Genomic DNA, 72,089 nt, shown 5'->3' on the forward strand with positions numbered 1-72,089 from the left:
AACTTTGATGATTACTGAGTTGATGTGTTTACAGAATTTATATTATTTTTTTTTACTTGTGGTTACATGTGTGTACACTCTGTATGGAGACCGTAGCAGTCAGAAATGTTTCAGTCTGAGGATGTCAGACCCATTGTAATTGTACTTAGGAACCTTTGGGAAGAGCCTGACGGTGGGGATAGATGCTAAGAACCATATTCTGGGTCTTCTGAAAGAGCAGCAAGGGCTCTTAGCTGCAAACTCATGAGTCCAGAAATAAATGGATTTTGATTTATTCAATTATTCAGATTATTCTCTACATGAGGTATTTTTTCTAACACCTATAATGTGGTAAACACTACTATATGAGAAAAACTGATATAAAATTCATGGAGGGAATCATAATGTTAGCCAGTGTATTTGGGTTTGTGATGCTCTACTAAACTATGTGCTGTATATGGCTCTACCATTCTGAAAAATGTTATTATTTAGCAAGTGAGTATATCAAGTTTCCTCCATTCTGAAAGCTCTAGCAATGTAGATTAATAATTTTACAGTGGGGCTTGGGGGGGGGACTCTCACTCTCAAGGTCCTTAATAGATACAAAAGTTTATCATTTAATTTTCCAGGTCACAGAAGTCAATGCCTCAAGTTAACTTCTATTGTAGTGCAAACAATTAAGAAACATAATTCCCTCTTGGAAATTAGAATGGCGAATCCTTGAATTGATTATAAACCTTTGGAGAACCAAGAAGAATGGACGCTATAACAGAAGAGCATGGAACCATGGAGGGAATGTTGGAGATTGTGTTCCTGTAGGACTTTTCTTTTCTTAGTTGTGTGTGTGTGTGTGTGTGTGTGTGTGTGTGTGTGTGTGTTCCTGTACAAATGGGAATACGAGTATGGGTATATATGTGTGGACAAGTATTAATGTCAGGTATTTTCCTTGATTGCTTTCCACTTTACAAACCGAGGCAGGGTTTCTCACTGATTCCCCTAGTCTAGCTGTCTTGCTCTGAAAATCATTGAATCTAATGCCATGGGAGAATGAAAAGATACTATACTGAGAACGTAAGTCTACAGGAGGTTTTGGTCAAACAACGGAGACATTTTATTGTTTGGGGGCTCACAACAGCCTTCATTTCCTCCCATATTGAAGTCTCGGGTTAACTTCAGGAATATAAGAATTCTCTGGTGACTTTTTCCCCCAGTTTTCTTTCCTCAGATTGCATATCAATGCCTTCCCCCTAATCATTGAGATTTGACACACAGGTTTTCCTTCCATTTCAGGTTTAATTTCACTGTACTCATCTCTAATTTACACACATCTTCCATTTTGCTTTCTTCGAGAGTGTGCGCACTGTGCTCTCAGATCCAACTCTCAGTTGCTTTAGTGGTACATTCTGGCTACATATTTATTCCACATGGAGGATGGCATCTAGTTTCATTTTAAATATGTATTTTCAATTTTATCATCATATTTCAATTATGTGTGTTTATTTCATGTACTGCTTTTGCTTTTGGTTATGGTTAGGTTACAAAATATTGATTTATTTGGACATTACAGTATGTTTGTACCATTGTACATTGGTAAAATTCATCCTCACTTTGACAGAGACCCTAAAGTAAACAACTCATAGGAGGGAGGGTTGATATGAACCTATATTTTCAGAGGCTTTTTTTTTTATCATGACAATGAAGCCTCATATAGCTCAGGACAGCAGGAACATGGAGCAAAGGTTCATTTTCTGTCTACACCAGGAAACAGATAATTAAGCCTGAAAAGGGAAGATGTAATATCCAAAGACTGCCTTTAGTGGGTTTTCTCTACCAGCTAGACTCCACATCCCAAACGATTCATATCAACGCGGAATAGTACCATGAATTGGAAACTTAAAAGTTCTTTGGAGAGTCAGCTGTGCTGGATGGTGTTTTTGCTGGGGCAAACACATGAAGGAGTGTTTTCTAAAGCAGATACAGGTGAGAGACTAGGGAAGACTCGTGAAGGAACATTCATTGAAGCAGACACAGGAGAGAGGATGTTCTGCTAAAGTAAACACATGAAAGAACATACATTGCTAACAACATGCGTGTATTGGTCCACCGTACATTGCATAGTTGGACTGAATTTGTCAGGACTCTGAAGACTCAGGCCGATTGGATGCACATCCTGAGGTAAGACCCATGCTGAGGCAAAGCACATGGAGGGCATTTGGGAGTGGATCAAGCTGTCACTGCCTGCTGACCTATGAACTGAACTGCAGATTTCTAGACAACAGAGATGGGAATTGCTCCAAAGAACCTTTCTGAACAGGTCCACTTCCCTTGTGTGGGTAATGGGCTACAAGGGAGGTTAAAGCTTTAAGAACCATCATTAAAAATAGGATTTGAAAAAAATTAAAGTTTACAGTACCAACCTGTACAAATTAAGCATTCAAACAGCTGCATCATGCCACTATTCTTTTTGCTCTCCCTGCTTCCTTTTGAACTTATCTAAAGCCTAAACACCAAATAACCTACTCTGCTTTTATGTCATTATATATATACATATATATGTTCATGCATATATATATGTGTGTGTGTGTGTATGTATGTATGTTTATATATAGTGCATATATAAAGTTTAGGATCCATGTTTGGAAAAAAGTATGTCATATTTGTCTTTCTTCTCTGCCCACATTACAGTTCTTGTTCTCTGTGCTCAGCTACCATTAGTCTCTTTCTTCCCTGAGCTAGTCCCCCATTTATGGTCACATCCCATCCTCACATTTTATTCTAGATTATGTTTAGGATATTTGATATTTTTATATTCATCTTTCTGATATTTATCTTCTGATAATTTATCTTTCTGACTCTCATCTTTGAACGTGATAATCTCCAGTTCCATATACTTTCCAAAAAATGACATAATTCCATTCATTTTAAGATTGATTTTTTAAAAAAAATATTTTTGTTGAAATGGATTACATTGCTTAATTATATATTTCATGGCCAGCAAAAATGTCATTGTATATATACAGCATATGTTTCTTTTCTGAGAACTCCCTTCCATCCAAATGTGGTCATCCTCAACATCCGGTTGGAAAGTCCTCTACAACACTCTCAAGTCCAGATAACGACTCTCTCTCTCTCTCTCTCTCTCTCTCTCTGGCTTACTCACAATACAAACACTAAACTTCGGGAGCCATCTCCCTCTTCTCTCCTAGACGGTTAGATCTGCACTCACATTGCACTGATTTTTGCAATATATCATAGGTGTAAATGATTTCCTTTCTGTCAAGAGTCACTAATAGTTTCCAATTTGGGAGAAATTTTTGTGTCAGCAAAGTAAAACATGACCACAAAGTCACATCAAAATGCTAAAATGAAACAAAACAGAATATAATTTTGGAGGTTCCTCATATTCACATCAAACGAGAAAGACTAATTCTTGACAATGCTGAGCTGCTCATTGAGGGACTAACCTTTTAGGTGTCTGTACTGCTAGTAACAATGGTTTAACTATTGAAAGGGGAGAAGCTAGCGTGGCAATCACACAGCTCAGAGGAGGTCAATTGGCAGAACCTAGGTCACCAAGGAGAGTGAGAACATAGCATCTGGTAAAGAATATTCCTTAACTAAGTCTGATTTGATTTTCAGAAAAAAGGAGAATAAAGGTTGCAACGATTGATGAGATAATAATCTGGAGTGAGTCCTGTGCCTAAAAGCTGTAATACAGACTTTCAGAGGATATCTAAGATATCTAAGATATCTTCTGTGATCACTAATCAGATGCGTCAAGTTAACTGATTCAAGAGATGACCAGATTGCAGGTTAAATATTGTTTCTAGGTGTCTGGAATTTGAGGCTATTAGTCTGCTTTTACCAAGGTAGGTGGGAATCATCCAATCCTTTGTGGGGTCCAAATAGAATGCAAGCATGAAGACTTTGGGGACGAGGTTCATCCATTTTCTCTGATTCTTGAATAACTCTGGAAATTTCAGATTCCAAGAATCACAGTAGAATTATACTCCCCTCCCCACCCTGCAGCACCGTTACCAAGACTTTGAGTTGGTACTGTGTGCCATACGATTGCCTCACCTGTATCTGAGACCCTTATGATTAGCCTGACCTGTAACACATGGGCTCTAGTTCTCAAGTGCACAGACTGTAAACAATGAACTTCTCAGTGTCTAGAATCATGTAAGTCAAATTCCATTCTATATCCTATATCTCTGTGTAGCCACTCAGTTCCATTTTTTGGTAATCGTTGACTAATACAGGTTCTCTTGTCTTTTTTACCTATAAAATCTGAGCGTGAGAAATTTTCAGTACTTGCTATAGGTTGAAAGTTTTTACCCTCCTTAAATTCCCTTACTCTTCAGTAGTAAGTATATGGCAGAAGGGCTTTGGGGGAGTTATCGGCTTGTTGTTGACTAAGGTGCTTACCAAAGTCCACAGACAGTTTCTTCTCTCCGTGCTACCTAAGACAGCAGCTTACTGCATTCATGCATATCCAAAGTGGATAATCATCAGACACAGTACTCTGCAGCAGCTTAAACTTGAATTTCTTACTCAGGTTCCAGAATAAAAGAATACATTTTTGTTGGTGAAGATATCTGTTTTAAGATACTTTCTTTAATTTTCTAAATAAATCTAAGCCTCAGGTAATGTCTATTGATTGGATACATTTTCTGACATTGCAAAGTATTCATTCTCATTCATTCTCATTCTCTCTCTCTCTCTCTCTCTCTCTCTCTCTCTCTCTCTCTCTCTCTGCTAAATTTTACTCTGTAGTATTATATGATGATCCCTACTCTCTGACCGTGTGTGTGTGTGTGTGTGTGTGTGTGTGTGTGTGTGTGTGTGTATGTGTCTGTCTGTCTGTCTGTCTGTCTGTCTGTCTGTCTGTTTGTCTGAGGGGGGAGGCAGAGGGAGGGAAAGGAAGAAAGAGACACATACACACAGAATTATAGCTAGAGAAAAACATTCGCAATTTTTATTTTTGCACTGCTAATATATTAATATTTGTATTATAAAATACAAGGTACTGTGTTTTACTTCATCTTAATTTTAACTGAAGTTAAAAGAAATGAAAGCTCTCTTTTGTCCATAATATTAGAGACAAACCATCCTTTCCTCAGCTGATTACTCAGTTATCCAAGATAGGAGGTGACAAGCAATTGCCAATCAGTTCTTTCAACTTAATGGAAAACAAAATGAGAAATGAAAGGGGGCCACCCTGTGCCTCCCACTCTGGGTCTCTTTGTCCTAAGTGAAGATGATTACCTCGTGTCTTTTTTTTTTGGTTGTCTTACAGTTTCACAGAAACTCAAGCAGGTACCTGTTCTTGACCATTTTTATTGAGTTGGCTCAGAGTAACTTGTTTTTTTTTTAATTCTCATTGTTTTCTTTGTGATCTAAGGTTATGATCCCAATATATATCAGGACACTGGGCTGAGTGTGTTTCTAGTAAACCACACTAACAGTGTCTTAGAAGCACTGGACCCCAGTACATATTAGTGTTATGATTCCTACCCAATAATCCTTGGCTATGGTGGTTTTTCTATGTATAAAATAACTTTCGTTTCTCCAGATTTGCATTATGACAGAAAATCCTGTTCCCATAACTATCTATGTTTACTGGACAGCTTCATGGTAAAGTCAGACTTTTAAAATAACTGGAAACCTGTGGGTTTCTTTATAACACACTCTGAGGATGCAAGAAAATGTTCAGGCTCTCATGGTACAGGACGGTGCTCTTGTGCTTACAGTGACACGTTCTTCAGAAACTGTAAATTATTAGATTACTTTGCACTTTGTTAGTTAACATCTTTGTTCTTTTTGTTTTACTTATTGCTTCACCCTTCATTTTTACTCACAAAGAAAATGAAATTGTGAACTTTGCAGAAAAATGGATGAATCTGGAACTCATTATGATAAGGGAAATAATCCAGAGTTAGAAAGAAGAATATTGGGAGGGTGGTCATGGGGGGAGGATGGGGAGGGGAATGCCACGAACACTTGTAATAAGGAAAGATATAAGTTGAATAAGCAGAGACATCTAAAACATTTTATGGGTTGGTGTGTGTGTGGGTGTGTGTGTGTATGAAGGTTCTGTGTATGCTCATGAATTCATATATGAAGGCCAGAAGAGGATGGTGGGTGTCCTTTTCCTATCTACATTGTTCCTTTGAGGTGTGTCTCACTAAATCTAGAGCTCATTGTTATTTGGCCAGCAAGACATAGGGATGATTCTCCTATCTATTTGGGTCTCCACCCTCAGTCCCAGGGTCATAAAAGTACACAACCATGCCTGAGTAGGGATCCAAATACATAGCCTCCCCTGAAGCAAAGATCTGAGGATGCAGTTAGTTTGGGCATGACGTCAACAGTGTACAAAGTGCTTTTCAGTTGTGTTTCCATGAGGTAATGGGACAAGAGTTGAATATCTGAAAAACAGTGCCCTCTTTAGGAGCTTCTGTTGTTATCCTAATGGAATTGGTTGGAGCTAGGCTATGGTAAAGATTGAGAATAAAACATACGTGTGGATATAGGGATGGATTCTGTCAACATTCCTAGCTCTTACTGAGGAAAGGAGAAGCCAATGATAAACGATGAAGTTACAATCGCCTTTTCCTACAAAAGTTCTCAAGGATGTTAATGCAGAAGAAAGAGGAAACATGAAGTAAAGGCCAATTGGATTACATTAATATTTTTTTTTTACTAATCACTTCCATATTCACATCTTCTGCCTCCAACTATGGCTGTCTTACACAGTACAAAGAAGTTTTAATAGAATAGAACAGATCATTATAGAAGTGCTTATTCAAGAATCTCAGCATTATTTGTCTTTCATATTAACTAAGGCTATGTTGGGAGTGTAATTGATTAACTTAGGGCTGAGCATATTATCTGCCCACAGAGTGGGTTACTGGGCAATTTTCTTTTATCTCTGCACTGAAGCAAGACCAACAGGTAATAAAGAAAAACTGAACTTCTTCTTGGAACTACCTCAGCTTTCCTTTTGATTTTTCGTCCTTGTGCCAGCAGGCTTCTGACCTGCATTTATCTTCATTACCACAGAACCTGGATCTACAATGCCAGATAAGGCAGAGTCTAGGTTATCTCAGGCACTGTCTTCTTTGTCTGATCTTCCTAGATTTGGCTACATTATAACATGTCCATAACTCTAAAAGTGGTCTGCAAAGTGATGTCCCTGGGAATGGCCAGGGTTAAGTTTTTGATCTATTATTTCTATATGTAAACTGACTTACAGACTTCAGAACTGAGGCATAGTGGCTTTGCTCAATAACCTTGCCATCTAGCTGAAAAGACAAAGAAGAAAGCTGAGATGCTTTATATTTTCTATCAGTGTCAGACACTCAGGTAATGCTGAGAGACTTTGAGAAGGGAAGACATTTTGGGAGCCAAATACATGAAGACGTCTTTGAAAATACAGAACAATAGCCAAGAGTTTGCTATTTGTTGGGCAACTCTTTCTAGAGGACTGGTTTTGTCATCAGGAGATTTTAAAAATGGAGCCTAGTCCTTGGTTTAAGAACGCACTCTATAATTACAGAAATGGAATTGATATAGAATAATAATTCTATAGAAATCGTTAATTAGAATTTTTTGTAGTTAATATACAATCAATATTATCAAATGACAAATGTGATATATTAATAAGTGGAACAGAGCACAGGTGTTACCTGGCTGCTACAGTTAACTTAGAAAAACCTAACAGCTAAATTCTCTAAAAGTCTTAATAAGGCAGTAAGAATACAATAATGTCTGAATAGGTTGTCTTGAATACTAAAGGAGATTCAGAGCCATGAACTCAATAATCTCGAAATAAAAACATAACTCTGTGTTTAAATATTTTGCTTTGTCTTGAGAACTCTCTTAATTTCTCTTGCATGAACTACCTCTTAAATATGTCTCAGTTTAGATAATATGCCAGGTAGTCTCGGTATCAAACAGCTTTTTATTAATATATCTACTAGATCTCCAATTTCTAATGTGCCTTTTTTTTTCTTGGTTTGTGTCTCAGGAATTTTGAAGGCATTTCTTCCTTTCTTTTTTTCTTTCTTTATGTGAATCTTCTTTATGTATCTTTCTAGACGTGGATGTCCAGCAAACAATGTGCCTTTGGCCCACAAGACTCCATTGCATGCATTATCTAGAAGCCAGTTTCCTATGAAGGGTGATGGATCAGAGGAAGTTGGCTTCTGTGGTTCTCCCTTCACTATGATTACCCCCATGGATTTAGTGGTTATGTGGTAATAGGCACCTCTATTTCCATTACTTAGGTTCCAAAGTCCATATAGGAGCTTACAGAAAGCTGTTACATATATTATATATTAATATTTAATATATATTAATATATACTAAAGTGGTCTTTGAAAGTGCTCCTTCTGACAAGCCATGTTTGCACAGCCACCTTTGCACAGCTTATGACTGTGACGCAGCAGAGTTGAGAGAGAGGTAAGAGTTCAAAGGAGTAATACCGTACACTGTGAGGTGAATTATTTTATAATCACATCCGTTGAGAAATATGGGAAAGCAGCAATTTAATTTTCATTTCAGACTCAAGGACAGAGTAAATGGGTAATGATATCAAAGAAAATAGACCATTTCAATTTCATGTTGTTCAAATTACAAATATAACGTGATTTGTTCCAAGGCTTATGACCTACAAAAGGCTGAAACAACAGACATATCTGCTTTTTTAAGCATCTTCCAAATCTTTAAAATTACTGAACTGCTTGTACTATTTTTTCTTATATAAAATCCCCTATTAACTTAAAAAAATAACTGGCCTACAGCAAGATTCCTACGCAGTTTAAAACCTTTTATTAGTATTCACAAAATATTTTTTCCTGAACTTACTGAACAAAACTCTTTCCTGAGTTTTATTTTGTCTGAATCCTTTTTTACTTCTCATCCCCTTGTTCAGCTGTTGACCCTGGCTAAGAATCTTGGGCATCCTGTGTTCTCCAGGTGGTGACTGGCATTTGTATTATGATCATGTGCACTCTCGGTTGCAGTCCTGAGATAGAGCCTTACTTTGACCCCTTGGGTCCTAATCAGAACCAAAATTTTACTGTGAAAGTAAAATTAATTAATTAATTGATTAATATTTTTAAAAGGAAGTTTCTCAGCAAATATAGTTGGGAAACATCTTATTGCTCAAGACTTGTAATCTGCCACTTGGTGGTTTATTGATATTTTAGTGTTTGTACCAAGTTAACCTCATTCAAGTTGCAGCAAAGTTAGTTAAGTTGCATTCCTGTTCCAATATTTGATGAACAGTGACTTTAGGCATAGAATGGACTCATCAGTGTAAAGCGATTTCAAAGCAAAGTGTTGAAATTCAAATGTTGTTCCTTCTGACTGCTTCTGGTAAAATCTGAAAGTAGAAAACTAACTTAATGACATAATTGCCAGGCCAGGAGAGAGTCTAGAATGTCAAGATTTGGCAAGGTATCAGCCTTTCTAACAAACAGAATGAAGAGAGACAGTGCCCAGAAGAGGACAGAAAAATTGTGTCCAGCTTTCTTTTGTCATAAAGCAGGCTAGCACTAGGGAGATGTGCTGCCATGATCAGTTACCTCGAACAAAGGCAGAAGCAACTCTTCGAGACAAATTAGGAACATAGCCTACAATGGTAAAGAATCAGAATACTTGCACGATCTTCCCCAAAACAAGAACAGACTCTATACCTAACCACTCTTGTATCTTCATTAGGTTATCTGCGATTTGATGAAATACCATGGGCAAAGTAACTTGAGGAGGAAAGGATTTGTTTGGCTTACATTTCCATATCACTGTTCATCATTGAAGGAAGCTAAGACAAGAACTCAAACATGGCAGGAACCTAGAGGCAGGAGCTGACGCAAAAACCACGAAGGAGTGATGCTTATTGGCTTGCTTCCCGTGGCTTGTTCACCTTGCTTTCTTAAAGCATCGAGAACCACCATGCCAGGGTAGCACAACTCACAGTGGGCTGGGCCCTCCAACACTAATCACTAAATAAGAAAATGCTTTACAGTCTTGCCTGTTGTCCCATCTTATGGAACATTTTCTCTTCTTTCTTTTCCAGCAGTTTTGGCTGTGTCCAGTTGTCCTAGATCTATCCAGCCCACAATCCTTTCAACCCTTAGAATTCACAGATCTAATCCTAACCCCAATGGGATGATGCTTGGAGCTGAGACCATTATTGAGTGGCTAAGGTTGACTCCTTCTTTAATAAAAAAACAATAATCCAGAGAGCTTCCTTTGTGTTTCCATTATGTGAGGCTTCAGTGAGACAATGCCTATGAGCCATGAAATAGACAATTGGCACACAACAAACATGAGTTACACCTTGGTCTGAGACTCATTTGACTTATATTACAAAGTCAGTTTTTATTGCTCATAAGTCATACGCTCTATGATGTTTTGATAGAGCAGCTCACAGAGAATAGGACATCTTTAAACTTTTCAAAAACAAGACAAAAATTGTGTCTTATACCTGTCTTACAGACAATATATCTATCTGTCAACATGTGTGTGCATTTTCTGACTGATGTGAAATATTTTTCAATTTATTATTTTCTCAGTGGAATTTTCTTTACTGCTCTAAATTTGCTTATTTTTATTGTATTTTTATTAGTTCTTTTTATTAGTTCTGTACAGTATATTTTGATCATATTCATCTGCTTACCACAAGTCCTCTGACATCAATCCCCCTCCTTGCTACCCACCAAATGTTGTGATATTGTTTTTAAGCCACCAGATAGTTTGTGCTTCTCATATTCTCTTGGCTATGTAGCCTTCTATTGGAGTGGTTGTCTTACCTGGTGTGATACTCTTAAAAAATAATGGAGCCGTCATTTCCTTTTCCATCTCCCAGAAGTTATTAATTGATCATAATTAATTGATAGTTCCTCGGCTAGGGGTGGGACTTTATGACCATCTCTCCTTCCCATCTTTGGATTTTGTTTGGTTTTTACTTATTCATGATTTACATGTGCTGTCACATCTGCAATGAATTTCTATGTGCCACAGTTTATCCCAATAACACCCTTTGTTTTCTTGTAGTCACCTAATCACCTTTGGCTTTAAGAATCTTGCTATCCCCTTTTCCAAATGGATCTCTGAGCCTTTGGGAGGAAGGGAAGCAATAGATTTGTCCTCTTTAGAACTGAGCGTATTTGGTCTCTTATTCTCTGTACATGTACTGGTTTTGAGCCTTTGTGCTGATTGGCATCTGCTGAAGGAAGAAACTTTTCTGATGAAGGTTCGGAGAGGCACTATTCCACAGGTATATGGATATACATAAAGTTAATAATTTTTGAGACAGTTTCTCTACAAAGCTCTGGATCCCCTGGAACTCACTATGAAGTCCAGGCTGGCCTCAAACTCACTCAGATGAGCCTGCCACTGATTCCTAAGTGCTGGGATTAAACATCTGTGCTATCCCTATCTGCTTAATAATTTATTGTAAACAATTACTTACTAAGCTTACAATATGCGGTTAGCAGCTTTCAGGGGTCTACAAACATAATGTTGAATGAGTTAGGCTAAGTCTCTGCTCATCGAAATTTAGGAACTTGCATTCTAGAAAGGGAAATAACCATAGTCCCATAAACATGCAACTTTCAAAAGTATTGTATGAAAAGGTGAGAAAGCAAGGAGCGGATACAGCAGAGACTCAGTGCAGTGGACATGTGGAGAACAGTCAAACAAGTTTTACCATGGAAGAAATGAATATCAAGACATTTCAAGATCTAACTCTGCATGTGTTAGTAGGATATGTATATGTTTATGTGTTCATAGCTTTACTCAAATGGAATTATGTTTGTCATGTGAAAAAGAATGGGGAAAAATAAATCAATCCTAAATACAAAGTTTGTGGGTGGGGATGGTAGTGGTAGGGTGGCCATATTTGCAAGGTACCAGATTCCATATCTTTTATCACTTTTTTACATTTATTGCCTGTCACTGACCTGACAGCTCACTAGCTTCAGGCTCTTGGAATCTGCTTGTCCATGCCTCGCAATGCTGAGGTTCAGACATGCACAGCTATGCCTGGTTTTTAAATTTGAGTGCTGAATAGTTGAACTTACATATTTAGAATTACAGAGCAGACACTCACATCCATGAAGCCATCTCCATGGTTATCCTAATGTGTTTTTGTTGTAGATGTTGTTTTGATTTCACATACTTAGCATCTCTTTACACGGTGTTTATAACATTCATCCCAAGAGTTCCTTTCTGAAAGACAATACTGAGCAACGCAACCATCTCAGTTGTCTTGGAGACCAGCTTGGGAGAGCTCTGCCTTGCAGGAACCAAGAGTGTGGTTCAGTGATAAGTACCTTCTTTGAGAAAAAGTGGTCCTATTTTTAAAGACAAACAACACAAAAATAACAAGGCAAGAGAGGAAGTCTTAAAATTACATGATGCTCAAAGGCCTTCCTCCTTCCTCTGTAGTTTCAATTTCATCACCTGGCTCCATGACTGACAGTGTCCTATTTAGAGCCCTGGGAAGAGAAGTAAGAACCCTCCTCTTTAATTAGACGTGAGCAAAAGTTATGAATGGTGGCTGAAAAGAGATACGGACCCAAACTGATTTTGGTTTTGATCATTCCCCACCTGTTCTTTAAAGGCCACAATTTGTTTCCCACTAATTGTATCCTGCACAGAGTTGGCAAGCTGATCTGTAAGGGTGACTTTCTCTATTGTGGTCTAGATTAGTTTCATTCCATGGGAGAAAGAAAAGATCTGATTCATTGCCTCAAAGACAAAAAGAAAAAGAAAACAAGAAAGAAAAAGAAAATAAAAGAAAAGAGTCACTGAGAAAGTTGTCCTGTAATCTTGAAGTTTGTTTTGTAAACACGTTCTCTTTAATCATGTGTCATGGTGTCCAAGCCATTGTGCCACTTCAAAGCATTTCCACACTAGTCCTGGCTCTCATTCTTGGTGCATAGGCAAGGCCTGGGTTGGCAAACACAAGCCATCATTACAACTCAGCACTCTGGCTGATCTTTTTAAAAAGTCCAGGACGTTACAGCAAGTTCCTTGGACCATTGTTAAGACATCTTTCTGGAATTATTAAGCTCATTAATTCATTTATTTCAAGCTGTGCCTTAAAATCTCTACTGGAAACAGAACCCCATATTATTGACAGGAATACAAAATAGCAATACAAACAACAACAACAACAATAATAATAATAATAACAACAAAAATGGCATTTCTCACTAAAGAAACTACATCTTCTCAAACAAGTGTGAAATCAAAAGAGATCATAGATTAAGGGTATGAATTCATAGTATGAACATCAAAAGGTAATGTTTTTGTAGTCACAGGGTATTACACCATATAATTCTATGCCTAGAACCTAAGGGAGGTCTTATGGTATAAAATCACCGATTGTATGACATAAAACGCTTACAATGGAAGTATAGTACAGAGATACTAAGATCTTCACACATATTAATGCTTTCATTCAATAACCCACAGCACTATTGGTTTATTATAAACCCATTTTCCTGTGTGACAAACTAAGCCCAAGAGGGTTAAAATGATGCAGACAGTGTTTCAGAGCTGGTCATAGAAGAGATGTAATCCTATCAATTGAGCATTAGCTACTATTCCCATAATATCTATGCAAAGTTGCCTTGCACAGAAGGGTGTTAAATATATGTGTATATTATGAGAGGGCAACTTCATATAAATACTTCTTTATCATAATGCATCATTAATTTGTACATTAAGTTGAGTACCTGCCATCACTATAGAGCCTTACACTGTGCACGCCCACTGAAAGAGCAAACCAATCAGAAATAACTCAACAATGAGTGTAAATGAGACTCTATAGTAAAAGCTCAGAATTCTCTTCATGAAAATGGATGAGGATGGCTATCAAATGAAAACTTCTCAAGCCTCCTTTGGGTGGTCAAAATTCATGGTAATTTGTTTTCCAGTGCTCTATTTCATTTCTGCTTCTGTGACAAACACCCTGAACAAAACAACACAAAACAAAAATCCAGCTTCCGGTCCATCATTGCAAAAAGGTAACGAATGGAGCAGGTGTCTGGGACAGCTGGCTATATCACATCCACAATCAAGAGAGAAAAGAATGTAGCCATGCTGCCCTCTTTTCTTCTGCTCCTTCTACCTATCTTCACTCTTACACGGTTCAGGGCTCCACTCACAATGTGGTGGTGTCAATATTCTGGTGGGGATGTCTTTCCATATCTGTTAACAAGAAGGCAATGGCCCCTACCAACCCCAGTCATTCTCTAAGGTCAACCTGATCTAGATAGTTCTTCAACTGAGACAGTCTTCTCAGGTTATTCTGGACAGTGGCAAGTTGACATTTAAAACATGATATCCAGCATAGTTACTGTTCTCTCCTTGGGTGTTCCACAGGGCTCAGGCCAGTCCAGACCAGATTTCATGTCCAGACCATATTTTGTAACCAAGCCAAGCAAAATCAAAGCCAATTTAGCACTACCAGAATGAAGGGTCTCATTATATATAGCTTAGACATGCATGAGATCGGGTATGAGAGTCAAAGGCACTGGGAACATGGCTACTCTATGAGGACAAGAATGAACCCCTGTGGCTACTGTGACAAATTACTCTAAACAGGTTGGATTACAACAATAGAAGGTTGATCTTTCAGAGTTTTGGAGGTCAGTATTCAAAACCTGAAGTGACGGCAGGGCCAAGCACCTATCTAATAGAATATTTTTTTTCTTTTGTGATCTCAGCTTCTAGTGGCTGTTGGGAGGCCTTCACTTGTGGATGTATCTTAACCTCTGCAACTGTGGTCCTCTGAGTCTGTCTGTGCCCTCTTCTGCCATACAAAGCTCTCTTTTCTTCTCTTATGATATTTAGAATTCTATTTTAGGCCTCTTCAATAATCTAAAATGCTGTCTTCATTTCATCACTGACTGACTATCTTAGGGTTTTATTGCTGTGAAGAGACACTATTACCAAGGCAACACTTTTAAAGAACAACACAATGTGGACTGGCTTACTGGTTCAGAGGTTCAGTCCATTATCATTATGGCAGAAAGCATGGCAGCATCCAGGTAAAGTGACAGAGCAGCTGAAAGTCCTACATCTTAATTAAAAGGCAGCTAGGAAAAGACTGGCCTCCTCCAGCAGTTAGGAGAAAGCTCACTTTGCCAACCTCCACAGTGACACACTTCATTCAACAAGGCCACAATTTTTTCCAATAAGGCCACATCTCCTAATAGCACCCCTCCCTAGGCAAAGCATATTCAAAACACCATACTGACTATGGCTTCATAGATTATTTGATTTTTCCAAACTAAGAACATTCACTCACAGACTCTATCAGGATAAAGACCCATCCTTTGGAGGGATGACATCCAACATACTATAGCAAGTAATGAGAAGATCAACCAGAGATGTTCCTCTCTAGAGAAGTTCTTCTTGGAAAGGCCTGTCCTTCTAACTTCATGTTGATTAACAGCAAACCCAGACAAGTACCATGTGGGAAGTTAGGTTTGCAGTATCTGAATGAGTCCAGGAACAATCAATGAGAACATCCTTGGGTTTCTGAAGTCTCTTAAACCTTAAGTCATTACAATATGCATTGCAGTTCCATGAAATTCCTCTGTCCAATGCTACAGGAATGCCATCCTGCATATTAGGGAATATGGACAAAATAAAATAGGATCTCTGTCCTTGAACTGCTGGGCATGTAGCAAATATTCCACAGGACTCTTCTTTTACACTTAATAAAAATGTCCTCTTAGACAACTTCATACATGTATACAATGTGTTTTGACAAATCGAATCCCACATCACTTTCTTTATAATAATCATCCCACGACCCCATGTCCTTCCCAACTTCACATTTATTTATTTACTTTTATTTATTTAATTATTTATCCACTGAGTCCATTCAGTATTGTCAGAACGTGTATGGATGTAAGAACTGGTTTGGGAAACCTATCAGAGGTCACAAAGAAATATTAACTTTCTTACCCTAGCAGCTATCCAATTCCACTAGCTCTTCAGATGGGAGTGGGGTAGCCCCTAACACAGCCATGTTGAAATTTAGAATGGTTTACTTTTGTGAAGGTTTTACGCCTTCTGTTAAACCATGTGTGTACTAGCCCTTGTACTCCTGAGTTTTATTTGTACTTGTCTGGTCAGATTGTGAGCTTCTAGTCTTTACTGATTCATTTTCATCAATCTTTAGTGGATCTAGAAACATTTCATGTTGAGTTTGAAAGTCAAGTAATGTCAAATTATGAGTGTAGTATTTACCATTCTGATGATTCTCTTCCCCCCATATATGTACATGGTCAGTCCATATATCAGAACATGGCTCCAAATGTTTCAGGAGATTTTTTTCAAATAGAGACTTACTATGTAGTCTACTCTGGTCTTGAATTTGCTGTTCAACTCAAGCTATCTTCTAGCTTGCAATCTCTCTGCCTTTGCCTCTCAAAATCTTATAATACCAAATCCAGTTCTGAAAATTTAATTATGGGACAACTTCCCAGCATCTAAGTTAGCTATGAGGTTTAGTGTTTTTATTTGTCTAATATTTTGCCAGGCAAGTTCTCCAACAACCATTAATTTTTTTTTTTTGGTTCTTTTTTTTCGGAGCTGGGGACCGAACCCACATTAATTTTTAATTATCCATGTTTACCAGTTTCTGATTATCTCAAATTTGAGGTTTTCTGGGAAAAGTAGAAATATCAAGAAAAAGCAAACCAAGAGAGAACAAGACCAAATTGCAGAATATGTTTCAGTCAGTAAAGCACTTACCTAGTGTGGACAAAATACTAGGATTGGTCCTCAGCACTGAGTAGCATTGGGTACAATGGCCCATGCTTGCAATCTTGTCCTTGAGAGATAGCGGCAAATAGATAAGAAATTCAAGGTCACCCTTGATTAAAGAGAAAGTTTCAGTCCAGTCTAAGCAATGTGGACCCTGTCCATAGGAAAAACAAATCAAAACAATGATTTATATTTTATATCTCTCTTAATGATTTTGAAGATTTGGTTTTAATTAAAATCACATTATGAAAAAGGTTTGTTTGCTTATATATGCAGAATTATTTAATAAGCTTGTTTTAGTTCAGCAAATGAGTTATGAAGAATTTCTTTCGGCTGGCCACTTGAAAAAGAAATGATCAGTTTTTATCTAAAATAGTATTCTAATTGTTAGCTAATAACGATGCACACATCCAAAGATCCTAACTACTGAATACACAATTCTTATAAGACTTTTATATCTACAGGGAATGAGATACTGTTATCCCATTTTACAGATGAAGAAGTGAATCTCAGGGAAACTATATGATTTTCCTGAGGTCTCATAGCTGGGAAATGGTTGAGTTGGGATTCTAACTGGAAATGTACTATAAGGCCATTCCTAATATTAATTCCATGTATAGAGTCACCAGGCTTGACCTTGCTCCTGTCATGTCTCCTAGGTGTCACCTTCATTTATGAGTTGTCATTCAAGGAGCAGGGAGCTCTCTATTTTCTAAGGCAATGGTTCTCAAACTTCCTGAGAATGTGACCTGCAGTACAGTTAGATTTTCATGTTTAGGTGACCCCTAGCCATAAGATTATTTTTATTGATACTTTATAAATGATATGCTAAGTATCTGATACAAATCTCCAAAATGCTCATTGAATCCTAACCCATAAGAATCCCTTCTTACACTCTCTAGTCAACCTTAGTCAACTGTTTCTATTCCATTTCCTTTGTACCTCCTGTGTGTGTGCCTGTATGCTCTGTATGTATGTGTGTGTGTGTGTGTGTGTGTGTGTGTGTGTGTGTGCGGTGTTTGGTATATGTTCACATGTGTAGAAGTACACATACGAGTGTGTATATGCAAGAATGAGGAGAACACACCAAGTGTCCTGTTCTGTCCCTCGTTGCCTTTCCCCCCGGGACTGAGTGTTTCACTGCACTTAAAGTTAGGCTGGCAGACAGAAACTCTCAATAGCCCTACTGTTCTGAAGCCACACGCAGTGTTTTACACCACGTTCATAACTGCCTATTTTACAATGTTCTAGGAAATTCACAAATGTTCTTCCCCATGTAGATATCTCCCTAGCGCCCCTTCACATATTCTTTTCAGATGATTTTTATTTGTTGCAGATAACATGTCTTCAGAAACAGGCTTCTTCTTTTCTGATCAAGACAGCCAGTTCCTGTACACAAATACACAACTATGTTCCCATGCACTATGAAGCCGAGCTATGAAAAGGATAATATATCATTAAGACAAGAGTGTTGGGGTACCAGAAGTTTTGTATTTGCTTTCATAAACAGTGTTTTTTGTACTGTCACCCTTTTGGAAGACTCTGTTTAGTGCTTTGGAAGGACACATAATTTGAAATCTGAAAGGCAAAATAATAGATCTGACTCCCTAAATTGTTAAAATCCTATTATGAGTAGAGAGGTGGATTGCCATACACTCATACAATGAGTTTAAGACTTGCCCTTACTACAAAACAAGTCCTGCCTTTGTCTCAGGTCACTCTTTTTATGACGAGAACATATCACGGACACATAGAGCTTTGAAAGGATATAAATGAGGATGCTGACTATCTTGCAATGTTGTAAAGGAGTTCCCACCATTTCTCCTTGTGTTCTTAGTAGTATTTTGGCTTAATACAGTTTGCCTTTGATAATTTGTTTCTATAGCAAAATTTGCTTTCTACCTGGTTCTTTGGCCCAAACAGATCAGAATATTGAAGTAATGTGTACACTACCATGTCAGATTGACACTTGTCATCCAACAAGAAAAAAAGATAACATGCCACAGACTGGGCCTCCTCTTATTAATGGCTTGGTTCTTAAATGTCCACAAAGATCTTAGAGAGGTCAACATATCTCCCATGAAGTTTAACAATTGGTTTTCAGGGCAAGAATCCATTCTTTTGCCCATTGAAAGCTTGTAACTGACAAATCATGAACTCCATCCTTTGTTTTTGTTATATTGTTTGATTCTGATGCATCCTTCTTATCTTTTTCTTCAATAGACTAGAGGTAGGAAATATATACTTTTGAAGGAAAGGAAGCAGACATATTTCAATGAAAACCACCTTTGAGTATTATTTTGTAGTAGATTGAGTTTATTAATCTTAGGACAGAAAGAAAACCCTGTCTCATTAATTGCCTGCCAAAATGAAAAAGCAGTGTGAAATATATTATATTAGATTGCCATGCGTTTGACTAAATAATTTAAAGAATGTGTTTCTTATGCTTTTACCTTTAGGCATTTTCCAGTTAAAGGCATATGAGAAATACAAGGTAAGAAGAGCCTCCTTGTGAATCTAATTACCTACTGTGAATGAGAGAGATGGGTTGTCACAAAAGTCCCCTGTACTGGTGACTTTAAGGCAACTTGCCACAGCTAGAATCATCTGAAATGAGGGACCTCAATTGGGACTGTATCTCCATAAGATCAGCTTTAGGGCATTTTCTTAATTAGTGATCAATAGGGGAGGGGCGACTCATTGAGGGTACTGTCACTCCTGGGCTGGTGGTCCTGGGTTCTATAAGAAAGCAGGCTGAGCAAGCCAGGGGAAGCAGTCCAGTAAGCAGCAACCCTGCATGACCCAATTTGCTCAGCTCCTGCCTCCAGGTTCCAGCTCTGCTTGAGTTCCTGTCCTGACTTCCTTTGGTGATAGACTGTGATGTGGATGCGAAGGCAAATAAACCCTTTCCTCCCCAACTTGCTTTTGATCATGGGGCTTCATCACAACAACAGTAACCCTAACTAGGTCATCACTCTCACCGTGAGAATAGAGACCAACCTATCTGGAGCATAGCCAGTCTTTTCTGGGTCTAATTTACATGAAATCCCTAGGTACCTTGAGTCTATTCCCTTAAAAATATCCAATGGCCTCTTGCTTCTGAGCATCCAGAATTTCTTTTTCAGAAGATCAACAATCAGTCTCATAAAGAATGATCCTCCTTCCTTCATTCCTCTCTCCTTTTTTCTTCTCTTCCCTCCTTTACCCTCCCCCTCCCTTTCTTCCATTCTTCCTTCCTTTCTCCTTTTCTTCCTTACTTTCAAAAAAGAACAGGTGACCCGTCCCAAATTTGTTATGCAGCATACCTACTCTGTTTTAAATCATCCTCATATTCAGAGTAATGTTAAAATGCACAGCAGTCTGTATATACAGAAAAAGATTTTGATTTACGCTGAATTAAAGTTCGGAGCCTATCTATAATAAAGTGATACTACTCCGCTTTTACAGCAAGAAATACACTTTGCCACACCAGACCTGAACACAAGGACTTACTGAAGTGTCATTGCTAATGGCTTTAATTATTTCCTAACACCCACTAAGATAATTGAAAAAAAATCTTTCTTAAAGGCATACATTTCTTTCAACTTACTTTTAATACAGGTTCAAACTCTCATGTAGCCCAATGGACAGCAGAGGTAGGAGAAGAGAAAAGTTATTAGGATATGGAGGAAGTGGGCCTGTTCAGCAATAGTTCTTTGGCGATGAGCTCGATCTTCTTTGGCAGTAGTTCAGTCCCATAGCAAACACCAAATATGGCACAGCAGCTGCAGACCAGTCCTCTAAGCAGGCAGACACCAGGCACGAACCAGAAACTACAGTCCACTCTTTTCAGCAAGCAGATACCAGAAAAAAATGTAGTTCAATCCTGAAAGAAACCACAAGGCTCACCAACTCGGCTAAGGCGAGGCTCTGGAGGTGGCAAACTGCCTCCAGAACTTCACTATCAGTTCTTGGGTGAGTTTCTCTCAATGGCAACACTACCAGAAGTTGAGCTCAACAATGCTATTTAAGGTGAACCAATACGTATGTGTCTTTAGCAAAGAATAGTGGAGGTGAAGCAAGCCAAATCAAAGCTCCAAATTCTTGTCTCCCACCGTCTGTGGGGTCATACTTATACTCCTTCATCAAGTGTCCTTTCACGCGTTTGCTATATCAAAACATCCTTTCACCTGTGTCTGCTTCAGAAAAGCAGCCTTTCATGTGTTTGCTTTAGCCAGACATCTTTTCACCTGTGTTCCCCAGCAAAACATCATTTGACATAATTTTCCAAGGAAACTAGAAGTTTCCACTTCACTTTCTAAGGTTAATGACTCACAGGGAATATTGGGATTTCACACTAAAATTTACTATAGAGTTATTTTGCTGTCTCCTAGGACATTGTATTTTGGGAACTGCTTTAGTCCTTTATTTGTTTTACAAAAAGTATTTTTTTGTTTGTTTAAAAATCATGGTTTTTAGGACATGTTGTACTGTGAGCACTTTGTAATGGTTGGTTTTAAATGGCTATTGCTAGTCTCATCCTTCCTCATCAGTGTATAACAGGTTGACACCTTGAGACAAAAGACACTGAACAATCAAATATTTGAAATTCAGATCTATGCACAATTTCTTTCTCTTTATTTCTGAAGCTAAACTTGACAGATATTCCCATGTATGGTTTGAAAATTTTAGCTTGGCCATAAACATCACCACTGCCTACAACATATTGTGAATATTTATAAAAATAAATTCTTACTTATGATTAAAATTCTGAGATTGATATGAATCATGTTGATAATTACATATAAGTATTTTTTAATTTTAATTTTTATTTTTTACTTATTCACTTTACATTATGCTCACTGCCTCCCTCCTGGTTATCCCCTCCCACAATTCTTCCTATCCCCCCACCCCTTCATATATATATATATATATATATATATATATATATATGTGTGTGTGTGTGTGTGTGTGTGTGTGTGTGTGTGTGTGTATTTTACCACTATATCTATTTTATAAAATATTATTTGTTTGACATTTAAGTATTTTCTAAAGTTCCATTCATTAAAAAGTCATCTTGCACTTTCATATAGTAAATAAGTAAATATACCAAGTTTAATACACCAATTACATCAATTACACATTAATTACAAATTTTCTTTTAAGCTCAGTTTAAAGCAATGTATAAGATTTGGGTAAATGAAAATGGAAACATATCTAGTAGAGTTACAGACACCTAGATAGAAGTATACAATTTTGTGAATTAGATATTAAGTATTTTATTTAGATGATCCATTTAGGGTTTGGACTTAATATAAATGCAACAAGACAAATAAATCATGCACATTGATAGAAACTTTGCTAACTACCCAGGATTGATGAAGCCCTGGTACTTGGAAAAGAATCTACAGCCATCAGTTTACTAAACCAGCATAAACTCTAACGACATTCTGAATATTTGGCCTTATACCCCAAAACAAGCATAGTTCTCAACCCTCATCAAGGAGATTATTTTTGCAACAAGCGGAGAATCATTGAAGAAAACCACAACCAATCAAAATGCAGAATTGTGGATCCCAGTCCCAGTGGATACATCAACAGAGACACTTCTGCACCCAAAGCTCAGGAAGAAGGAACAGAAGGGTTTTAAGAGCCAGAGGACCAGGGAGTTTACTCTGAAGTTATGTCTCCTAGGAGTTTTAGAAGATATGCTCATGAAGACTCACTGGCATGACTGCTGAAATGTGAGCAGAACAAGAACTATATATATGCCAAGTGGATGCATATATATATATATATATATATATATATATATATATATATATATACACACACACACATACACATTACACAGACTGAGAAGTTTGTAGTTAGAAGTATATACATGTATACATATGCATATATACACAGGTTTTCTTTTTGTTGAGAAATTAATGCACATGGAATATCATAGCCACACCCCATTTTCTGTTCCAATTACTTCAACTGCATCTATCTTAACTACAAACCTTCCCTCCTCCCCTCCCTCCCTCCTTCCCTCCCTCCCTCCCTCCTTCCTTCCTTCCTTCCTTCCTTCCTTCCTTCCTTCCTTCCTTCCTTCCTTCCTGTCTTTTCTTTCTTCCTTTCCTTTCTTTCCATAATCCATCCAATTCGATTAGAGCTGTGTGTGTTGGGGGAAGGGGGTGCTATAGGTTTGAAGCATGGAAAGCTTACCAGCAGCCACACCCTGAAAGAAGAAAAGCAGGGAAGCCTGGAGCACGGCCCTTTCAGCTATGCCTCCATCTTGTCTGTCTTGATCTTGTGTAGATAACTCTAGTTGCTACTACCATTTGTGAGTGCAAAAGCCTTGCCACATCATGAAGAAGGAATTTGACAGCATCCCTCCCCCTCCCCTAGTCCTTACATTCTCTCTGCCTCCTCTGCCTAGACATTCACTAAGCCTTGGAGGAGGAGTTGAAAAAGGTGCCTTATTTGAGGATGACCATTAATTTTTAGGATCTCATACATGTTCATAATTATGTCTACAATTCCATTCCATAGTACCTTTGTATTTGATATTAGAGGATATCAATTTTGGCCTTATTAAAACATAGCATATGTCTTAATGTTCGTTTTTCAGAGCATATAGCCCAATGGTTGATTATCTTACTGGAGAATACTATCGTTGGGTTATATCTCCCTATTTATATCTTCACTAATCTTTTCTGTTAGACATCTCATTTGTCTAAAGAAAACACATCTGTTTCATTTTCTTTTGGATAGTATATCATGTTGTTCTCTCTATTTATTAACCTTTCATGCCCTTTATAATTAAAGTGAATTTGTTATGTACACCATAGAGTTTTGTCTTAGTAATTATATCTTTGAGACATTTTACTTTCTTAGAAGAAATTAGCAGCATTTGAACTAGGGGATTTCAATGTTAGAAAACATTACTCAAATGGAAAATAGTTGTTGCCTAAAGTTAGGTAAGAAATATTTTAGTTATTAGAATACATGTGCAAGTACTGAAATGCCTTTGATCTCTTGAAATTCACATCTACTTTGATGTTCTTTTTAATACCTCTCATGGTACTTGCATTTTTTATAATTAGTTTTTAATATTCTTCCAAGGATATTTAGAATGAAATCAAAATTGTAATTGCTTCTAGTTCACATCAAATTAAAAGAACTTATTGAAATAATTTCCTTTGAGGTTATGTGAGGAATGCATCTGGAACCACAGTGCACAGTTTGATTAATTATCCTCTATTGTAGATGCACCACCAGATGTCTCTAAAGCTGACCAGATAGTAGTAAATGTTAACAGATACTGCCAACAGTTTGTAAGCAAATATGTAAAGCCTCAAATTGTCACTTAGCCTATATGACTACCCCCTAAACACTGAAAAAAATAAGGAGTACTCAAAAACATCAAGTGTGTACTTACTGGGACATATCTCTTTGACCATGATTTTATACTTCACTTCTCTGTATCATACAACTCTTACATTCATTTGCATGCAAATCTATGTTTTTCAGGAATGATAAAGAGGGAGTAGATTAATTTCACCTGGCTACAAAGGAACAAGGGAATTTGGGAGTGATATAGTTCAGTATCCTGACTATGGGGATGATTTCAAATCTATGTAGATCTACAAAGATGCATTGAGTGAAAGACTTAAAGAAAATGCATTTATTATAGACTGTTTTTTGCATTATGTGAGATCAAATCTTTGGGTTTCCTAGGCAAGGGCTATGCTGCTGACATATAATATAACTCAGTTACTGTCATTCTTTGAATATGCTTGGCCCAGGGAGTAGAACTATTTGCATGTTACCTTGGTGGAATAGATGTGTCACTGTGGGCATGTGCTTTTAACACTCTCATCCTACCTAACTGGAAGTCAGTCTTCCACTAGCAGCCTTCAGATGAAGATGTAGAACTCTCAGCTCTGCCTGCACCATGCCTGCTTGGATGCTGCTATGCTCCCACCTTGATGATAATGGACTGAACCTCTGAACCTGTTAAACAGCTCCGGTTAAATGTTGTCTTTATAAGACTTGCCTTGGTCATGGTGTCTGTTCACAGCAGTAAAATGCTAACTAAGACAGTCCCATTTTCAGTAGAATTTACTAATAGCAATATTATATAATTCCCAAGAAGTTGGATGTCTCAAATCAAATATGAAATGAATTAATGCAAAAATATTTTGAATCTAAAATGCATGTACACACATCTTCCTCCATAGGCACAAATATACTTTAAGCAACCTTAAATCCCTCAGTCTTACTTTTTAAAAAAATTTTTATTAGATATATTTCTTTACTTACATTTCAAATGTTATTCCCCTTCCCAGTTTCCTGTTCATAAGCCCCATTCCCTCCCCCCCCTCCCATATGGGTATTCCCCCCATCCATTCCCCTTACTGCCTCCCATATTCCCCTGCCTGGGGGTTCAACCTTGGCAGGACCAAGGGCTTCCCCTTCCACTGGTGCCCCAACAAGGCTTTTCTCTGCTACATATGCAGTTGGAGCCCTGGGTCAGTCCATGTATAGTATTTCAGTAGTGGTTTAGTCCCTGGAAGCTCTGGATGGTTGGCATTGTTATTCTTATGGGGTTGCAAGCTCCTTCAACTCTTTCAATAATTCCTCTAATTCCCCCCAAGGGGGTCCTGTTCTCAGTTCAGTGGTTTGCTGCTAGCATTGACCTCTGTATTGGACATCCTCCAATACATGTGGTCTCTCAGGAGAGATCTATATCCGGTCTCTTTCAGCATGCATTTTCTAGCTTCATCAATCTTATCTAGTTTTGGTGGCCGTGTATATATATGGGCCACATGTGGGTCAGGCTCTGAATGGCCATTCCTTGAGTTGCTGCTCTAAACTTTGCTTCCATATCCCTTCCTATGGATATTTTTTCCCATTTTAAGAAGCAACATTAGGATATTTGGTTTCTAATTTAATTTCCTCTTCTTTCCAAATTTTTATTAGCCATTTGACACTTTCATAATCATGTACTTTGGTCATATACACCCACCATTTATAAACATACTTGGAAATGAGTGAGCTGACTCAGTACATCAAGCTGTTTGGCGCCAAACATGATAATCCTGGAATACAGGATTGAAGGAAAGAACTGAGAACTGCAAGCTGTCCTCTGTACCTCAGCATGTGTAACATCGGAAAAAAATGAAAGAAAGAAAAAGAAGCACTTATACTGTAACACACACACACACACACACACATTCTACACACAGAGAGATAACAATTTTTAGTAGTACTGTTAAATAGATTTGTCTAATAAATACTATCCATAAACAATATTAAGTATAGACTTGTTCGAGGTGCGGTTTGAAGACATCTGTGTATTTAAATAGTCTAATTGCAAGTAGCCACTTCAAGTCATTCAAAGCAATAAACTGACTTTGTCCATGACTGTGGGAGGTTTCTTAAGAACCTAGAATAACTTATCAGAGACTTCTCATAATTATCAGATTCGACTCAAACTTTAGCAGGTAGACGTAAGTTTGTGGCAGGTGAATAGGGTACATTGGTGTCATTACAGCACATAGGTATCCGGCTATTTTAAAGATGGTTTAAGAGGTAACAAGAAAGTGTTTTGAGAGCCAAAACCAATGGTTATAAATGCCATGTTGATGGCTAAACTTCCAAGTCTGCTCATAAACAAGCATTAATTACAGGTGGAATTATTCATTGACGTCTGCTAGCTATGTGTTGCTTATCATGAAATTATTAACAATGAAAAATGAACTTAATCAATAATGCAATCAGAAACAGAAAATGCAGGCTAATATAGCAAGTGACTGAGCACTCTCTCTAGTAATTTAAGATCCTGGAATTCACTTAAAGTAGAATAAATTGTTAGAAGTGCCCCCCTGGGTGTCCATTAGAGCTTTATGGCAGATTTAAGGACTTGGAACGGTCTCACGGCAGACCCAGGAGGCTTGAGTGTCTCTTTGATCAATTATTGTGCTTCCATTAAAATATTTTTAGTTCACTGTGGGGGCATCTTGATCGCCCTGAATATTGGTAGAGCTGTCAGATCATCTAAGTCTTTTGCTTTTAAAGGTTATTGCTTCCTACTGCCAATGTGTCTTATGTTTAAGACTTGAACACGCTGTGGATACAAATCTTTCCTGCTGAATGGAATTGACTTCTATGTGCATGAGAGATGCTCAACATAAAATATCCAGCAAAATTTGTGCACTGCCTCTCGGCACTTGTGATGGTAAAGTGACACGCACAGTGTCTTTGATGATTGTGCTCTCTCAGTAGCTTTATAAAATACTAAACGGTCTAGATATCTGCTGTGTCTGTCTGTATGGCTTAGTCGTATTTCTTTGCATTCAAAGTTGATGCAAGGACATCATTGGCAAATGGATAGTCACTACCACAACCATCTTTCCGATAAACATTACTTGTGAATGGTAAATCTATTTTTTCAGAATTTGTTGGATCGTTTACTGAATAGTAACAATGTGTAACAAATACTCACCCTACTAAGTCAGAGGGAAAATATGAAAATTGTTTGGAAATCCAGAAAATATTTTGATGTCTTGATCTGCAATATACAGAGTGGTATATGCAATAACTGCCAAACAAAAGTTTTTATATTAATGTGTATAATCAGATTTCTTTCTTATTTTATATTTGTCATGAGATTTATATACAACACTTCCAGACATGAAATATCCAGTCCAATATTTGAACAAGGAGAGTGTTCAGTCATATTTATATACAGGTTTTAAAGGTTGACATTGTTGAAAATTTTAAATAATTTTATTATTTTCCATTTACATTTATTTAAATTCAGAATCAAATAGAGCAAAATATAATGAATACAAAGAAAGCCAGGTTGGGGCTGGGGATGTAGCTCAGCAGTGGAAGTTTTTTTCTCCTAAGCATAAGGTTCTAGTTTTCCATACCTTGTGCTGAAAACAAAGCAGAAGAAGAAAGTTAGGAGATCATGTCTGCACACGAGGCTAACATCAGCATGTAAGAGTAAAGTTTGTATACTTGTTTTGTTTAAGTTACTTATTTTTAAGTAGTTACATATGTTCATCTAAGATGGCCTGGCTTTTAATCTCTAAATAATGGATGGATTTCACAATTTTTCTGTGGTCTTCATTTGTTCTTCCCTTGCACGCTGTCTGCTATGTTTAGGTAGAAAAGCACGGATGCTATATTGGGTTTCCGGGAATGGGGCAGAAAAGAAAACTCATTTGTTTTCAATGTTTTGGAGGCAGGAACTCCTGATCCAGGCTTGTCTGAGATTGCTGGCAATCACTGGTGTCCTTCCATTACTGATTCCTCCCTCTAACCTCTACTGCTGTCTTAACAAAGTGTTCTCTGCTGTGTGACTTTTATACTCCTGGTGTAAGCTGTCACACCAGGTCTGTAATTCAGAAAACTTCATCTAGACTTCATTGCATTTGCCAAGACCCAGTTCCAAATAATGATACACTCATATGTCTGAGGAATTGGACTTGAACATACGCTCTTGGAACAATCATGGAACTACATTTATAGGATATACGTTATATGCATATACTACATTTATTTGCTGAACTGATGCCTAATTAAAGTCCTTCAAAAACTAAAGCTACAACTTTGATAGCACACTTATCATCAATATAACATTTTAGGCAATGGTGTTTAATAACATATTCACCCATTCATCAAAGAGCATCAACCACTTGGTTTTCAGAGTTCATCATTACAAAGTAAACTGTCTCAGGTATCTTAATATGCTTCGGTTTCTCAACTGCTGTCTTAGGATTTCACTGCTATGAACTGACACCATGACCAAAGCAACCCTTTAAAGGGACAACATTTAATTGAGACTGATTTACATGTTCAGAATTTCAGTCCATTATCATCAAGATGGGAGCTTGGCAGCGTCCCGGCAGGCATAAGAGACGCTGAGGCCTCCTCCTTCATTTTCATCTGAAGGCCACTAGGAGAAGACTGGCTTCAAGGCAGCTAGGAAGAGTCTTAAAGCCCATGCCTGCAAGGACATAACTTTTCCAACAAGGCCACACCTCCTATTAGTGCCACTACTGGTCCAAACATATTTAAACCACCACAATTGGTTCTTGATTATATACAATATATTCCTAGGTATAGAATCACAAGGAAGATAAGCTATAAAATTCTTCTTTGTTACCCAGATTTGTATTTCAAAACTTACAGCAGTATCTCTTCTCCCAATAGTAACTGTATTCTCTTCTCAGATGCTTGTAAAAATAAATATAAAATATATTATAAATAATATAATTAGGATTAGTAATATTTTATTCTTTAAATTTTAACTATTGAGTTTGACCATATATAGCCATACTGTTTTGGTGATTTGTGATTGCTTTATAATGTTTCATTGACTTTTCCCCCATTTCTCAGCTTATAAACTTGTCCAGTAGTAAATGCATATACATAAGTTTTATTAATACCAACATTCTGCATATTCTCTCCAAGGCATATTACTTAACAGTTGATATATTTTTATTCATTATTTTATTTGTTTAAATTTCTAATATTGTCCCCCTTCCCCGTCTCCTCTCTATAAATTCCCCTCCCTTTGCCACCAATTTCCACCTCACCCCTCTAGTATCCCCCTTCTCTGGGGCAACAAGCCTCCACAGGACCGAGTGCCTCCCCTCTGACCAATGCCAGATAAGGCAATCCTCTGCTACATATGTAATGGGAGCCAGGGACCAGCTCATATATACTCTTTGATTGGTAGCTTAGTCCCTGGGAGTAATGAGGGGTCTTGTTAGTTGATACTGTTGTTCTTCCTGTGGGGAAACCCCTTCAGTTCCTTCAGTCCTTCCAACAAGGACTTCATGAATTCTTCAGGCAAATGGATAGAACTAGAAAATATCCTGAGTGAGATAAACCAGACACAAAAGAACACACATTCACTGCTGAGTTAATACTAGCCCTAAAGCTCAGAATGTCTATGATACAGCCCACAGACCACATGAAGCTTAACAGGAAGAAAGGCCAACATGCGAATACTTCAATCCTACTTAGAAGGAGGAACAAAATAATCATGGGAGGCAGAGGGAGGGACCTGTGTGGCAGAGGGACAGGGAAGGAAAAAAGTGGGGTGCAGGATCAGGAATGGAAAGAGACAGAGAATTCCAGAGGGCCAGAGGAATAGAAATAGGTACCAGTGCTGGGCAGGGAATAGGGAGGGGCAACAGCAGGAAGACAGAACCTGAAGAGACCACCTCCTGGAGATAGACATGGCCCCTAGTTGAGGTATGAGGCCACCCATCCATCTCAAAATTTTTAACCCAGAATTGTCCCTGTCTAAAGAAAATGCAGGAACAAAACTGGAGCAGAAACTGAAGCAAAGGCCATCCAGAGACTGCCCCACCATGTGATCTATCCCATCTACAGAAGTAAACCCTGATACTATTGCTAATTCTAAGAGGTGCCTGCAGACTGGAGCCTGGAATGGCTGTCCTCTGAGAAGCTCTGCCAGCACCTGAGTAAGACAGATATAGTTAACCGTTTGAGTGAGCCCAGGGACCTCAATGAAATAGTTGAAATATCTTAAAATATCTTTTGTCCTGTATAATACTAGCCACCTTATAAATTAAAATGATCTTTTTAGTCTTTGATAATTTCATATATATATGTATATATATATATATATATACATACAGTAAAATACAAAGAAATTTACCTGCATTTATCTTCTCCAACCCCTCCATACCCACCAACACATTCTCCCAACTTCATGTCTTCCTTCTTTGTGACAAATGACTAAGTCTAACGAGTGCTGTCCATGTCAGTTCTATATTGACAATTTTGATTGTGAAGCTTTTCTTATGTTGGCATGATCCCTCCAGATCATAATAGCAGTGACTTCTGACACTGTAGTACTCCCCCTAATCTTCCCCTTCCTCACAGTAAGTGACTTTGGCAATAGTGCACCTAAAAAGCTTCCTCATGATTAGTAGGTGCCAGTCGTCTCTTAGACTCAACACAAAAAGAATAAAGTGGCGTCTTTTCAAAGGAGACTCCCAGAGGCTGAAAGTAATTGCTGAAGACACTTTGTGCTTTGGACACAGGCCCTAGATGACCTGAGCTTGTTCTGATTTGAAAGCCTCCTCCCTGAGGACTAGCTTTCATAGTCCCAGAAGGCTTTATGAAAACGTTCAAGGGAGGGAAATAACCAAGAATCCTATCCAGATATGACACCTATGAACCACATCAACCACCAGTATGTTGGGACAATTCCAAGTGTGCAATAGTGGCAAACATACTTCAGGAGTAACCAACAGCTGCTTGATTGGAGTCAAGGCATGCACAACATGAAATACTTAACACCTCGCAAACTACCTGTGACTAGCAAAAGCATATATCTTAGAGGTAACCTACAGCCTCCACTTTCCTAAACCAGCACGACCTCTAACTACATTCTAAATATTTCTCCTTACACCCACAGATAGGTGTATGTCTCAACCCCATCAAAGGAAATTCTTTCTGTACAGAGGCCATTACAAAAAACCACCAATGATCAAAATATAGAGAACAAGGTATTCTGCTGTAGCCAGTCATAATGGATACATTTACAACATCATTTCCACATGTAAAGTTCCAGAATTATAGGAGGAGAGAGGGCAGAAGGATTATAAGAACCAGAGGATCAGAAAGCATGCTGTGAGATTGTGCCTCCCAGAAATTCCCAGAGGCTGCGCTCATGAAGTCCCATTAACACGATTGCCTTAAAAAGTGCTAAACAAGTACAGCACCAAGTGGCATGTAAACACAGAACAGTAAATGTTTGTGGATTCTTAATCCTAGACCAAGAACTATGGGCAACAGCAAAGTGCTGAGAGCAGAAGAAATGATTTTCCCCAGGGGAGAGATCCCAAACTGTTATTCAATTGACCACCGAGTGGCAGTCAGCTCTGAGATCACACCTATACAGGTATTGTACAGACTTAGAAGTTGTATGTATGTGCTATATCTACATATTAATGTAGATATATGTATTTATATACGTGTATACATATATATGCACATTTGTGTGAAGACATATGTGCATTATATAATAATTAAAGAAAGAGAAGTCAGGAATTTGAGAGAGGGAGAACAATTGTGCACATAAGAGGAATTGGAAACAGGAAAGGGAATGGGAAATTATTTAATTATGTAATAATTTCAAAATTAAAAATATTATACAAAAAATTACAAGTGAGATTATAAGTAGTTTGTTCAGCCTCATAGTAATTATTTCTGCAAAGCACTGCTAATGAAACCACAGAGAAGTTCTAATGACAACATCGTAAATATGAACCATACTCTCAGAATTGAGGTCAACAATCTCCACGGTGAGCATAACATTTCCCAGGCAGCAGGGACACCCGAGTTCTAATACCTGTTTCCTGTGTTTAATAACTCCAAGTCCTTTGCCAAGCAAAGAAAAGCACTCTCAATATAAACTCCCAGTGAATGTATACTCACATGTTCTAAAAGCATTACTTGGTATAATAAGCTCTTATTGTCTATGGTGATGATTATAACAGTAATCCTCTTTGGTACTGAAGTAATCTTATAAAAGTTTGATGAATAGATACCACTGACACAGTTTTTTTCATTTTCAGTTTTCATTGACTTGCCTTTCCCAATATCAAACCTTCAATGTGGGTGTTTTTCTGTTTTGTTTTGTTTTGATTTTGATTCAAACTTCTTCAAATACTTTCTCATCATTTCCATTTCAGATAACTGCATTCTTGTATTTTTTCTAATATCCAGATATGAACCCTTTCTCCACTACACTTAAAGATGCTTTCTCTTCATTTTTTCCCAAGGCAAGTCAGCCGATACCATAAAAAAATGATGTTACCATTTCAACTTTCTCATGAACCCTGAAGGCAAGATTTGATCAATGTATGTTCCTTTCTCTGAGGCTGCTTTTTTCACGCTCCATTGTAAGGGCCATTTGACCTTGATCCTCATGCTTGTGAATTACGTCTGAGAGCCTTGCTTTGAAAAGTAGGTGGAGGAGTTGGGGATTTAGCTCAGTGGTAGAGCGCTTGCCTAGAAAGTGCAAGACCCTGGGTTCGGTCCCCAGCTCCGAAAAAAAGAACCAAAAAAAAAAAAAAAGTATGTGGAGAGGCCAGACCCTCTTAGTCCTCACTTTCTAGAAGCTTGGTTGTCCCACCAAACATATTCAGGCATTATCTGTTGTGAAACTTGTATGATAGTGGAGACAGACACATGTGCCGTGAGAAGTTAGGAGAAAATTAATTTTAACCTTTTATCAAAGGTACAGTTATATATCTTGTCTCCCCAGATAGTATGTCAGTCACAAAACTCATGTCTAAGACTTATTTGGAATGATAGATTATGTGGAAATACATATTCTTTTTTATTGGATATTTTATATTTACATTTCAACTGTTATCCCCTTTCCCCCACCTAATCACCCACCCCTTCTTGCCTTCCCGCCCTGACATTGCCCTACACTGGTGGCGAAGGCAGGGGGCGTTGGCAGGACCAAGGGCTTCTCGTCCCTTTGGTGTCCAACAAGGCCATCCTCTGCTTCATATGTATCTGGAGCCATGAGTCTGTCCGTGTGTACTCTTTGAATGGTGATTTAGTCCCTGGGAGCTCTGGTTGGTTGATATTGATATTCTTATGGGAATGCAAACCCCTTCAGCTCCTTCAATCCTTTCTCTAACTCCTCCATTGTGGAGTCCATTCTCAGTTCAGTGGTTGACTTCAAGAATTTGCCTCTGTATTTGTCATGCTTTGGCAGAACCTCTCAGGAGACAGCTTTATCAGTTTCCTGTCAGCTTGCCCTTCTTGTCATCAGCAATATTGTCTGGGTTTGGTGTCTGTATGTATATGGTATGGACCCCCAGTTGGGGCAGGCTCTGAATGGCCATTCCTTCAGTCTCTGCTAAAACTTTGTCTCCATATCCCTTCCTTTTGTTCCCCTTTTAATGAGGACTGAAGTGTCCACACTTTGGTCATCCTTCTTCTTGAGTTCCATGTGGTATGTGAATTGTGTCTTGGGAAATTCAAGCTTTTGGGCTAATATCCACTTATCAGTGAGTGCATACCTTGCATGAGTAGTTTGTTTATTTATTTATTTATTTATTTATTTATTTATTTATTTGTGATTGGGTTACCTCACTCAGGATGATATTTTCTAGTTCCATCGATTTGCCTATAAATTTCATGAAGTCATTCTTTTTGTTAACTGAGTAGTACTCCATTGTGTAGATGTATCACATTTTCTGTATCCATTCCTTTGTTGAAGGGCATCTGGGTTCTTTCCAGCTTCTGGCTATTATAAATAAGACTGCTATGAACATAGTGGAGCATGTATCTTTGTTGTATGTTGGAGCATCATTTGGGTATATGCCCAGGAGAGGTATGGCTGGGTCCTCAGGTAGTACAATGTCCAATTTCCTTCTCTCTCTCTCTCTCTCTCTCTCTCTCTCTCTCTCTCTCTCTCTCTCTCTCTCTCTGTGATATTTCTTATTTACAATTCAAATGTTATTCCCTTTATAGTTTTCCAATCCATAAGCTGCCTAACCCCTCCTCCTCCCCTTCAATAAGGGTATTCCCCTCCCCATCCACCCCCTTATCCCCTACACTGGGGTTCCAACCTTTTCTGAGGAACCTCCAGACAGATTTCCAGAGTGGTTGGAACAGTTTGCAATCCCACAAACAATGGAGGAGTGTTCCTCTTTCTCCACATCCTCAACAGCATCTGCAGTCACCTGAGTTTTTCATTTTAGCTATTCTGACTCGTGTGAGGTGGAATCTCAGGGTTGTTTTGATTTGCATTTCCCTGATTACTAAGGATGTTGAACATTTCTTCAGGAACTTCTCAGCCATTCGATATTACTCAGCTGAGAATTCTTTGTATAGCTCAGAACCCCATTTTTTGAAATAGGGTTATTTGGCTCTCTAAAGTCTAACTTCTTGAGTTCTTTGTATATTTTGGGTATTAGCCCTCTATCAGATGTAGGATTGGTAAAGATATTTTTCCAACCTATTGGTTGCTGTTTTGTCTTAATGACAATGTCCTTTGCCTTACAGAAGCTTTGCAGTTTTATGAGGTCCCATTTGTTGATTCTTGATCTTAGAGCTTAAGCCATTGGTATTTTGTTCAGGAAATTCTCATCAGTACCCATGTGTTTGAGGATCCTCCCCAGTTTTTCTTATATTAGTTTGAATATATCTGGTTTTATGTGGAGGTCCTTGGTCTCTGAAAAACAAAATTGAAAAACTCGGCAAAAGGAAAAACCTCCCATGCTCATGGATTGGCAGGATTAATATTACAAAAATTGCCATCTTGTTAATAGCTATCTACAGATTTAATTAATGCAATTCCGATCAAAATTCTAACTCAATTCATCATAAAGTTAGAAAGAACAATTTGCAAATTCATTTGGAATATCAAAAAACCTAGGACAGTGAAAACCATTCTCAATAAAAGAACTTTTGGGGGAATCACCATCCCTGACCTTAAGCTGTTTTACAGAGCAATAGTGATAAAAACTGTATGGTATTGGTACAGAGACAGACAGGTAGATCAATGGAATAGAATGGAAGACTAAGAAATGAACCAACACACCTATTGTCAATTGATCTTTGACAAAGGAGCTAAAACATCCAGTAGAAAAAAAAAAGATAGCATTTTCTACAAATGGTTCTGGTTCAACTTTAAGTAAGCTTGTAGAAGAATGTAAATTGATCCATTCTTATGGCGTTGGAAGTACAAGTACATATTCTTTGTGAATGTATTCAGAGTTCTTGAGATGAAATCATCTTTATTTAGAAATTGTTAAAAATCTTGATAACAAACAGGTATCTTTCTAGAAAGATGTATGACATAAAAATGATATAGTCACAGTAAGTTGTCATATACAGCTATAAGACAATAAGGGCAGATATTGTAGAGATACATTTATGATCTAAGGAAAACTAAGGACTGAGGAAGCTACCAGAAGCTTGGAAAGAGTATGGAACAGATAATTCCTTCCAAAATAAGTTAGTATTCATCTCGGTATGGACTGATAATTTAGAATAGATTCAGCAAGGATGAGATACATAATCTTCATCTGTTCTCTCATCTTCTAGCTAAAGCTTCTTTACATATCAAGTATCAGTGAAAAAGTAAATAATATTGTAGATTTTAAAGCCTCATCCTGAAGCATGTGTTCTAGCTCTAAAACAAACCAGCTGGCCAAGATCACCATCGATAAGCAAATAACAAAGTTAGGTGAATGGATGAAAACTGAGCTCAATTTAAAAAAAAAAGAAAAAGAAAGAAAGAAAGAAAGGAAAAAAAGAATGAAAGGAAGAAGGAAAGAAAGAAAGAAAGAAAGAAAGAAAAGAAAGAAAGAAAGAGGAAAAAAGCTACCATTTTTGGTGTCTGATTCCATATTTCCTATATATAAAGACCTATTTTATATTCAAAGCACTTGTCCATATATCTGATACTGGTTATATAATTTCCACTTATTTTATTTGGTATGCAAGAAAAAAGTTAAGTCAACCCATCAACAACAGTTCATTCATTGTTTAATGGGATTGTACTCTGGGAAAAGAAAGAATGCAAATTGCCCTATCTAATTGCCTCATCAGTGTGACAGCTAGACCTTCAGATAAATGGACTAATAACATATTCTAGGGAGAGTCTATATCTATGGAATGTTCTTAATAGGTTATCTCTTATTATGTATTGTTTATCATTAATTAGAACACAATTTATGCGTTTATAAAGTTTGGATTCCTAGAAAACGCCATGCATAAAATGGATGTGCTTCATAAACCAAATGATATTCATAGTGGAGATATGACTCGCCAGAGACCCTGGGTTACTTGGCTGCTCAGTTTGCAACTGATAGAGGAAGAATAAAGGATGGAAGTCCCCTGTGTCCCAGCATCCAATCCCTACCCAACTCCTTAGAACTTCTCCAATACTTGTGGATTTATTAGAAGATTCTCTTGATTGCCTTTATTAGCAAGGATAAAAAGCATGGGAGATCCGATATCTGAGTCAATAGCATTTGGCAATCATCTTTTTGTTATTGTTGTTGTTTTGTTTTTTTGTTTTTCTTTTGTTTTGTTTGTATTTGCAAAATTTATGCTGTTAAATAGAATGTTAGACACATTTTAAAGTGCTGTGAAACATAATCTCCTGCATTCTACCACTCCTAATTAGTGTAAAATCCGAGTGATTTCATTCCACAGGGATGAATGTTGTGTATTTGAATAATAACCGCTATGGGAACTACAATTTACCCCAAAGAAGACACATACTATGTAGTTGCTCTTGCCTGGAAATCCAAGAACTTGGAGGCGGAGACAGTAGAACTGCCACTAGTTTGAGATCTTCTAAGTTGAGAAGTGGGCTCCCTACCAACCTCCCCCATAGAAGTAGACCTGTCTCCAAAAGATCAAATCAACTATTACACAGACACACACACACACACACACACACACACACACACACACACACTCATGCTTCCCACTGGTATTCATTTAGCTTCTCAACTATGTCAAACATGTCTCATGAATCTAAACAAAGTACTAACACTATAGCCAGAGGAATGTGCACCTACAACCCACCATGTAAATATTTATAGACCATAATGAACATAATGCTCACTATTATAATAGTATCAGTGTGTTGGTAACATTTGTAAATAGATATGCAACTTCTTATGTGCACGTGGTATGTGTCAGGTAGATGAAAGAGAAGGTTAGAACAAGAGAGAGGGAAGGAAGAAGATACATAGAGAAATGGAGAGAAGGTAAGAGGAACAGAGAGACAGAGAGAGAGAGAGAGAGAGAGAGAGAGAGAGAGAGAGAGAGAGAGAGAGAGATTGTGGTAAAATAATAAAACGTGGTGGAACCGGTTCCTTTGCTTATCCTGGTGGTCGCTAGTTCCGGCTCCAGTGGGTCATTGGAATGAGCGCTAATTCATCTCAGATTAATAACTCTCCCAGCAGCTCTCTGCTAGTGACAAACTCTCTGGTTCCAGCTACCTGGTAAAATCAAGACTCAACAAACTGTAACCCAACTGTCAGATTTACATGTTAAATTCTCAATCCACAGTATGTCCACACAACAAACTTACAACCAACTGATAAAGATATAAACCACCCACCTAGATAAGATACAATTTGCTCATCTAGACAATGCAAAATCCTGTACTCATCCATCCCTTAAGAATAGTCATAACAACCTGTAATATGTGCAGAGAGAGGGATCTTAACATCCGCCACTATGTTCTCTCGACTGCCTCCTCCTTGCTCCGGCCTCTTCTTCCTCTAAAACTTTTGTCCCACTCATCATTCCTTCTCATCCAATGACAAGCCTCATTTTATCCTGTACCTGCCTTCACTTGCATAATGACATCTACCTACAGGAAGACAATGTGGGAGTGGCAGAAGGACAGAACAAGAATTATGACAGACACATAAGCCTTCAAATCCCACTCCCACTTACATACTTCCCCAGCAAGACTCTTGGTTCGACACATTCTATAACCTCTTTAAACAATGTGATGATCTGAGAACCAACTGGTCCATGTATGAGCTTATGGAGGGATTTCTTATTCAAACTGCCAGAGGTAGCATGTTGTTATTTCCACATGGTTGTGGCTTCCTAGATGGGGCCAAACTGTTCTCAGCTAAGACACCACTAGGAACACAAGCTCTAAATAGTGTTTATAAGCTACTGGTTAAGGACCAGGTTTCTTCTGGTGCAAGCTGTGCTCTCTTGAATTTTCTGATCACAAGCCCAGAAAGCAAGCACCTGGATTGGAAAATTGGGTAATAGGCTACTTCTGCTAAATTTGACCTTTCAGAACCAAGAGATGAAGCTCCTAGCTCTAAACTCTTGCTTTTTAATTCCAGGTTACAAAACCTGGAAAATGAGAGCTGGTGTTATATATGCTTAGATTCAAGCACCTACTATGGCATAGACTATGTTTCCTTGGATAGTTCATCCTTCTTCAGCCTTCATAAAGAACTTGCAAATGAGAATTAGGAAATCATGTGGCGGAGTTCCAGTGGCGCAATCGGTTAGCGCGCGGTACTTATACAGGAAATCATGTGGCATGTACTTGTCATGAGCTGAATAAAAACTCAAATAAGAGCTTCAGTGTTGTGTAGGGGCCAAGAATGAGTACTCCATATTTAAAGTTGGCGATAAATTTTCCTTTGATTATACGCACATCTTCCGTTAATTCTTTTACTAATCTAGACCGGGTTTTATTTCATGAAGCCATCTATGCTCAGCCTGATACACCAGATGCCTAAAATAATGCTGGGCCTCAAACATATTTGTTGAATCAAACAGGAATTAGTGTTTCTTGGTTCACTGTGATTAAAAAGAGACTGTGGTGAACAAATTATTTTTTGCACCTTAATAAAAATGACTGACAGGATAGAATAGTTTACATTGATTAAGTTCAAAACCTGGCTGTCTCACAGGTGATACTCCTGGCTGTCATTCACCCTCTCAGATGTCAGTGGCATTATCTTTAAGAGTAGACAGCAAAGCATATGATATCATACAGTGGTACTTCTTGACCTGAAGTTCGTGTATTCAAAACTTTTGTACATGTGCCATTGCCCCACAGCATTGACATTACTGGGCTATGAATTAGATCATGAACATTCACAAGTCTTCATCATAGTACTATTGAATACTTGAGACCTTATTCAATTTGAAGCATATTTATTTGCTTAAACACTGTGTAGTAGTTGTCAGGCTTTGAGACGGCTGGTCTGTATTCAGATGCTGGCTCTATTCTTGGTTATTGATCAAGTTTCCATCTGAGTAGTCATTTAAGACCAGATGTTCCCAATCATCTCCAAACAGTATGAATGGCACTGACATGACCAGTATGTTCACATTTCTTCTCCCAGGATAGTGGTTAGTAGGAATATCAAGAAGAAGAGTAATAGCAGATAAAGATCGTAAGTGATCAAGCCAGGAATTAAAGGGTGAGACATAGAAAGCTGAGGTTTAGCCATCAAAACATGGGTGACCACATACCTCAGGAGAACCTTCCAATGACCACCTCTAGAGTGATGCCAATTGACAGGGGGTATCAGGAAATTGAATTGAAGCCCTTCCCCAAGATTCTTTCCATGAGACTATTGATGGAAAATGACGTTGCTTAAATTGTCTTTAATATGCTTGTAAAAACCAGACTCCAACTCCCCAATATAGACCACAATACTACAGTCTCTACAGAGAATAACAACCCTAAGAAAGTACTATTGTAGAAGAAAATAAAAGGGAGTTTCCAGGAACCTCATCCAAGCCATGTGTATTGGATTTTAGGTTGCTAGAAGGCTGTGTAGCCCATAAATTCAGCTTTCAAAGATTGGAGTATTCCATCATGTATTTTTAAGTCATTCATTAACTTAGTTAATTAACATTTTCTGAGTGGTTGTCACAGCTCAGGCACAATTTTATGTCCTAGCAAATATCCAAAGATGGGAAATTTTGTGTCAGACAAATACCATATTTAACATTATAAGGATGGAAATATTAGCATATACTTCATCTACTACAAGAAGAACACATGAATGCATACACTTGTCACCACAGAATACAAAAACTGAGGAAGAATATAGCACACAAAGTGCCACATCCTGTTCTGCTTAATATCTATGCACAACATTCAGAATTTTTGCTGGACAATTCATATATTCTTATGCATATGTATGTGGGCACATATTCAAGTAAGTGCTTTCAAGGCTAAATTTGTGAGTTTGTGTTAACCAGAAACAGTTCATGGTGTAATATGATATTACAATTTGTTTTCTCCATAACTATGTTTGGAAGATTTGTCCAATATTAATCTATTTGGTACTACTTTTCTTTTTTAATGGAACAGTGGAAGATTAGTAAAGAGAGCGTTTCTAGACAGTAAATGCTTAACATTAACTCTTAAGTTGTGTGTTATATTCACCCACCTAAAAATAAATGAAAACACAGCCCAGAACTGTGATTGAAAAAAATTTCTTTTGTTTCAATGACCTATCCATTGGTGAGAGTGGGCTGTTGAAGTCTCCAACCATTATTGTGTGGGATTCAATGTGTTTTGAGCTTTAGTAAAGTTATTTTATGAATGTGGGTACCCTTGCATTTGGGGCATAGATGTTCAGAACTGAGACTTTCTCTTGGTTGATTTTCCCTTTGATGAATATGAAATGTCCTTCCTTATCACACTTGATAACTTTTGGTTGAAAATCTCTTTTATTGGATATTAGAATGGCAACTCCAGCTTGTTTCTTGGGACCATTTGCTTGGAAGACCTTTTTCCATCTTTTATTCTGAGATAGTGTCTGTCTTGGTTATTGAAGTGTATTTCTTGTACAAAGGAAAATGCTGGATCCAGTCTCTTAGCTTATGTCTTTTTATAGGTGAGCTGAGTCCATTACTATTGAGAGATATTAAAGATAGATGACTGTTGGTTCCTGTTATATTTGTTTTTCTAGGTAGCTTTACATGCTTGTGCTTTTCTCCTTTTGGCTTTTTGTGAGGTGTTTAATATCTTGTCTTTCTTTTGGTAGAGATGTCTTCCTTGTATTGGATTTTTCCTTCTAGGATCCTCTGTAGGGCTGGTTTGGTAGATAGATACTATTTGAATTTGGTTTTGCCCTGGAATATTCTGATTTTTCCATCTATGTTGATTTAGAGTTTTGCTGGGTATAGTAGCCTCGGCTGGCATTTCTGTTCTCTTAGAATCTGCATGACCTCTGACCAGGCTCTTTTGGCCTTCATAGTCACTGTAGAGAAGTCTGGTGTAATCCTGATAGGTCTGCCTTTATATGTTACTTGGCCTTTTCCCTTGCAACTTTCAGTATTTTTTCTTTGTTCTCTGTGTTTAGTGTTTTGACTATTATGTGATGAGAGGATTTTTTATTTTGGTCCCATTTGTTTGGTGTTCTGTAGGCTTTTTGTACCTTTATGGCCATCGACTTCAGCAAAATGACTGGTTATAAATACAAATGATAAACATGCTGAGAAAGAAATTGGAAAAACAGCTCCCTTTACAATGGCCACAAATAATATAAAATATCTTGGTGTAACTCTAACCAAACAAATGAAAGATCTTTATGATATGAATTTGAAGTTTCTCAAGAAAGAAATCGAAGATCTCAGAAAATGGAGAGGTCTCCCATGGCAGAATTAACATAGTAAAAATGACCATCCTGCCAAAGGCAATCTACAGATTCAATATAATCCCCATCAAAATCTCAACACAATTCTTCAAAGACATGGAAAGAGCAATTCTCAAATTCATCTGGAAAAGCAAAAAACCCAGAATATCAAAAACAATTCTTAACAATGAAAGAATGGCTAGGGTAATCACCATCCCTAACCTCAACTCTACTACAGAAAAGTAGTGATAAAAACTGCATGGTACTGATACAGAGACAGGCAGGTTGATCAATGGAATAGAATTGAAGACCCAAAAATAAAACTATACACTTACACACACTTGATCTTTGACAAAAAAGCCAAAAATATACAATGGAAAAAAGAAAGCATTTTCAATAAATGGTGCTGGTATAACTGGCTGCCTGTATGTAGAAAAATGAAAATAGATCCATATTTGTCACCATGCAAAAAGCTCAAGTCCAAGTGGATCAAGGACCTCAACATAAAATCAAATACACTGAATCTAGTAGAAGAGAAAGTGGGACAGAGTCTTGAACTCATTGACACAGGGGGAAATTTCCTAAACAGAACTCCAGTGGCTCCAGCTCTAAGATCAAGAATTGATAAATGAGACTTCATGAAACTGTAAAGCTTCTGTAAGACAAAGGACATAGTCAATAACACAAATAAGCATTCAGATTGGAAAAAATCTTCACTAATCCCATTGCTGATAGAGGGCTAATATCCAAAATATATAAAAGAACTTAAGAAGCTAATCACCAATAAACCAAACAACCCATTCAAAAAATGGGGCACAGAACTAAACTGAGAATTCACATCAGGGGAATCTTGAATGGCTGAGAAGCATCTAAATAAATGTTCAAAGTCCACAGAGATCAAAGAAAAGGAAATCAAAATGACCCTGAGATTGTACCTTATACCAGTCAGAAGGCCTAAGACTAAAACCTCAGTTGACAACACATGTTGACGAGGAGGTGGAGAAAGAGGAACACTCCTCCATTGCTGGTGTAATTGCAAACTGGTACAACCACTCTGGAAATCAATTTGCAGGTTCCTCAGAAAATTGGAAAGAGATCTACCTAAAGACCCAGCAATACCACTCTTAGGCACATACACAAAACATGCCCCACCAGGCCACAGAGGCACATGTTCCACTATGTTATGCCTTATTTGTGATAGCAGGAAGCTGGAAACAACCCAGATGTCCCATGGCAGAAGAATGGATACAGAAAACATAGTTCATTTACACAATGGAGTACTACTCAGCTCTTAGGAATGAGAGCATCCAGAGTTTTGCAGGCAAATGGATGGAACTAGAAAATATCATCCTGAGTGAGATAACACAGACCCAAAAGGACATGCATGGTGTTTACTCACTGATAAGTGGATATTAGCAACAAAAAAGTGCAGGATACCCAAGACAGTCCACAGAACTAGGACAACAAGCTGAAAGGCTTAAGTGAGGATGCCTCAAACCCACTTGGGAGAGAGAAGAAAGCAACCACAAGGGAAGAGGGTGAGAGGGAAGGAGGGAGGGAAAGAGGGAGGGAGGGACTTGGGAAGGAAAGAAGATGTGGGATGGGGGAGGCATGATCTGGTATTGAGTTGGGGAAAAGGACTGAAGTCCTGAGGGCCAGCAGAAAGAATAGAAAGAGGCGACCTTAACCTCGGGGCAAAGGAGGTAGGGAGGACCTTCTAGAATGTACCAGAGACCTGGGAAGTGAGAGACTCCAAGACACAAATTGTCGGGGGGGGGCCTAGATGAACTAGATGAAATGTCCTACAGTGGAGAGGGGGAACTTATTGAACCCACCTCCAGCAGAAAGATGGGGTATCAAGTGAGGGATGTGGTTGCCATCCCACAGTCAAAGCTCTGACCCATAATTCTTCCTGTCTGAATGAACTGCAGGGATGGAAATGGAGAATAGCCTGAGGAAAAGAAGGCCCAGTGACAGGCTCGAAGTGGGATCCAGTTCAAGGAGAGGCCCTAAGACCTGACACCATTACTGAGGCTATGGGGGCATTCACACAAGTGACCTATCATGACTGGCCTCCAAAAGACCCAACAAGAGGATGAAAGAATCAGATGCATATATGTGCACTCAGGTGGTGAATAGAAATTGCTGACCCCTCTGGATTAATTAGGGAAAAGCTGGAGGCAACTGAGGAGGAGGGCAACCCTGTAGGAAGACCAGCAGTTTCAATTAACTGGAACCCTTGAGATTTCTCAGACACTGGATCAAAACCAGGCAGCATATACCAGCTGATATGAGACCTCCAACACATAGACAGCAAAGGACACCTGGGTCTGAGTTCAGTCAGAGAAGATTCACCTAACCCTCCAGAGACCGAAGTACCCAAGAAGTTTGGAGGTCTGGTGGGGTGGGTGTGGTGGGGTCATCCTTGTGGAGGTATGGGATGTGGAACAGTTGGGAGGGGGGTGGAACAGGAGGGGAATAAAATCTGAAGTATAAAAATAAATAAATGAATAAATAATTTTAAAAAAGAAAAAAATATCTTCATTGGAAGATATAGTGTAGTAGATCTTGGATAGAAACTTAAGTTCTCTTGTGTTCTGATGTCATGCTGTTTACTTCTTTCTTAAAATGTTCTATTTGTCAGGTTAGAAAGAGAGAAACACTCTTAGAAAGACATGCCTAGGCATATCCATGTAGAAAACGTCCCAATCTCCTGTATTATATTTTATTTATTCTGAGTTACCCTAGGAGACGTATTTCTGGCATGTTCTTGTGTTGACTTAATTTCAAATATGTCCTTAAAATAAAGCTGAATTAACTACACAGCTTAATCAAGTTGGCTCCACTATCTTGTCTGTGAGATAACCCTTCTTTTGGTCTTTCCACTTGGCATTCATAATGTTGAATGGCAATTATTTAGCTGTGCAAAAGTCCCTGTGTTGTCTTGAAATGAGTTATAATCAGTTATAAAAGTTGACATGCGTATAATTTAATGTCCAAGAACATTAGATTTTCTGAGTTTGTTTTCTATTTGTAGTAATGACAGGGACAAGACTAGGGCTTAATTTAGTTCCCAATCTCAAATGTGTCAACCTTTGTTCTCAGATTACATTTCCCCTTTGTTATTAAAGGCATCTGTGTATAAATACTAAGAAAAAATATTTTGGCTTATGTCTGGGATAATATCTCTGTACATGCCTCCTATTTGATCAGTGCCCCTTCTTTGGGACCTTACCTAGTTTGCATACGCAAGAAAGTTCTTTCAAGACTCACTGGGTTTGTTGGTCCATTGTTTAAAGAAAAGTGAAGTCTAGATCAAGTGTCTATACTAAGAAATGCCAAGAGAGGGTTGCTCGACTCCATGTGTGGCATTTGGGTGAAAGAATGGGTGTTATATCTCATTATGTTACACTGTCTTAACTTATTTATTATGGTCAGTAGTGGCAATGTGGCCTCTTCTTTGGCACACCAGTTTTGAGAATAAAGATAGGAAATGACCTTCGTTGTATTTTATTGGAAAGTCAAGCTCCAAATCCCATAGGATCTTTCTACAAAGATCACTGTTTCTTCACCCATTGACTTGTTCCATACCACAGACTTATGCAAAAAATTCTGTCCAACCACCTAGAAGTTAGTATTAATGTCTCCTAACATATGAGGCAACTGAAACTCAAGCGTTTTAGTAACCTGTTAGCACAGCTCATGAGAGTATCATCAACCATGCCCCTCCTGTCTTTAAAAGAATAGGGAACAGATGTTTTAGGGCTCTGTGGAATATAAAGTTCTGTCAGAAGTACTCCATTGGCATAGTGCAAAGGCAACTCCATATAATATTTAACCATTTTTTGTGCTATGTTCCAATAGAATTTTATCCCTAACCACCACCATTTTAATTACACTTAACTTTTCAGTACCAATATTCTTATTTTAAGTGTTGGGAAGTCAAGAGTGTTGGGAAATCATGGGTAAATAAGAGGGTTCTGTCAGATTTGGCCTGTGAATTATAGATTTCTTCCTCCTGGGCTAGTGCATAGTATATTGGATTTAATGATGGAATCGGGAGCATTTTAGGATCATGGAATTCGGAGGTCTCAGTGTTTCACATCCTTGTGGGGAGAGCAAACTGTGCCATGACTTGTGACATGTAGCTGGGAGGTAGACAGAGTACAAAAGTAAAGTTGCTCATGACACTTACCTGTTTCTCAAGGGCATGGTCAATGAATGACTGCACTTGTGTATCCCCTTACTGAGGTAATGTCTTTGTGAAACTACAGTGATTCAAATTTGTTTTTCTTTGTGCATGCATGCATATAGGTGTGTGTGTGTGTGTGTGTGTGTGTGTGTGTGTGTGAGTGTGTGTGTTATGTGTGACTAACTGTTCTTGTGGGTATATGCCGGTATATGTAGATATGCATAATTTGTGTAACCATTTGTATAGATTTCACAGGTTAATGTTGGTCTTTCTCAATTACTCTCGGTTTTATTTCCTGAACCTTAATCTCTCACTGAACCTGGAGTTTCTGATTCAACTGAGATGGCACATCAGTGAGCTCCAGGAATCTGCCTACCTCTATATCTTCAGTTCTGGGATTACAGATTTATACTACAGAGGAGGCCTTTTGTTCCATGTATTGTGAGAATTCAAAGTCAGGTCCACATGCTTGTGGGATAAATACTTCACCAACTGTGCCAGCTTCCCATCTCCTATATATCGTTTTGTAATTGAAAATATTTTTATATAATATATTCTGATCATGATTTCTCCTCCTTACTTCCTCCAAAATCTTCCCTATAATCCTACCCATCTACCTGCATGGTTTCTGTTTCTCTTACTCTTTAGAAAAATATGCAAATAAAAAAAGAATAGAACTCCAACATAAGAAAGGTACCTACACCAAAGAAAAGACAAGATATCAATCATCTCACAACAATGCCAAAAGGAGTGAACCTCATGCACATAAAGCCACCTACAAAAACAAACAACAGAAGAATGGATGCAGAAAGTGTGGTTCCATTTACACAATGGGAATACTACTCAGCTCTTAAGAATAAGGATATCCTGAGTTTGCAGGCAAATGGATGGAACTAGAAAATATCCTCCTCAGTAAGGTAACTCAGACTCAAAAGGACACACAAGGTATGTTCTCACTACTAAGTAGATATTTGCCAAAACAAAACACCAAAAACAGAATAAACAGAATACCCAAGATACAGTACACAGAATTCAAAAAGGTCAGCAAGTTGAAGGACCCAAGAGAGGACACCTCAGTCTCACTTGGGAGGGAGAAAAAAGCAATCACAACGGGGGAGGGAGGGAGGTACTTGGGTAGGAAAAGAGATAATGAGGGCATGATCTGGTATTAGGTGGGGGAAAAGGACTGAAGCCCTGAGGGCCAGCAGAAAGAATAAAAACAGGCAACCTCAGGGGGTAGGAGGTGGGGGAACCCTCCAGAATGTTCCAGCAACCTGGGAGGTGAGAGATTTTCAGGACTCAAAAAGAGGGACCTTAGATGAAATGCCCTACATTGGAGAAAGGGAACTTGTAGAGTCCAACCTCCGGCAGAAAGACAAGGCATCAAGTGAGGGATGGGGTTGCCATTCCACAGTCAAAACTCTGATCCAAAATTGTTCCTGTATGAAAGAACTTCAGCGGAGATGAACCTGAGGAAAAGGAGGTCCAGTGAGAGGTCCAAAGTAGGATCCAACTCAAGGAGAGGCCCCAAGGCCTGACAGTATTACTGAGGCTATGGGATGTTCACAAAAAGGGACCTATCATGACTGCCCTCCAAAAGACCCAACAAGCAGCTGAAAGAGTCAGATGCAGATATGTGCACCCAACCAATGAACAGAAGCTGGTGATATTTCTGGTTGAATTGGGGAAAAGCTGGAAGGAACTGAGGAGGAGAGCAACCCTGTAGAAAAACCAACAGTGTCAATTAACCTGGACTCCAGTGATCTCTGATAATGGGCTACCAACCAGGCAACATACACCAACTGATAGGAAGCCTCCAACACATAGACAGAAGAGGACTGCGGGTCTGGGTTCAGTCAGGGAAGATGTACCTAACCCTCAAAAGACTGGAGGCCCCCAGGGAGTTTAGAGGTATGGTGGGGTGGGGGTGAGGGTACATCCTCGTGGAGTCAAGGGATGAGAAGGAGGTATGGGACAGGGAGCAGTCAGGTGGGCTGGGAAGGGGACAAAATCTGAAGTATTAAAAAAAGAATAAATATTTTTTTTTAAAAAAAGAATCAAACAAGGCATAGTTTTAAAAAGCTCAAAACAGAGAGCAGATCGCAGGATCTATACAGATTCAAGCCAGATGGGGCCCAGTGATGAGATGGGGAATTGGACACTGCCCTCATTCTAACTCAGGAACCTATTTCCAATTGATAACTGGTTACACAACATAAACTTACAATCTCCAGTGGAGACTCACAGGGTATATAAACCACATATGAAGAAAAACCCATACGCAGCAGAAGATAGCATACACAAGTGCACACACACACACACACACACACACACACACACACACACACACACACACCCCACAGGCCACACTTGCACAAACCTCAATGTTATTTTTGTAGACTTTATGAGGCCTGTGGTGTTTTTTTTTTCTTCAAGAACAAGTAATATGTAGGCTTGATACAGCCCAGCTAGCTTTCCTAGCGTATGCTTTTACTTCAAGCCCACACATGAAAAAAAACTGTCTTTGAGAAGCAAATGCTTAATGGTTCCTTTCTTCCCTCTGGAAATATTATGTCACTTCACTGAAGGCAATCTGGAAGCCACACCTGTCCTTTGGTAACAGCTGTCCCTGCTCTTCTGGGATGTATCCTGGAACAGGCTCCAGGCCTACAGAAAGACAGCTGATTTGGAAGTAACTGGCACAAGCTTGAACAGGTGCTTGGAGGCTTGAAGGCTTCTTATGTTTAAGGCAGAATTCCATCCACAAGTAATTAAAAATGCATACATTTATCTTTTTATTGTTTCCTCAGGCCCATTTTATAAAAGAATCTTAAGCTTTTTCTATAGATTTATATATCCATCTCATTATATACAAATATATAAATTTACAATTCTCCACACTAAGAAAACGTTATAATCTGGCTTTTCTATATAAAATCTCTTAACAGAAAAGCATATAATGTTGAGTTTTAGTTTGGATATGAATTAACATTGTAGAAAAGAAGTCACAGAAAGATTCAAAGATCTTCATGACTTTTCCATGTGGAATCCATCTGCAAACATTTTTATATTTTTTATTTTTTGAAATGATAACATAATTACATCTTTCTTCTCTTTCCTCTCTTCTACCCCTCATAGGTAGCCCTCTTGCTCTCTCTTAAATTCATTGCCTCTTTTTCTTTGATTATTTTATTGTTGATATATTGATATATAACATATACACAACAATATTGTACATATAGTTATATATATAATATATACATTAACGGTTATATATATATTTCCAGATATAAAATTATAATCTGCTTCATTTACTGTTACTTGTGTGCATATGTTTTCAGGTCTGACCATTTGATATTGGATAACCAGTTGGCAGTTCTCAGTATTCTTAGTTGTCTGTAGTTCTCTTCCTAGGAATGAGGCTTAGAGAGCTTTCCCCCTGTCTTGTAGTATATTGATTGGTTGTCCCTGTTCAGTGTTTTTGAACAGAGACTGTTCTGGGTAACTGTGTGTCGTGGATGTAACTTAAGGTAAGATGTGTTTGTTTAAGATGCTTAGGAACTACTTCTGGTGCCCTGGAGAGGAGTTCACCTCCACAGCACATGGCTCTGAGAGTTACTTCTAGTGGATATCTGACTGCTTAGGAATGTCATTTAAACACCGTATTTTGTGACTTTTGTGTTGGTTCTTTTCTTGAGCGGGGAGGTTCATTTTTATTATTCTGACCATTATTTCTCATTGTACCTGTAATCCTAACCCAAAACGCATAATTCACATTTTCATCTCAAAGCAAACAGACACCAAAAGGGAACATTACTGATAGCAGTTTTCCCTTTTTCATGCACCACAATCTTCATTTTATTCCATAATTTCTATTGGTTCATTTCTCATTTTTATCATTATTGTATCTTGCATGTGCTATCATTGTAGTTGCCTGTATGTTAATGAAGATGCATTTATTACAATGCATTACTGATGGAAATTTTAGAGATATTATGGATAACCATCCATTCACCCATTTATAGAGGTACCTGTGCAAGCCCTCACACACACTAGCCTCCTTTTGGGTGCTGCCAATCAGATGAACCTAGGTCAGCCCCACATACTCTACCATAGGTGCCAAACATATAAGACAAATACAAAGCAAATAGAAAAGTGATTGATTAGGCTATGCTTTAGAATTGATGCATTATGATATAAATATGAAAATTTATATTATTAAATATTAACTAATAATGTTAAGTGGATGTTCACATATATGTGAGGGCAGGATTGGGGCCTCAAATCAAACAGATGTGGTAATATTGGAAGGAAGCAGGTCTTTGGGAAAACAGTTCTAAGGAATAATGAGATCAGAAAGAAAGACTTGCATCATAATGATAATTATAAATTGTATGTACCAGCCCTGTCTTTCAACGGAAGAAGCATAAGCTCAAAGAGGCTAAGTACACAAGACAAGCTGTTCAGGTAATAACAGAAGAGGCAGATGATGATGAAAATGACATATTCCAATTATTTCCCTGGGTCCAGGCTCTGCCACCTGCAATCTGTGATCTTGGGCATCTTGCTTAAGTTCTGTGTCTCAGATTCTTTAGCTAGAACGAGTAGACAAAGAGTGCCTTCCTCAGTAAAGCTACTATCTTACTTAGGGTTTCTTTTGTTGCAAAACAAAATAAACAAACAAACAAAAAACACGATGACAAAAGAAGACTTTGGAAAAAAGGATTTATTTGGATCATACTTACAGGTCGTAGGCCATCACTGAAGGTAAGTGGGACAGGAACTCAAACAGAACAGGAACCTGGAGGCAGGAACTGACCCAGAATCCATTGAGAATGCTGCTTATGGCTTGCTCATGACTTTTTTAGCCTACTTTCTTATGGAACTGAGGACCACCAGCTCAGCAATAGCACCACTCACAATGGGCTGGGCCCTACCTCATCAATAACTATTAAGAAAATGCCTACTGCTGGATTCCAGCTGGATTCCTTGGGGGCATTTTCTCTACTGATGTTTCTTCCGGTCATATGACTCTCCCTTGTATCAAGTTGACATAAAAATAACTAGGAAAATTGACTCCTTGTCCACTTGACACAAAAATACATCCCTCTCAAGTCTTAACCTTTCCTTTCTTGTTCCTCCCCAAAATTACATATTAACATCAACATCACAATAGAAAACATTTTCCAAACATTAAAAATTCCACAGTCATTACAAATTCAAACACATTAAAATTAAATCTCTTCAAAAAAAAAAAAGCCTACACACACAAAGTCTCTTTTCAAATTTAAAATCTCTTAAAGTTCAGTCCCTTAACTATGGGTTTTTGTAAAATAAAAAGTAAGTTAATACTTAGTCAAGTGGGAAGAACGAGGGCACAGTTATAATCTGAACAAATCAAAACCAAAATGTGTCCAATTATCTTGGGTTTACTCACAATTTTCTGGGCTCCTCCAAAGTACTTCTGTCAGTTCTCCAGTTCCGCCCTCAGTTTCACACACATACAGATTTTCTTCTAGGCTGAGGTCAGCCCCTTTTCACGCTTGCTGCTATTCTGGGTGGCCAGCCCATGTTACTAACATCTCCAAAATACTGGAGTCTTCTGTTATACTTTGCTAATAGCCTCTGCCCGTCTTTCTTCAAGTACTCCACCCTGTCTCACAGTGCCAAGCTGCAGCTGCTCTCTGTGACTCCTTCATGCCTTTAAAACCAGGACTATCTTGGTGACTCTTACCCTACTATGTTTGGATGCCTTAGCTACTTTTGGAACACTACTTCTGTGTCCTGACCCTGAGGAAACACTTCCTAGAGGACTTCACCTCTTTTCTTAATCACGGCTATTCTTCATCCCCTGCTAACAAGAACCAAAGATTTTTGAACTCAAATGGTCTGGTAGAATGAATGCTTTCTTCTGAAACTTCACAAGCCAGGTCTTCATTATCAGCATTGTTCTTAACAGTCTTACCTTCCCAAATTTTACAGACTAGCCCACTGAGCTCTCAACATTCAATGGCTTCCAAAGCCAAAAATTTCCATAGCTCTTCCACAATCCTCTCCAGAAGAACACAATCAGGTTTGTCACAATGATACCCACTTCTGGCACCAATGCATTGTAGTTAGGGTTTCTATTACTGTGACAAAACCCCATGACCAAAAATTCAAGCTGATTTTTTTTTGTTTTTGTTTTTGCTTACACTTCTATCATCATAGTCCGTCTTTGAAAGAAGCCAGGCCAGGCACTCAAACAGGCCAGGAACCTGTAAGCAAGAACTGATGTAAAGGCTATGGAGGGATGCTGCTTACTGGCTTGCTCATTATGTCTTGCTCTGCCTGCTTTCTTTCTTTCTTTTTTTTTTTTTATTAACTTGAGTATTTCATATTTACATTTCGAGTGTTATTCCCTTTCCTGGTTTCGGGCAAACATCCCCTTCCCTCCCCCCTTCCTTATGGGTGTTCCCCTCCCCACCCTCCCCCATTGCCGCCCCCCCCCCAACAGTCTAGTTCACTGGGGTTCAGTCTTAGCAGGACCCAGGGCTTCCCCTTCCACTGGTGCTCTTACTAGGATATTCATTGCTACCTATGAGGTCAGAGTCCAGGGTCAGTCCATGTATAGTCTTTAGGTAGTGGATTAGTCCCTGGAAGCTCTGGTTGCTTGGCATTGTTGTACATATGGAGTCTCTCGAGCCCCTTCAAGCTCTTCCAGTTCTTTCTCTGATTCCTTCAACGGGGTCCTATTCTCAGTTCAGTGGTTTGCTGCTGGCATTCGCCTCTGTATTTGCTGTATTCTGGCTGTGTCTCTCAGGAGCGATCTACACTTCTGCACTTCTTTGCTTCATCCATCTTGTCTAATTGGGTGGCTGTATATATATGGGCCACATGTGGGGCAGGCTCTGAATGGGTGTCACTTCAGTCTCTGTTTTAATCTTTGCCTCTCTTTTCCCTGCCAAGGGTATTCTTGTTCCCCTTTTAAAGAAGGAGTGAAGCATTCACATTTTGATCATCCGTCTTGAGTTTCATTTGTTCTAGGCATCTAGGGTAATTCAAGCATTTGGGCTAATAGCCACGTATCAATGAGTGCATACCATGTATGTCTTTCTGTGATTGGGTTAGCTCACTCAGGATGATATTTTCCAGTTCCAACCATTTGCCTACGAATTTCATAAAGTCGTTGTTTTTGATAGCTGAGTAATATTCCATTGTGTAGATGTACCACATTTTCTGTATCCATTCCTCGGTTGAAGGGCATCTGGGTTCTTTCCAGCTTCTGGCTATTATAAATAAGGCTGCGATGAACATAGTGGAGCACGTGTCTTTTTTATATGTTGGGGCATCTTTTGGGTATATGCCCAAGAGAGGTATAGCTGGATCCTCAGGCAGTTCAATGTCCAATTTTCTGAGGAACCTCCAGACTGATTTCCAGAATGGTTGTACCAGTCTGCAACCCCACCAACAATGGAGGTGTGTTCCTCTTTCTCCGCATCCTCGCCAGCATTTGCTGTCACCTGAGTTTTTTATCTTAGCCATTCTCACTGGTGTGAGGTGAAATCTCAGGGTTGTTTTAATTTGCATTTCCCTGATGACTAAAGATGTTGAACATTTCTTTAGGTGTTTCTCAGCCATTCGGCATTCCTCAGCTGTGAATTCTTTGTTTAGCTCTGAACCCCATTTTTTTAATAGGGTTATTTGTCTCCCTCTTGGTCTAACTTTTGAGTTCTTTGTATATTTTGGATATAAGGCCTCTATCTGTTGTAGGATTGGTAAAGATCTTTTCCCAATCTGTTGGTTGCCGTTTTGTCCTAACCACAGTGTCCTTTGCCTTACAGAAGCTTTGCAGTTTTATGAGATCCCATTTGTCCATTCTTGATCTTAGAGCATAAGCCATTGGTGTTTTGTTCAGGAAATTGTTTCCAGTGCCCATGTGTTCCAGATGCTTCCCTAGTTTTTCTTCTATTAGTTTGAGTGTGTCTGGTTTGATGTGGAGGTCCTTGATCCACTTGCACTTAAGCTTTGTACAGGGTCCTGCTTTCTTATATAACTAAGGGCAACCAGCCTAGAAATTGCACTAATCAAAACGGGCTGGGCCTTCCCACTTTTATAATTAATTTAAATGTCCTACAACTATACCATACAGAGTTATTTCCTCAGTTAAAGCTGTGTCCTTTAGGGTAACTCCAGCTTGTGTCTAGTTGACATAGAACTGGCTAGAACAGTTACTATAAGAATGTGTAAGGGTTCCATTTGCTGCTGCATTCATTGTTGACTCTGTCTTCTGTTTTCACCATCCTCAGCACATGAGGAGACACTGCCTGGAGGTTTTGAGTTATATTTTGTTAAGAAATAAAAAATGCTGACAAAAAAAGAATTGCATCGATTGACAATAGCCAAAAGCTCTTAACAGAACCTAACATTTAAGACGCGTCATATAAGTGTTTTCAAACTCAAGTAAAATTTTCATCTCAATTGAATATGTCTAAACACAAAGTTTGCTATCTTTCCTGTAGTTTCCTGGGTTTATCTTTTCCATTCCCCCACCCAGAAGCCTTTGGCTCCATGATCAGAAGAAGAGAATCAAAGGTAAAGTAGAAATGAGAAATCGTGACGCTTCCTTTTTAATATTCTGGCTTTCATATTTACTCTTTCTGGAGTAAACAATGATGAGTTTCTTTTCAGGGCAAGTTAGACAAAGATACTGTTTATCTAAGATGTTGAAGGAAAGGAAAATACAAACACCCAAAGTAACAGTAAACACCCACTCCTCAGTTAATGCATGACATTTCATTTAGAGGAATGGCAATTTCTTTTACGCTCCAATTGATGTTTTAAATAAAACAGTTGAGTACAAGTAAACATTAAACCTTTCCCCCAGAGGCTACATAATCAAGATATCACTGCAGGATAGAAGCAGAAACATTCAATGTCTTTTAGCCAGGAACTGAATGGACTTATGGTTGCTAATTTCTTTTTATATATGTTTAAAGTAATATAAAATTTCTAACCATTGGTGCCCTAGTTAATATTACAATGTTGGTTTTGAATATATCTGAAACTATCTTATATATAAAATGCAACTATATTTGTCTGGTGACAAAAATGTTAAGAGTAGAGATTTTTTATTCATTGAGCATGAGGATTGTCAAACATTCTTATATACTGAGTTGTCTGTAGCTTTAATAAAAGCAATAAATAACCAGTATGTTCTGAATCCTGAAATTGAATGTGACACTATTTGTATCAAAGAGAATTTACATCTGAATATTCTGGACAATACTTCTTATTTCACATTAAATACTCAAAAAGTATAAGCATTACTATTAGTAAAGAAATAAATGCATTAGAAATATTTTATGCTTAATAATCTACCCAGGTACAAATTACATTTCTTCCTTTCCAACACATACACGCACATGCACATACATACACAAAAACATAGGTATTATTTCTTAATTTCGAAACAGTATTTCAAAACAGAGTAGGCAGATTTTAAAAGTCAATACATAACAGTAACAATCAAATAATGATTGAATGATGAATGAATTCTGCTGATTTTCATTAGTAAAATTCTCTGTGACAAGTATATAAAAAATGATGTCCTCAGCTTCAACTCTACAAAGATGTTGAAGGACATGACAAGAGGCCCTGAATCTGGCAATGCCATATCTTGAAAAGAGATAGAGAATCAAGCAGACCACAGCTTTGGCATTTATGCACAGATTATCATAGTGGTAATATGAGGCAACATTTGGTGTCCCCTAGAAATCAATAAAAGCTTAACTTAGTGTGTTACATATCTCAGTCCTATCACAGGTATTGTTTCAGTCTGCATCTTCACTGGTTGCCTATATTTCTGAAATCTGTTGTGAAATGTATTATGAAATCTCAGAGTTCATTCACTTTGAAGCTACAAGTATCTGGATAGTCAAATAAAGAAGAAAACATAAAAGTATATGCCTGAGATTAAAATAGTATCACAAACATGCAGCTAATAATATCAAGTGACATTGTCCTGAATTTCCAAGGATGGCTTAGTCAACACAAGTAAAATTTTCTGGAAAGAGAGCTGTAGTTAGTTTTGACAAGTAGGACTTGTCATTTAGAGACACAGAATGAAGGTTGTACTGATTAACATGTTTGTAAATGGACATGAGAAACTACAAATTATGTGCAGTGACCAGCAAGAGATGCTTTGTGTCTACACAAAGGAAAGCTCATGAAATAACTCTAAGAAATTTTCTCCTGTAACTATACTATTGAATTATAGCAGCCTGGTCAACTTACATAGTAAATAAACCATTTAAAAAGCAAGTGTATAAGCTTGCACTTATGTTTTCACAGAACACATTTCAGCAGTGAAAAATACTATCATAGTGACCTACAAGGAATTTAACTAGTAATTTAATAGGAAAAATGAAAAATGGTGTATGTATATCTATGTCTATATCTATATCTATATCTATATCTATATCATCTATATCTATCTATTTATCTATCGATCCATCTATATACAATTGAAAAATAATAATGAATTTTTAAATGGTCCAATCAGAGAAGGAAAATTTTAACTATCAGTGTAAGGTTGGTCATGTTGATCAATGATCCAAAACCTGACTGGCATAACACTGCTGTAGAATATTGTTCCCAGAACCACAGAAAATTCAAATGAAACAAAATAACCATGCAGTGAATACGAGTTTCTACAAAACTGTCAAGTGCAACAGAAGGAGGACACAACACAACAGAACTTTTATTCTATTTGCTCGTTGGTTTAGTATTACACACGGGGGCTAATATTATTGAGACATAACATGACAATAAGAAATCTGCTCAGATCCCATCATGAGTAACGGAATCTTTCATTTTCCTCTACATCTTATAAAGTCTTACCCATGCTTCATTTCTTTGTATTAAAAAACCCTCAATTATTAAGTACCAGAAATGTTAGTCTATATTTTCATTAAGTCTGCTGCGTGTATTTTTCATGTGGCTCCCATCTTCCTCATTACAACTGTAGGAACTCGATGATTCTTTTTTTAATTTAAAGTTTCATAATTTACTCTCCGATTGCAGACATTTAGGTTGTTTCTAGTTTGGATTAGTATAGTTAATGTTGTAATTAATAATTTTATGGATGTAATTGTATTCCTCTTTTGAATAATTTCCTTAGGATAAATTCACAGGAGAGATATTACTGGGTCAAAATGAATAAAAGTTTTCCAGCCTTTCAGGCACGTTATTAAATTGCTTTCTGAAAGGATTTTACTGTGTTGATTTATAACAACACTCCAGGTACCTTTCTGACCCTGGCTTTTCTCACTCCGTACCATCCATTACAGCACCTTACGTGGCATCTCTGTTCTACATTGTGTGGACTCATTTCATTCACGTCTACTGTCCCACCAGTCCATTCTTTCTTTCATTGCTTTAATAACATGAAAACAGTCCTAGTCCCATCCACAGCACCTTGCAGGATCATTAATATCTAGTTTTACTGGAAGCAAAAAACACAATGAGGGAGTGTTGCCGAATAGAAAAAAATGTGGAAATGCTTTTCAAATGGGTGACTCACAGATTAAGGTGATTTTTTCCATTGGAACTGAGAATTTATTTTAATTAAAAATAAGCCTTGCGACCTCCCAAGAACATTGGGTTACTTTAATACTTTACCTTTCCAATAAATTACTGATAGGTCGGTGGTGACATATGACCCTGTTCACCTTTTCTGATTCATGGTGTGGCATCTCCCTTCTAGACATTTTAGGCCAGGTAAGAGGAGCTTCTGTTTGCAACTAGGTGGCCTCAGATTCTGGCACAGAACTTGCAAATGCCAAGGCTGTTGGAAGCAGATTGACTTCTCTGCCCCCCAAATTTTCCCTTGTTAAATAAGAATGATATAACCAACCCTCCTGCAACTATGAAGATGGCGTGAGGTTTTCATATGTAGAGTTTCTAGAGCAAGGGATGCATTCAACACACAGAAAGGAGAGATCAGAAGATTCGGTTTCTCTAAGCTAGCACAATCCACTAAGAAACCACAATGGAACAGTCTAGTATTCTGATTTACTGAGTATTTCTGAAATATTTTTTGAGTAGTAAGCTTATGTAAGTACACATTGTTGAAAGGTGGCTACTTTTTCTCTAAAAATCATTTTCGACTCCCAGACTCTATAATTCCCATTGATCTTAGACTGAAGCATTTGATACTATATAATTTCATTTAAGAAACTAGATCTCTGTAGTGTTTACCTATTTCTATGATACAACAGAGTATCTTTTTAAATAGGTTCTCCATATATTAATCATTCATTCTTTACTCACATAGTATAATCTGAAAACGGTTGACCCTCCCTCTACTCCTCTCAGTTCCTAACTGCCTTCACTCTCATCCAGATCTACTCTCTTTCTCTCTCTAATTAGAAAAGAAGAGGCTTGTAAGAGATAACAAAAAAACCTCAAAATACAAAAAGTTAAAATAAAAATCATCATACTGAAGTAAGATAAGAAAAGCCAACAGAAAAATTAAAGATCCTTAAGATAAGGCTCAAGAATCAGAACCTACTTGTTTTCACATTCGAGCATCTCATTAACTACTAGACTGATAGCTATACTATATACACAGAGGGCCGGGCGCAGACTTGTGTGGGCCCTGTGCCTGCTTCTGCAGTCTCTGTGAGTTCATGTGAGCTTTGCTCAGTTTGTTCTCTTCGTGTCCTCCATTCTTTATGTCTCCCTAACTCTGTCTGCCTCCTCTTTTGTGGGGTTCCCTTAGCACTGAGGGGATGGATTTGATCTCCATAGCTCAAGTATCACTGTGTGTCCCCTCCCCATCTCTGTCTGTCTCTGTCTCTCTAGTGTATAATGGGTGTCTGTATTTGTTCCCATTTGCTGCAAGAAAAAGCCTTCCCAATGATGGCTGAATACAGTACTAATCTATGAGTATAATAGAATAGCATTAGAAATAATTTTATTTTTGAATTTTTTTTAGACTGGTGGTATTTGAGTTCACCCTAGTTTTCTGAGCTCTCTGAAAACCAGGGACTCTGGTTTCTGGTCACTCAAAGGATGCTGGGTATATGTTCCAACTAATTGAATGAGCCTTAAGTCAAATCAGACATCAGTAGGTTACTCGAAGAAGGCTTATGCCTCCATTGCTATAGCATATTTTGCAGGAAGGACGGGTTGTCAATCAAGGGTTCTGCAACAAAACCTCTTGGCAGAGCAACTTGAGGAAGAAATTTCCAGAATACAGTTCAATGTCATAAGGACATCATAGTAGCAGGAACTTGAGACAGCTAGTCATATTTCATCTAGTCAGGAAGCAAAGAACGTTGAGTGTTTGAGCTCATTAATCTTTCTACTTTTTTGTTTAGTCAAGGACCCCAGTCAATGGAATGCTTGAGAAGACATACACAATGGGTCTTCCCACTTCACGTATCCCAATCTAGATAATCCCTCACAGGTGTGCTTAGAAATTTATTTCCATAGAGATTCCTAATCATATTGACTGGACAATTAAAATTACCATTCACTACCTCCCAAACTCACCTAACATTGAATAATTAACAAAAGGTAAGAAGACCCATGAAATTATTGATATTAACTTAAAATGTCCAATTGGAGGTAATATGCTTACATGCATCTCTGTGAAGATAACTATTTTATTAAAATATCAAAAACTTATAAACCTAAAGCCATCCTAGAAAAAAATTTGACCATTTTCATTATTTTTCTTATAGTTTTGAAGATCATACCCCCATGATAGGATCTGTGTAATGTAGATATCACTGAAGTCTGCCCCTAACTTATAGTTTATAGGACACCATCCCTGCCTGTTTGGTCTCACAGACTGAGAAGTACACATTCACTTATGTGGTGTAGACTTCAGCAATCCTAATAGACAAATCACAAAAAATAATAGTTTCTGCAGGGTTTATTTCTCCAAATGTCTGACTCATTGTACATTTGATACATCTCATGGTATCAAAACCAAAGAAATAAAGACCCATGTAAATAAATAGATAGAAATAGAATTAAAGAACTAGTGTGTGAGTGGAGGAAGACATATTATCTGAACATATTAAAAAGCCTTTCCTGGAAGAAAATGAGTCAGTGCACCTCAAATGAAGTTAGAAACACAAATCTTTTGGTAAATTAATATGTGGCACAAGAAAGAAGATATCAAAAAATAATTAAAAGTAAAACAATAGGAAATATCCAAGAAATGATGGCATATACCTGTAATGTGTGTGCCAGGTTTAGAATAATCTTGTAATTGGGATCAGCCTGCACAACGAAATGAGTCCAGATCCACCTTGATGAAATAAAAAGAACTAGTCTCAAACAAACAAAATACCAAAATAGAAAACTAGAATAAAATGATCCTAATGAGTATAATATAAACATATGGCAACAAGAAGGTTTGTTTCCAGTTACAAAGACAGGTAGCAAATCAGAATAATGAAAATACCAAGGGTCTACCACAGTGTCCTCTGAACCTGGTAATGTGGTCATCCTTCAAAATCAATGATTGCACAAACACATTACAGAGAAAAGAGTGTGAAACAAAGGTAAATAAATTCAAATCAATGGCAAATACCCTTCGTGGAAGAGAAAACACAGTCAGCCACATGAAGAAGAGACAAGGAATTCTTCATACACAAAGAAATTCAGAGTGAAACTTTTACTTTACTAGAATTCTACTGCCTTCTTATGGGTCAGTGCTTAGAATATAATTTGAGGATCCCAGCACCCTTAGGCAGTCTAATCTTTCCCATTAATGTGTGACAACAGATAGGGACCAATATGTTAGCAATGGAAGTAAGACTGAACAGACACAATTGTCTTGCATTAGTGTATAGGGTGTCTCCCAAGTACAGGATAATAATTCTCGGCATACACACAGAAAGATAAAGCCAAAGATCTAGAGGAATCTCACTGAAACACTCAAGACCCTCCACTACCTGAAAGTGAGACCAGGAAAAGAGAGTTAACAGGATGCAGCTTGACACACACTGGCTTTATCTACTAAATTCGAGAACTGGAGAAAAAAATTTAAGAAGTTATGAGCACTCTTGAATTGCAGCGTGTGTGTGTGTGTGTGTGTGTGTGTGTGTGTGTGTGTGTGTGTGTGTGTGTGTGAGAGAGCTTGCGGCTGTAAGACATATAATGTTATCAAAAAAGAACCTGACCCTGCTCATAGGCATTGACCAGAGAGGTGAACATTGACTCTAGTAAGCTAAATCCAAATAAGGATTTAACAAATTCTTCACCCAAGTCACTCAATAATCCTCTTCATCTAACTGGAAAAGAGTGTGACTATTTCTGGAATAAAACATTTTTTTTGATACAACAGCATGCAATTAATGAATACTCACTATTTAATTAAGACAGATCCTGAAATTATGCAGAGATTAGAATTCTAAGAAATGGCCTGTAAAATAGGAATCTGAATATATAATAAGTGATATAAAAGAAGAGCAGGCAATATTCATGGAAAGAGTAGAGAACCAAATGGAAAAGCAAAAAAATCAAATACAAAACATTTATTTCAGAAGGAGATTATAAAAAGCATAAGAATGAGTCAAAAAGCATGAAGACTGTGTAGTTGATGATATGTAACTGAAGCCTAAGGAAAGATGTGAACAAAGGCAAAGGGTAAGTTAAATGTGCTTCCCATTAAGGGAAAACACTGTAGTTTTCTTGATAAATGCAGTTAATGTGATGATTCCAAGGCTTCTCTGACTAGGTTAGTCAAGGTTAACTTATCATACTCTCTCCTCTCTAGAGCACTTGCCCATGGAATTACACCACTATGCCATGAAGAAGCTCAAATCTGAGTGCAAAGGACTTGCCTGTGCTCTGGCTGCCAGTCTATATCAACCAGCAGCATGTGTGTGAAAATATAATTTGCAAGTAATCCCACATGGCATTATTGCCTAAGTCATGTGACATAGAGTGGAAACCAACTGGCTATCTCTAGTCAATATGAAAATCCATGAAAGTAAGAAGGAACACTTTGCCTAGCAAGCGCAAGGCCCTGGGTTTGGTCCCCAGATCCGAAAAAAAAAATGTAAAAAAAAAAAAAAGAAGAAGAAGGAACAAATAATTGGGCTGTATTCTTGCTATATAGCATTAGGTAACAATAACAAAACCAGACGAACCAAGATGTGTGAAGGAAGACAAAATTATTTAGCGTAAGTCCGCAGAGTTTCAGAAGACAAAGAGAAATGAATGGCACACTTGGCTGAAGCCTTCCAAAACTAGTAATAGCCAACAACCTGGGTATGTAATAATTGAAATATACCCAAAGTTGAATTTCTAAACAAATTGAAAACATCATAAAAAACCGAAAAAGTAGACCGTAATAAAAAGACCAGAAGACCTGTGGGAGCATAATGAAAGAGAATTCATTTGGTCTGTGAGATCCTAGATTTAATACTCAAAATAATTTTAAAGGATTTCAAAGGTCATACAGCAAAGAGGAGATGGAGGAGAGTTCACAGCAACCTTATACACATTGCCTATGACTGGAAGTCAGCAAGAGAGTGCCCACAAAGGTACACTCACATGAAGTAGAACAGTATTGAGGAATATTAATGAATGAATTATGGGATTACCAGCCAGAAGAAAATGAACCCAGAGAGCATATCCAGTGTTATTTCAATTCAGTACATGCAAACTAAGCTATGAATGAAAAATTATATTGGGGAGTTTGGGTGACAGGAAAAGGGCATGTAGGAACTTTCTGAGAAGCTCCAAAATTATCTCACTTTGGATATTTGTTACAAAACTAACTGGACATATTAATCTTATCTGTGTGAAGGTGGCCATTTATTGCAGCTCAGTGAAGACTTAATAATGATACAGTGTCAAAACTAGTATTACATTTTCTCTGCAAAAGGAAGTTCAATTTTCTGTAGAAATTCTTATTTAGACCATTGTTTTCAAACATTTATCTTTTCAATCGTGAACTATTTAACATACACACACATACCATCTGTATTTATTGCAACATAAACTTAGTCTATTTATCTTACTAACTTCTGGTTTTGTCCTCTAAGCTAAGAACATTAGATTAGAATTAATTATGTTCACAATCCGAAGAGATTACCAAAGACTGTATACCTAGGGTAATTATATATCTGAAACTTGGGAACAGGACAGAAACTAGAATCTAAGTGATCTGAATAGCTGCATTATCAATCTCACAATGTACCCCTTTTTCACATACTATTAGGAATACTCAAGTATCCACTCATTTAAATAATTTAATTATTTTAAACTTTTTTAAAAGTTCTAGTTGTCTTTGTATTACACACAGCTTAACTCTCTGAATTATTTCCCAACTACTTTAACTGACAAATAGAGATTTTTGCCATGATCTTTGGAGAATTGTTATGTGTGAATCTTTGCAGTCATCTCCATCGGAGTCCATCTCGTTCACCCCTTAGCAGATGACTTGTGGAGGACTTTTACTCAGTGGCATATTGCAGACATGGAACCCAAAGTGAAGCCAAAGTGCCCTTAAAATAATCTACAGCAAGAATCCTGGAGGTTGGTGTCTGATTTGCCCATAGACATTTAGTCTTAAAGTTTTGGCTGGAGCTTTCTCCAAAGGTAGCATCAGAAGACTGAGTTGAGAGATGCTTGCACATCCAAAGAGAGAAAGTCTCTCCCATGGATAAAGTTCGCACCATAGAAGTTACAGAGATGCCCATCACAATCAACTGTGATCCAAAACAAAAGCAGTGCAGACAGGATACTAGTTTTGCCAGATACGACGTTGTCAACAAATGATGCAGCTGGAGATGACAAATTCACCAAGATTTTCTTTGGGAAACACAGTCATCACTTAAGGATCTACTCAATGTTATCAGTTCTTGACTCTAATCTTGGAATCCCACTTATGCCATTTCTACAAGTGTCAGAAACGGGACGTTGTTCACAGTGGGATGAGAGACAACACCAGAGCACTTTGCTGCTGAGCCTGACAGACTTGAGTTTAGTTGTAGAGAGCCACATTGTAGGAGAAGCAACACTCGAAAACTGTGCTCTGACCCCCATGGTTTCTACCCCAGAGTAGCCCAGGCTGGTACCTAGTCCTCCAAAATCCTCCAGATTTAGTTTCCCAGATGTTAGAATTACAGATGTGTGAACACTGAAGGCTGCTGAGAGAACTTCTCTTTATCAATCTTAGTGCTGTCTGTTTTTTTTTTACACAGAATTTTAAAAGTTTTACATGTCCACATTTGTCTATCGTTTCTAGGTTCTGCATGATACTTCAAGATTTATATGTAAATAAATACATAAGTAAAGATATATATATATATGTATGTATATATATATCTTTACTTCAAAATTTGAGAATATATCAGACACATTAACAATTTTCCATGTAAAAGTTGTCTGTTTATTAATTCTTTCATTCCCTTTCAGTATTTTCTAAAAAAAATTTTGTCCCCTTACATGCCAAATATCTGGGATTAATAAATGAATTATAGAAGGTGAAATATGCCACCACTGACCACGTGTTTGCGTGTTGTTCCAAACTAGCCAAGGTGAACTCATTCAGGGAATCTGTTTGGTCACATCCATACCGCAATATCATTCCTTATCTGGCTTTCACCTAAGAGAAAATGAACCATTATCAGTAGCATACCACTTCCCATCAGCCTCTGGGGTGTGCTTTCTTCTCATTGGATCTGTGAGTAGCAAGCTGTTTCTTTTTCTATATTTTGTTATTTTACCTCGACACTGTCTTCTCTCAGACTTCAACCTCACGGGATCTGAGTTCTGTTACAGGAGCTTGTCTCAGTAGGAATAAACAGGACTCAGATTATCAGAGAGCCACAAGGACATCTACTGGCATAAGCACATTTGCTGTGACAAGGACACTTGATCATGAGTTAGACACAGGCATTAGGTTGTCTGCCAGGATAAAGAATTACCCACTGAGAACCATAGTATAAGCACCCACAGCTAGAGCCTGTAGTGTCCTGGGATGACAAGGCTAGAGTTGATGGCCATCCTTTAAAAAGGAGCCACATGACCAAACTAGGGAAAAGTTCAACAGAAGTCTTCAGGCATGCATGCTCTGGAAGGTACCATTGCTAAAAGCAAACAATGGGCGCTGTATAATTATGTTGTGTTCTGAGAAGATAGAGGGACAGCTAATGAAGAAAATGCACATGAATGAAGTCAATAAAGGATTTTGTGATCTGTGGAAAGTTCACCAAGTAGCAGACGTTTTGTACTCTTACAATCTACTGCTGGAAACTCTACAAAATCCTAGAAGCACTTCTTTCCAGCAGGCTAGATACCTGCGACTTCTGCTCTGATCATTTTATTTGCTGTATGTTCGTTACTGCTGAGAGATTTCCATTAACTTCTATTCATCAAGAAAGAAATAATTTAAAAATGACCATCTGGCATACTATTTTTATTAAAAATTATGATCAGAATCCCATATCTATATGGATACTTATACACAATATAGGCATATCTGAATAAAGTGATTATTTTGTCGTGAGAAAATGAACAGTAAGCTACTTTCTATGTGGTTAACAGCAGGACGTGGGACTAAATGGGGGGGAAGATAGTACATTAAAGGAGTAAGTAGAAGGAGGGTAGTTGTTGTATTTAAATGATGCTACAATCAATATACAGGCACTGTTGACCACATCTCCATACATATGTACATAAAATTATTCTTAATACTTTGCAGAAGCACTATGAAAAATGACAAATTTGTTGTTCCTAAATCGAGAACTGAAGACCCCAGACTACAGAGTTCCATATGTTTGGAGAAGGGATCTATACAATTCTCTATGACAGGACAGACTGAAACACCAGGCTCGGACTATCTCTGAGAAAGTGACAACCTTGTCCTGAAACTTAGACTTATGATAACTCTAAAATCCAGGGCATTGGTAAAATCACAAGTGAGAAAACCCAGTTCTCTCTTGTGGATGCATAAATATACTAGCTTTCCATCACTCAAGTGCAAATTGGTATTCAGTGTGAAGATTAACTTTTAAAATACTGTTTTCTTTAAAACACATGCAATTGAATAGCAACAATAGAGAGTTCCACTAATTCTGACTTCATAATTTCTATAGTTTGTTTCTTTGCTTAATTACCAAGAAAATTGTGACACAAGTGATTTACTTGTTTAAAGGCACGCCTTACATGCACAAAGGCTTATCTTCCAGAAGTTCTGAGAAAGCAAAGCTGAGGGAGGGTTTGTGTGGTGGTTTTATACCTGAAACAAAAAAAAAGAAATATTTCAATAATTTCTAATCAGAAACATATTTTGTTTTGAATTCCGATGTCAAACCCAGTGGTTCACATTAAAGGATCTGCACAGAGGCGGCAAAGATTTCTTTATTAGTCATTCAAGCTGCCTTTGTCCGTGTCACTGTGACCTTACAAAGAACACAGTGTCCCGAGGAACTAAAATGTAGTTTCACATGATCTCATAAAGTACATTAGCTTATGATTGATTCTGTCCCATATGAAAGACTGGGAATAAGGAAATAACAAAAAGACTTGATTGTATTTTTCTTTAATGAAGTGGATTAAGGTCACTGGGGAGGCTTAGGAGTGCTACTGCAGCATCAGCCACTCAGGTTAGAGTATCATCAGTACGTGACCAACACACGGAAGCATGCCAATAACTTTTAATAATCCTCTTCATTTCCTATCTAAAGAAAAAGAAAGAGAATCAGAGTGTTGCCAAAGTAATATTTTCATTTCCAGTATTAACTTGTTACTAGGTAATACTGGATTCTTTCTAACAAACAGAAATATCATGTTTCATGCAAAGCTCACATTCTGCAATCAAGAGTTTCTATGAAACACATCATTGTCTTTCTCTTGCAAAAAAATAAACATTGGGCTAGAGAAACATATTGGCCTTGGTTTAGGACATTTGCTGGTAATAAACGAGCAAAACACGATCCCGTTGTCAAAATGTGCACGGGCACAAACAAAATAGGATATGAGAAGCACCCTAAGTATATGTGCAGGGAATTATACATGTATGGAATACAACATTATTTTGGTTAATTTATGTGTGTTTCATATAAGATGCTCTAGAATTTAATTAGATTTTTGTCAACTAGATAGAAACTTAGATACAGTTGAGTACTAGAGGAATTCTCACTTGAAGATTATCACCATCAGATTGGCCTATGATATGTCTAGGGGATATTTTCTTGATTACTAGTTGATGTAGAAATGTCCAGCCACTAGGGGCGGGATCATCCCTAAACAGATGTGTGCTGGCTGTTTAAGAAATTTGAGCAAGCCAAGGGAAGCAAGACAGAGTTCTTCCTGGTCTCATTGGTCTCATCAGTTCCTGCCTCCAGGTTCCTGCTTTGAATTACTGCCTTAGGAGGAGTTTTAGTGGTGGTATACATAAAGGTAAAATAAATCCTTTCATCCGATGGGCAATGTTTATCAAAGCATTGTAGACAATGGCTATAGGTAATACTGCACTAATGAACAAAATTATATGGATGACCCAGATGGCAGACATTCAGAATGTTCATTACAGAGACCATCTTATTATCCTGACTTCTACAACTTAAAAATATTAAATTATATCAATTTTATAGAAATTAAACATGCATTTCTCAGAAATGGATGTTTGATTAAGGACTTTATTCACTTTTGAAATACTATACGTCACTTTAAAGTCAGTTTTTGTACTCATTCAATACTATATGCTGCTTTAGAATCAGTATTCATACTCATTAAAGAAAATGAAGTGAACATTCTAAGTAGTCGTATGAACTTATTAATTAACTTATTCATCTGTGTTCGTGTGTACACATAAGTACACATGTACACATATGTGCACCACAAATTACTGAAGATGTGCATGGAGATCAGAGTGTATTGTTCCTTATGCACCTTTTAGATTTTATTTGAGACAGGGTTTCTCACTGTCTGGGAGCTTCACCTTGTAGTCTAGGAAAACTGACCAGCAGGTTCCAGGGATCTACCTGCCATGCCTCTCATTTTACCCTCGACTCCACCCAGCTCTTTACATGGGTTCTGGGGGTAGAATTCAAATACTTATGATTACAAGTAAAAAAATTTACTGACAGAGCCATCTCTTCAGACCCATTTCCTTCCAGTGTCTAATGCTAGATAGTAAAAAGTAAAGACAGGAAAGGCTTTACACAAATTGTGGACAAAACTTTTGGAATGCCTTGTGACTAATAAGGAATTTATGCTTACAGATTTTCTTAGTGAGGTGTGTGTGTGTGTGTGTGTGTGTGTTCATGATATGAAAGGTAAATCAATAGATTTCAATGGGACCTTTAAAGCAGCAGTCACGACATTAGCATAAACAACAAATGACCAGGCTGACTTCCGCACTGTCACTTTTGTTTGTAATTTCATTGTCCATCTGTCCATGGTTCTATTGCTTGCTTGCAATCATAAAAAGTAAAGCAAGGTACAGACTGCTTTTGGAAACAATGATTTTCAAGACGAATAATAATGCTTGCACATATTTGCCACAAAGCGAGAGCTTCTGTTTACTTTGATGCTACAACATTTTAAGGTTGTGCAATACTCATAAGTTGAAATGTCAGCCTGAAGTGGAAAACACTTCTCAGTAGTCAAAAGAAGGATATCATAAACCGGAACAGCAATAGGTATGATCTGTATCTTTCTTTTGCTATTGAGCATGACTTAGTAGTAGCGATTCATATGTTTTGCAGGTCTTACTTTGTGCGGCTACTTAATTGTGCCTTATGAATACACCACATCATTTGGGCTTCATTATAAACTTGTGTGTAGGGATTTGTCTTTATTGAAAGAAATATAGCTATTATAATAGAGACATCTCATTATTTTCGTGCCTTAAAAATCAGCATACTTTTCATTCACATGAACCACAATTGGTAGTCACTTTGGAGTAAAAGAAGCCATAGCCCCATATAGTTACTCAGGGATTGAAGGAACTGTGTACATGTGCAGAAGATGGGGCTTCCTATGATCTTTGGCAACACAGTCTGCCTACGTATGAAGGACGAGGACCCTGTGAGGTATTGACCATGTTTGAAGAAGTAGGTAGAATTGATCTAAGAAGCCATGGTCTCATGGACATGGGGCTATGTGGGAAGTGTTGCCTAGGTCTATGCCAAAGAGGAGGGGAGAAATGAAGAGGTTTAGGGAATAGATGTTCAGTGCCTATTTCATTAAAGATATCTATTCTACCTTAAGAAGATAAGGGAGGAAATAGTTTCAACATTAGCCTAGATACACTTAAAGGCATATATATCTATTAAATATTTCTGAATACTGTGGTTTGTTAACATGATTACATCATTTATGGGCTGTATTCTAAATTTTAAAATCTGAGCTTCTGAATATAATATTTAGCTTACATGTAAGAGATGTCAAAAAATGGTTTGGATATGTTTTTCAAATAAGCCCTAGTTTTATTTGGCAATGGGTTAAATCCTTGTAGGTTTTCCTGGTAGGCCAGACTCTTGAGACATCGAAGTGTGTGGTAAGACTAAACAGTCTTGTGATTTCGTTAAATAACGGGGTCTATTTAGTAAGTCTAAATGGACTGGGACATGGGGCTGGTGGAAGATGAATCAGAATGGGATGGAAAGCTACTGCTGTGACATAAATGAGTTTGAAGTACATGCCCAATTGCACATAATATCTTCCCTTCATTGAGAAGTGGCCTAGAATCCAGCCAGCCAAAGGGCTGGGAATGTCTGCATCAATCCACACTTTCCTGACCAAGTCTCAACCTCATTCAGCCACAAAGGGGTGGATTCCTCACAAAATCTAGAGCAGAGTCTTAATAGATTTAATGGCCGTGATCTAAAACAAGAGATCCAGTTTCACATTTCCTCTGAGGACAGATTGAATTTTAATATTTTTTCTTTTATTCTGAAAAGTGCTCCATATTTTTTGAGTAATGTCCACATTGGTGTAAGATAGCTTTGGTGTGGGTTACTCTCAATTAATTAATTGTGACATATCTCCTCTAGATTTGTACTGCTTCTTTGTAATGTGAATTAAATTTACAAAACTGAAATCAATTTGGCTACCCAAAAGTTAGAATCAAATAGAGGTTATGAATTTGAAAGAAAGCAAGTAGGAGTATATGGGCGATACTTAGTGAGGAAAAGAAAGGGAATTACATTATAATCTTGGGAAATAAAATAATTTAAAAAGTAAAGAATAGATGTGCTATCCATTCATAGGTATTTTGTATAATACAATGTCCCTCAACGAAGGTCTGTTGTTTCTGTGTCAGGAAAACTTCTTACCAGTAATTCAAACCCAGTGTGTTAATCAGAGTTTGGATTTTCCTGATCATGTCGTGCATATCTGGTCTACAAGTTCTGCCCATCCATGTCCTCACTCTGCCTCATTTTCTCTGAGCAGACTGCATTCCTGAATCTATCATAGATTTATCTTTTTCATTTTACATATCTCCAACTAGAATTAACTCCCCACAGGAACGGAAATGAGGCTTTACTCACTGGTAAGTCTTCTCCTTCAGAATAACCCTGGAAAATGAAGCATTTCATGGTATTTATTGAATTAATGATAAAATCTTGGTTAAATAATGGAAAGATGTGTTACAATATTCCTGTTAAATTTGCGCTTTAAAATTATTGCAGATATACACAAGTTGCAAAGTTCGATGAGTCTGAAGCACCAGAGACTGGATAATGAGTTTTTTGTGAGGAAAAAATAATTGAAAAGGTAATTAATTATACATAATTAAATACATGTATAATGTTGATCAGGCCTAACTAAACTGTGGTACGTCAACGAAATAGCATTATAACTTTATGAGCTAATTCCAAAGCGATGGCAACATAATCCTATTGAAAGCAGCAGACTCCTTTAAACCAAGGGACATTCACCAAAAGAAATAACGAAATTGACTCTTCAAAATTGTCATCAGGAACAAGGAAAACCCAACTTGGAATAAAGGAACCTTGAAGTGAGTGACAGCTAAGTTCCATGGGATGCCCTTGGTAGGAAATTGCCCTAAGGTAAAAACTAGAAAGAACTGACTCCAACATGAGTTTCAATTTACAGTCATATATAAGTGAGCTAATTACTTATAAATGCATTATACTTATTGATGATGTTAATAACAGGAAAAGTAGTCACAAGTCTGTGGGAATTAGGTGTTCTCAAATATGTAATTTTATGTACTCTTATGTAAAAGTAGTCTTTTTTTTTTCATTAAAATTTTTCTTCTAACTCTTAAATGTAAGGGCATCAAAAAGTACTGGTATATCCTATAAACACCAGGAATATTATGGGCAGTGTGGGTGTTTGCACTGTAATTAAGATTGTGCTCTGAGGTCTTATTTGTTTGTTTTCCCTCAATATGTGACTTAGGACGCCTTGTTCTTTCGGCAGTTTGACTTGTTTATGTAAACTTTGCCATCACTTTTCAGCCTGTGGTTATTACCAACAGAAAACACACCAAAGTGGTTGTGCCAAGGGTTTCTAAGGAGGAAGGAAAAGAAAAACAGAAAAAAGAAAATCTCTAAGTGCTAACGTTTTCTGTGTGCTAATATTCTAGCTGGTATCCATTTGAAATCAAACTTGAAACAACAGTTAAAGTTATGAAATTTAATATTAAATATTTCAAGGTATGTGGGTAGGTATGTTTTTAAAATATCAGTGATATTGTCCACATCAGATGATTATACCAAAAACTCTAGTTTCATCCTCAGAATCCATGTTCTGAGACTGACATCTGTTTGAAATTCCCTTTAACCAGAGAAAGCTATATCTGATACTTTATTAAAACAAAACAAAATAGCAAATACATTGTATTTTGTAAGTAACCATCCATGTCAGCATCACTGCATTAAATCACATTGTATCTCACGGTTAGGTCTAATATTTATCCTCTATAATACTCTCCCAGATGTGAAGCAGCATGATAGAGTTCTCTGAAGGAGACA

This window comes from Rattus rattus, chromosome 4 (genome assembly GCF_011064425.1).
Source record: "Rattus rattus isolate New Zealand chromosome 4, Rrattus_CSIRO_v1, whole genome shotgun sequence".
NCBI lineage: Eukaryota > Metazoa > Chordata > Mammalia > Rodentia > Muridae > Rattus > Rattus rattus.